Genomic DNA, 72089 nt, shown 5'->3' with positions numbered 1-72089 from the left:
TAACAATGCATAGACTTAAGTTTATCTACCACAGCCAAAGCAGCCCTGGAGATAGTGATTTAATAATTCCTCTTACAGGGAAAAAGGTGTTTATAAATATGGATTTAAGTGGGGGGTTTTTTCCAGTGGGAGATAACTTTGCACCGTCCCTAGGGGTTTCTGTATGAGACATTATCTAGTTAATTTACAAAAGCATCCACACATTCTGCTTCACCTGAAATTACTTTTGAGGATGCACACAACCTTAGCAACCTTAGCAAGCTTGGATCTCTTCCACTAATATCAACAGAAATATCCAAGACAGTACAGAGCCCTTAGATTTTCATATTTAGAGTTATAGAATTTCCTCTGTATGAAACTGATTAGGCTCATTTTAAGAAGATGATTACCAAGCAGCTTTACTGAATTCAGTATGCTTCTGAATCTCAGTTGCTGGAGTTCACGATTGAGGAGAGGGCTATTGCTCTCATATCTTGCCTACGGGTTTCTTATAGGCATCTGGTTAGCCACAGTGAAGAAAGAATGCTGGACTAGATTGGTCATTTGTCTGGTGTAGCAAGGCTTTTCTTATTTTCTGAGCATCATATATGTATATGTGTGCATGTGATTATTGGCTTGTAGGACCCTATGGAATAGATTTTGGGGGCATGCTGGGGCTGCAGGGTTATGGAGAGGAAAAAGAAGTCCCATTGCATGAAGGGAACTTTGCTTGTGCAGTATTGGATACAACACATTGTCTTTTTCCTGTGTGATCCTTTGTATGCTTAAGATGCTTCCCAGATACACAGTTCCAAGAAATCATTTCATTAGTGGGATTGCTTCATGTTTATGGAAAGAATATCCATCCAGTTGATACAAACCTGGGAAAAGGATGTAGTATGTGTAGAACGGGGTCACAATCCATGAAACTCATAGCCATGATGGTTGGGTCTGATGGAGGATGGAATTCAAAACATCTGGAAGACACCAGGTTGGGGAAAGTTGGTTTAGGAGATTATGTAGGGTTATTATTACAGTTGTGTGGATTAAACAAAATAAAATCACACACACCCTTTCAATTCCAAATATTCATTAAAAAATGTAAGTTCTCAAACCTACCAATTATTCGAAAATGCCTCTGATTCTATTTTGGACTGCAACACAAAAGGAGTGAACCCAATTAAACCCCAAATAGATCCTGAGACCTTCAGAGTGTGCAGTGGTGAAAAGTGTGTTTAGATTCACTTTCTTCTCCTTCCCTTAATCAAATTAGTGTTATATTTAATTAAACTCCTTCTGAAATAATAAGCCTTCTAGGTTTACATGAGCTTTGAGATACCGTACTTTTCCATGTATAAGACTATATTTTTTCCCCTTAGAAATCATGCTAAAAAGTTTGGGTCATCTTATACATGGGTAGTGCATAGGGTGGACGTTTGATTGGTTGCTGTCGCGTCTGTCTATTGTACGTCTTATTAGTTGCTGCATCAATGGGTGGTGTTGATTGGCCATCGCTCTGGCAATTGGGCTGGCAATTGGGAGCCTATGCTGGTGAGGGGACAGATGGGGCTCGGATTTTGTGATGCATGTGGTTGATTTTCGGCATTTTCCCCTAATAAAAGCTCAACAACCCTCGGTAATCCCAACAACTCTGTGCAATCCTCCGTAAAAAAAGCTCAACAACTATGTGCCATCTCCCCCCATTTTCTTAAATTTCAGTCCCCCAAAATAGTCCCCCCCCCCCAGTCTTATACATGGGCGTGTCTTATAGACAGAAAAGTACGGTAGTTTAAACCATTCCAGCAACCAGCAGCAAACTATTCGCAATTCAGTTCACTGTTATAATTGAGTGGCTTAAGCAAGCAATGTACAGGAATGGAGTTTAATTCAATTTATTCTAGGTGAAAATATGTTCATTTTCTGAGCTACCTTTTTAAAAAGAATGCCTTACTGGTACTAGAGTATGCTAAATGATATTACATTTTGTTGCATGTTTTACAAGAGAAATGCCCATAGTGATGGATGAGACGTAAAGGAAGGTGTTTATATACTGCAGAGACCAAATGCACTCTGAGAACAGCCACACATTATACTCCTGGCTGCTCTCACACAGTTCATCTCCTTGGGTTGTATCATAAGAACATATGAAGAGCCCTTGTAGAGCAGACCAAAGGCCCATTTAGTCCAAGTGCCTTTGGGAAACCTGCAAGCAGCACCCTCCTGCCCCCTTAATACTGGTTGGAAAGGGAATGGCCTCCCTCAACATTGAGGGGCCCCATTGCACATCTGCGACATCATTTGCACCACACATCACAGCTTCAGCACCCGGCTCCTCAGCCTCCTCCAGACAACGCAACATTATGCATCCTTGTGGCATCACACATGTGCAACATGCCCCAGGCCCCCTCAATCTTGGCTCCTCTGCTTCTGCTGACTATAAGCAACTGGCATTTAAAGGCAGGCTGCCTCTGATACTGGAGATAATATATAACCAACCTTCATGTCCATACGTTTGTCCAATTCCCTTTTAAAGCCATCCCTTTATCTTTCATAACTATGAACTGTGTGAAGAAGCCTCTCCTGAATCTTCCAACACTCAGCTTCATTGAATGGCCCCAGGTTCTAGTCTTAGGAGAGAGGGAGGAAAATCTTATCTCTGTCCACTTTTTCCACACCATGCGTAATTTTTACACCAGCACAGTGGTAGAGCATTTACTATGCATACAGAAAAGACCAGGTTCAGTTCCTGGGAGAGACTCCTGAACAAAATCCTGAAGATCCACAGCAAATCAATGTAGACAAGGTGGATCTAGATAGACAAGTGATCTGGCTTGGTATAAGACAGCATCCTATGTTTCCATGTCTTCTTCTTTTTTTTTTAACTAGAAAGCCGCCAGATGTCGTGACCTTTCCTCATAGGCCCCCTTGATCATTTTGATTTCCCTTTTCAGAATGACTTAAAACTCTACAATATCCTTTCTGAGGTGTGGCGACCAGAACTGCACACAGTATTCCAAGTTCAGTCACAGCAATGGGAGCTTTGCGTCAGTAGAAATCGCTTCCACTTTTGCAAGGCCGGGCACCCAATTCCCACCAATTCCCCATGCCCACTATGTCACCTTATGGCCTTCACCAACAAGCCTCTCTTTAGTGGTGCCCCCCCCCCCCCCGCAATGGAATGAGGTAATGCCCAGAGAGCTGTCTTTCTTTCAGTCCTGAACAAAGCAAGAGACCAAGCATCCTGTCTCCTCAGTTCTTTGCACACAATGGTGAACTCAAGAACTGATTGCGTAGCAGAAGACTAAACTTTACTTTTTTAAAAAATTACTTCATTCAGTTGCTCCATGTATAAATGATTACTGTTAAATAATGCAGCCAGGGATTAATTTAGACTGCAGAGTTTGAACTGAGAAGAGTAATTACAAGGCCACAAGACTCACTTAATGAAGCTTAGCGAAGGTGAGAAATCAGGGAATTGAGTGGAGGCGGGGAGCTTAGGCAGGGTTGGGCTTAATAACTTGTTTTTTTGGGGAAAAAAATTGTCTAAGAGGAAGGGGGAGGGGTTTAGGCAAATGAGGCTGGTTGGGAGTAGAAAGTGGATACACTCCCTTGGCTGCTCTGGGAGGAAGGGAAGGATATAAATTTAATAAATGAAATAGGAAGTTTAGATTGCTAGGAAGGAGGGGAATCCCTTAGATTATAACTACTGAGTAAAAGTGGGTAACGATGATGGACTAGATTAGTTACTCAAATGATTTTTTCTGTTTTTGTCTCCCTATTGCTCCTTTTCTTCAAGTTCAGTGTCCATTCTAGTCTGTGATCCCCTTTGACAGAAACAAAAATAAAATTATGCAAGGAGTCTTATGGCACCTTAGCATATTATTGCAGTATTAGCCAATGTGAAAATGAATTATCATATGCAAATGAGCATGAAGTGAGAAAAGACATTTTTATTCTGGGGCAACTGGCATGCCTATTGAATATTTCAGCCTTTTGATTTTTGGATTTGATTATATTATTGTTACGCAGCTTAACAATAACATGCTAGAACATCACTACTACAACACAAATCATACAGAATAATTAATGAATAATCTGTAAAACAATTACAAACTATAAAACACTATTAACAAAACAACTTTTTAAAAAAGCTAAACAGCACAATTACAACAAAGGTAATATAAAATAGCAACCAAAAAATAATCATCGTTTAATTCATACACACACTCTCCCGATGACTGATAATCTTCCATTCTATTCAGTTCATTAAAAGACGCATACACATAATGTCTGTGGCAGCAACACTATTCTGAAGGCTGTTAGGGCTGGAGGGGTGGCAAGGCAGGTGGAAAAAGTCATTGCTTGGTGGCCAGCACAAAGTCTCTTTCCCCAGTGGGTGCATTTGAAACACATTTGGAGAAAGCGCCATGGGTTCTGGTCACAAAATGGCTGCTGGGAAACATGGCAAAATACAAATTAACTTCCACATCTGAAACAGCAGTAAAAGAGACAGGCAATAAAATGCTGTGGGCATGCCCCTCACCAGTTCCCCAACAATGAGAGGAAAAGCACCTACATTTGCCACACTCACTCATAGACAAAAGCTATTTGCATCTCCCCTCTGTTCAGAATGGAAATCCTGACATCCAGTTAACAGAGCAATATAATTTACTAATTTAGTTCTTTTTTCTTGAAAACTAAAAAAAAAAACTAGTAAAAGTTAAGGTCACTTGAACTTAATCCTGAAATCATTCTAATTTCTAGGGGCATGTGTGTCTTCAATACTATTTAATGTAAATGAGTTACTCCACAACACTCATGTTCATGGATAAATGAATGTTGTGACAGCAGAGCAAAACACTCTGAGGCATTTCTCCTCCTAGCCCAGTATAGCGATGTGGGGGGGGACCCCTTCATTCACCTTGCAATGGTGCCATGCCAGAGTGAGAAGACATGCCTTTCCAAGTATTATTATTATTTGTATTTATTATTTTTATGAAGAAGGAAGGGGGATTTTATCACACCTCTGGTACAAATGTGTGGTAAGTTGACCCTCAGTGATCCTTTCAGCAGAAACAGGTTTTGGAAATGGGTGTTCTCACTTTCTACATTCCCAGGCAATCATCCCAAGTAGAAAGAGGTATCTGGCCCAGCGAAACACCATGTTCTTCTGTGAGCAGAATTTAACCCACTATCACACCAGGAACAGATAGTAAGTTCAGATCTTGCAGTTTTGCACCAAAAGAAAACATTGAGACTTGAGTGCCATGTAAATACAACAACAATGTTTAAACACAAACACACACTTATTTTATTGTCTCATCTTTAAGGCATTAACTTAAAACTGGAGGCTTCAACAACAGGCCTCCCCCCCCCCCCCATCACAGCCTTAATATTTTTGGATGAACCCTCAGCTGGAGATGAGACAAAATAAAATTATGAAAGACAGAAAACAGAGCCAGAAAAAAAATGACCTCAGAATCATAATTTTCTCAACCATCACTGTAACGGAATGCAAGTCTGCGGCAGCAGGGGTGAAATTATAGTACAAATTACCATGCTATGCCAGATAAATTATTCTCTTCAGCACGGTTATTATGTGATAGATAAATAAATAGCACTGTTGGACTGATTGACAAAATATAAATGATCTGGAGCTAAGCAGAGCACCATGGAAAAAGCACTGCATAGCAACTTACATTTAATTTGAAATGAGATTTGCTATAACAAAAGTCACTTAAAACAGTCCATGTTTAAACCAACTAGAATTTAACCTGGTGCAAAGAGGGTTTTGGTCACAAAACACAGTACGTACTCAAGAGAAAAGGGGTGATACGATGAATGAAAGTGGAGTTAAATTGCAATTGATTCTTGCCTAAATGCCGTGTCAAAAATAAACACTGTGTTACAAAGAAGTTTGGTTCGGCTGGAAATCTACATGTGCCCCAGAACCATGTCTGTAATTTGGCTTTGCTTTGAACAATGAGAATATCAGCAGAGGCACCAGAGAAAGCCCATATTGTGGAAGTCAGTGCTGGTGTAAGCTTGAGATACATGCTAACCACAAGCAGAAGGTTTTACCCTGGCCCAGTTAAGCAAAGGTTCCAATTATACTTAATGCAAGCGCTGCTCCAAATTCAGCCAGTGATGTCCCATTGTAACTAAATGGGTCTCAGCTGGAAAGCATACCCCACCTCAATTAAATTACACATCCTTTCATATTTTCTAACCAACCCAAGCCTGTTGTCCAAACTCCTGTCACAAATGAAAGGACAGAGGCTCTTGCAAGTGCCTGTAAGAAAGAAAGCTTTATTCAAGGCTTACAACAATTCGGGTCAGACGACTGGTATAGATCACCAGAGGCACAACTAAGAGTTTGAGAATGACACCAGGGGCCCAAGACTGGACAAAAGCTGTGATAGTGTCTCTTTAAACATGCAAGCTTCTCCTGACAGCTTTTGAAGGCGAGATATGGCATGCTCGCTCCCTACAAGACTGAAGGCCCACATCTGCTGCCAATGGTGGAAGTAGCACCAAGTTCTTGGTGAAATGATGGAGGTCAGCGCTTCTGGCTGCTCCTCCTCGAGCTGTCCAGCCATCCTGAACCAGTTGGGATTGGGGAGCTCGTGACAACTGTCCCCTTTCAGTGAAGACCAGAGTACAGGGCCGTCTTTACCCGGGGATGCAAGGGGTGTGGGGCACCCGTGTGCCGAATTCTGGGGAGCCTAAGCTCTTAACTGTCTAACTCAGGGATGTCCAACCGGTCAACGGCGAATGGGTCATTTCCGTTCTCTTTTGTGGAAGAGCTGCAGAATCAATGTATCTGCCAACACCCCCAAGTGGTGTATTTCATTTTCGCATGATCGCAAAAACGGAAGACGGAGTTATTGCTGCCGCTTTTTATATCTTCATGTTAGCGGTTTTCACTGTTCCCCTCCTTAAAAGCTCAACAACTTTGACCTGCCCCCCCCCCAAAAAATTGGGGTGCTGGGTGGATCTCCCCACCCCCAGCAGCGCATATGCTAAAGATGGCCCTGCCAGAGCACATTGCTAATAGACTGCCGCTGTGTACACCTTCCCATTTACTCGGCAGCCAATGTGCTCCCACTGCTGGCTCCCATACATGACGATAGCCACAATCCATACTATCCTGTTGTTTCTTATGTGTTGATGCATTATCCCCCAAATCAGCTTCCATTTAATTTGAGAAAAATGTGTTAGGTGAATTTTAAGCTGGTAGTGTGCACACAGCCTGTGTTAATGAGGCCCAAAGTAGTCCTTTTTGCATTTCCTGAGAACTTCCAAGGCCACCCCTTTTCAGCAAAGGCAAAAGCACCTTGCGAAAAACAGACTTAATGAATGGAGCAGTGCCTGGGCTCCATTGTGTGCCCCATGCCAAACTCCTGCTGCCTTGTCCCTCCGCTTCTCCTCATGGTAAGTGTCAGTGCTGCAACTCATTTGGGAGGCAGGAGATTAGTGCAGCCCAATCCATGCAGCCCTGCTGGCTGCTACTGTCTGGGGTACCGTTGTATTGTCTGGGGTACCATTGTACTCAATTGGGCTTACTTATTAGTACACATGTATATAATTGCATTGTTACTCACTGATTTATTGAACCCTTGTCTTCCTTAAAAACACACACACCGAGATACAAGTACCAGACGGAATGCTGATTAGCTGACAAAATGCTGCCAAGTCTTTTAATCGAAGATGAACATAAGGAATCCAGAAAGTTCATTTCAACCTGCTATAATCAGTGAGTGACATACAGCACCCAAGATACTTACAAGTATCCAAAATTAGCATCATTTTGACACCCATCATCTCCTTTCCTCTGAACATGTGCTGTATAGGCTACATCACATTCCAACCCATGAAGAACATCAGTATTCATCCAAGAGGTCATTTATTTTCTCTTCAGCAAATTTGACTGGAATCCAAAGTCAGAAATGAAGCTTAGTGTTCGCCATGTCCATCATTATTAGCCAAGCATATTAGATTTATTCTATTTTATTTTCTGGTAAGTGGATCTATAAGATGTTGGCAGCAATGGCTACATTCCTGACTCCTTAACATGGAGGGAAATGCCAACAAGTGACAGCAAATACAAAGAGGGCTGGTGAAGATGCCTCTCTAGAGAAAGGCCCTTGTCAGACTTTAAGAATACAGGAAAGGAAAGCAGAAAGAAAAGCAAGCTTAAAACTGACTTCTGCTCTACAGGGAATAAACTTGCTCTCTTAGGAAACCCTACAGACTTGGACAGGGTGTAAACGAAGGGAATCAGGAAGAAAGAAGCTGGACAGATACTTTTATTTCACATAACGTTATATGCAGGAGATATTGTGACACCTAAATTAAGCATTCAAACTTCCATTCTAGGGGATTCTTTAAGCTCCGACATGCTGAATAAAATATGTAGAAGAAAGTTGCTCCATTTTTGAGAAACTTTATAGAAGTAGTACTTGTTGCCTCTGTTCTCTGTCCCAGGTGCCCTTTTGCTAGCTGTGATACCTCAAAGTATTCAACTAGTAAGAGATGAAAGGCATAGTCTCTTATTTCAGTGCAGTATATGCTTTTATTTCATTCTAGGACATTATTGCCAAAATGCAATGTTAAGACCAAGACTGAACTGTGCAACATCAGTCCCTACCTCAATGTTTTCATTTAACCCCTTGCCATCCCCCCCCCCTGCTGCCCTCTAGATCAGGCATAGGCAAACTTGGCCCTCCAGATGTTTTGGGACTACAATTCCCATCACCCCTGACCACTGGTCCTGTTAGCTAGGGATCATGGGAGTTGTAGTCCCAAAACATATGGAGGCCAGAGTTTGCCTCTGCCTGCTCTAGATGTTTTGGATGACTTGTGCTGTGGTTGATGGGAGTTGTAACCAAAACATCTAAAGGCACCAGGGGAGGGTCAGCTGCTATAGAATGGCCATTTCACCATGTGTACCACCATATTTGTTCCTGGTGTGTGGTAAAATCCTCCTTGCCACTTGGCAGTTTGAAGGTTGCCTCTCCTCTGGTCGGTTCTTGGACACAATAATTCAATGTATCAAGAAATTTTCATAACTGGAATACATATTGGTCTGAATCAAGAGGATATCATATTGCCAGTGTAAACAGTATGGAAAACAAGGGGACTGTGGTATTCTTTTACCATTTATGTATGGGTTCAGGATGCTTTCATTCTTCATTCTTCAAGGTAGTTTGTTTTCACTTTCAGGACTGGCTCTCACCATTTTTGGGATTTATGCCCCTGATCATTACTCTGCTTGTTACTTACAGGAAAGATTATAGCCAACTGTAAAGTGTCTTATGAGCCTCATTCATGAGACCCAAGTATGAGAGCAGACCCCCCAAGTGTCGCTATTTTCAAGGGACAGTTTTGGATTTACAAAAGCAGTCCTGGTTTCTGATTGGATCCCAGAGTGTCCCATTTTTTCTGAGGGCATCCCTATTTTCATCAGAGAAATGTTGAAGGGTGTGGTAGGACGTTCCTATTTTCATTGGAGGGTATGGAGTTATGGAGTGACCCCCGAGACAAGGGGATAGGTTACTATAAACCTTTAGAGGAAAATGGAAGCCAGGACTGTATAGGGAAGTTTTTAAATGTCTTATTATGTTTTTTTATATATGTTGGAAGCTGCCTAGAGTGGCTGGGGCAACCCAGTCAGATGGGTGAGCTATAATTATAATTATTGTTGTTGTTGTTTTTGAATAGGATGTCCCTATTTTCATCGGAGAAATGTTGGAAGGTATGTGGGAATGAGGGAGGTTAGGGGGCACTTTACCCAGGCCTGGAAGACCCAAGGGACCTCAAGAAAACAGTCAGACCATTATTTATCTATGCGACCATGGCAGCAAGGATCTTAATTGCCAAGAACTGGAAAAGTAACTGTGTCCCCACAAAAACAATCTGGTTAACAAAAATGATCGAATACTTACATATCGCCAAAATAACAGGGAGAGTTAGAGAAAATATGGTACAAAAAGTTAATAAAGAATGGATTATCTTCAAAGAATATCTTAAAGATTACGTGAAGAATATTGAATGAATCTAGGAAACAGAGAGAATATAACGAAATAGAGTAGAAAACAATTGGATGAAGAGATTATTCAAAATAAAATGTGTATAGGTTAATTAAATATAAATTAGCACAATGAGAGTGGTTGGAAGTCAAGCCACTGCAGGTGTGTTTATGTGGGGTAGGTATAGAAATTATTTGATACGTAAAGTATGTATTGTACTATATGGTTTTGTGTTATAGGGTATTGTATTGGTATTGTGTTATAGGGTATTGTATTGTATTGTATTGTATTGTATTGTGTTATATGGATCCAGTCAGAAGCAATATTAGAACAGAATGTTCATAGATCTCTAGAACCTGTAGTTTGAGAGACGAATAGAATGAGTGTTCCACTCTGTGTGACAGGCTCTCTCAAAACTACAAATCTGATCTAGAGCTGAAGTCGGACTTCAAACTTTCAGGAAGTGGTTTTTGTCTGCCAGTCTTGATTAGAAGTTCTGCATTACCCGCTTGGACCAAACTCCATTTCTGCCTGTGCTGAAGATGGAAAATATTAATAACAGGGAGGTTTGTCACCAGAGACAAATAGCTAACTGTAAAAAGAGCCAATTGGGCCCAGCATGTTCTGCTAACACACACCTGATAAAAATAATTTCCCCCTCACTGTGAGTGGCCAGTTTTATTAACAACTGATGATAATATGGAATGACAGTGGGGGGGGGAGCTTAAAATAATAAAAAGAAACCCTGCAGGTGAGTAAGATTGATTTTAATAAACGCTGTGGCAGGAATAAATCCCTAGGACCCCTCCTTTCACTCCTCTTTTCTTTTCCCCCACAGCACAACACCAGAGGAGTCTGTGAGTGTCAGTCGGAGCAGCAGGAGGCCAGCGACAGGTTGAGCAGTATGCCTGACACAAGTGAAATCAAATCTCAAAGTAATATAATGCTGAACGTCTAATAGTATAGATTATGGAGAGAGGGCGGGGGAAGAAGATGGAGTTGCATGGGGGTAGTACAAATATTATTATACACAGGAAAAAAAGGCTAATCAGAATGACAGTTCTGCTAAAAATCAACACGCAGCTCCATCAAGTTCGTGGCTGATCACATTATGGGGGGAATATCACTGACAATTGTGCATTACACATTGGCGTTCTCTGCTCTAACACAGTTAATGCATGGAGAGCTATGGTTCAAAGAACCCTGTTGCAGGAGTGTCTTCCAAGCAGTTTCCCTTCAAAGCTTTAATATGCCTGGGATAGAAGCTCTCTGCTGTTTTCCATGAATTCCTTCTTAAAGCCAGAGGTTGGGTGTAGAATGAATGGAAAATCAGCCCAAGCTCATTTTTACTCTGCTGTTGTTAGTAACTACATGGGATTCCCAAGTGTGTGCCCCAATCCAGCAACATGATCTGTGCACAGAAGCGGGATTCCGCACCAGCATATCAAGGTGCTCATCTCTGCCCTGTTTACCTTGCTGGTTGCATCTCTTGGTGTTAGTAGCAGACCTCATGGTGGGGCAGGGCAGTTTACTTGTCCTCCTATCAGTTGAGTCCTGTCTGCTTACTGGGAAGGAAAGAGTGAGACAGCAGGAAGCTTGGTTTGGCGCAATCTGTGGGATGTAATCCTCTGGAGCAGTCAAGTACAACATTTCCTGTTTGCCTAGAGTGAATATGCAGGGGAATGTTGGTCCAGCCAGTTGAACTTCCTGTTACACCTAGTCTGGAGCATCCTTCCTTTTGCATGTGACCAGGTAGGTGGGCGTGACCCTTGCAGACAAAATGTCCAGTCATCGCAGCTACCTCCCTCTCTTGATGCTTCCTCTCTTTTTTGATGCCTTTTGCCTCCTGGACTCCACTTCTGGCTCTCATCCAGCGGTACAGGCATATGCCCATATGGGGTAAATCCACTCCTACTTATTTGTAACTTCAAGCCTGCCTTCAGGGACCACACAGTGCTCTGATCATGAGTAAACCTCTTATTGTTACAAGACCAGGGGTAGGCAAACTTTTTCAGAAGGAGGTCGGTCCACTGTCCCTCAGACCTTGTGGGGGTCCGGACTATATTTGGGGGGGGGATATAAATGAATTCCTATGCCCCACAAATAACCCAGAGGTGCATTTTAAATAAAAGGACACATTCTAATCATGCTGATTCCCGGACAATCCACGGGCCCGATTTAGAAGGCGATTGGGCTGGATCCGGCCCCCAGGCCTTAGTTTGCCTACCCATGAACAAGACCGTTGTGTCTTTATTCTTTTAGGAGGTAATCAAGTGGTCTTACCAGGAATAATAGAACTTAAGAAATTATAATGAATCTGAAACTAGCTTCCTCCTATGTAAAAGGGGGAATGTACTCTGCTGTATGAATAAACTCACTAGTGTGAGTTAGGTAGGATAATAGTTAATCAATATTTCCTCTCCTGCTACCCACAACATTCTCGCACTGTCGTACCAGCCCGAGCACCAGATTGGCTCTGCCAGTGTGTATGCACTCTGCCAACCTCCCTGCTCCCTTCCACTCCTACTCCCTCTCCTATTCAGCAGCAACAACTCAGCTGTTGGGAGATCAGGGGAGTGCTGCTCCCCCACCATGCTGTTCACTACTGTTTGATTTGCAGAGGCGCTAGTGGTTCAGGAGCTCTGGGTGTGGAGCCTCAGGGGAGCCTCCAGGGGCACTGCAGCCATGATTTAGAATGGAGGGGGGCACTGAATTTTGGCTTTGCTGAAATTTGAGACCCCAACACCTGCCACTGGCAGATGGCAAATTCTTGGTTATGGATGCAAGTGCAAGATTTCCTGTCCTATTCACTTCAATGGGGGATGTGGGTTTGTGTCAATAATTCATACAATTGATAGATAAATACCTTTAGTCGTTCTGTCAACATATAGGCTAACAACAAAGGGGTGACAGTGCAAGAACAAGCTAGCTCTGCCTCCTTTGTCATCATTCCTGTCACCCTTTACACAGGTGGAGGATGAAGGTCTGAAGCATGGAGCCTCCATTACTCACTGAAGCGGCACATGCATTTCAGAATGCTTAAAAAAAATAAGGTTTCTAAAATCAAGGGCAAGGTCACCTCCAACTTGTGAAGGACAACAGAAATGACAACAAAGTTAGGACACTTGCCACTGTGCCCCCCATGCCATTATAATGTATTTTTTTTATTTTAAAAAACCCTCCTAATATGCTACTCCAAGATATAGGATGAATACATGTTTGTACCTATATGTATATGTATATGTATCTGTCACAACCATATCTATGGATGCTATTTAATTTTTACTCAGAGCAGACCCAATGAAATTAATGAACCTGACTTAGTAAGGCTCATTAATTTCAATGGGTCTACTTTGAGTAAAACTTCATTGATTCCCCCTCTATATCTATGAAACATGAGATACAGTGGTACCTCGGGTTAAGTACTTAATTCGTTCCAGAGGTCCATTCTTAACCTGAAACTGTTCTTAACCTGAAGCACCACTTTAGCTAATGGGGCCTCCTGCTGCTGCCGTGCCGCTGGAGCACGATTTCTGTTCTCATCCTGAAGCAAAGTTCTTAACCCGAGGTACTATTTCTGGGTTAGCAGAGTCTGTAACCTGAAGCGTCTGTAATCTGAAGCGTATGTAACCCGAGGTACCACTGTATATATACACACACACATATATACATACAAACAAACACATATGCACACATATATTTGTGAACATATATTTGTACATGTATGTACAGCAGTTGTACCTGTAAGTTCTATATCATTATAGAATAACAGAGATACATAAAGAAATTTCAGATGTGCGTGAAAATATCCCTGGCATATCTAGATGAGTTTGGACTTTATGATGACCTTGAGCATAATTTCCATACCCGTAAAAAATTGATGGCCCTTTTCATTATCCATTCCTCTTTTGTCAGCCCGCCTGGCTGCCTCTTCTCCATCACAGCAGCCGCCACTGATTCCTGACTCCTGCATATCATCTTCATGGCCACCCTCCAGGGGGTCTCCGGAGGAAACTGTCTCTTCTGCGAGAAAGTTGATGTGTTTTGTAACTCACTGGAGCTTCGGGGTGGGTGGATCGCAGTCCTTCACTCACATTGAAGAAATCAACGTGACACTTATTCCTGGGTAGAAGGAGAACACTTGATCTGAAAGGAAGAACCCATTCCATGTGCCTGTTAACACCAGATTTCTCAGAAGCCTTTTTCCTTTTTGACATTCCAGTCAAACCACCACTTAGTATTTCAAACCACACTATTATCTTTTTCCATTTTTTTGTTTTGCCTTTCTTTCTTTCTTTCTTTCTTTCTTTCTTTCTTTCTTTCTTTCAACAGCCCATACATCTCATTTTAAAAATGCAATGAAGAAAAATAAAGCTAGTATATGGATAAATGTGCAACTAATGATTAATACTCTATAGAAAGAAGCTTTTACACTACAATTGCCTTCTTTGTATTCTAAAGCAGAACAATATAGAAGGGGAACATTTATTAATACCTAATAGCACAGGAATTTAAAATATGCAGGGTTTCCTTAATAAGGCCCTGTATGAAATGTTACCTAATTTGACAAGATTAATTATACAATTAATTTAAGATGGGTCTCATTTAAATATTCTTTTAAAAAATAAATGCTTAAGTCCACTGGAACCTATCCTGAAGTGAGCCAGCTATTGCAACTAATATTAATTAGACAGAGATGAACTAATGCAAAAAGTTGTTAAATATGCATGGTTTTATTGCTCTAATAAGGTAAAGCGAAAACAATTTTGGAGACTCGTTCAGAACATCAAGTAATAAAGGCCATGTGTAAATCACCAGCAATTGCAGGTTGAGTTTAGTCCTACTAAGATAAATAACTGGTACCTGTTATCTTATTACTTTTCATGTTTTTAGGACAGTCTGTATTTTGGGGTTGATCCTATCTACTTTATTTTAGCAATGTCAGCAAAAAGAATGTCCTTCATAGTTGCCAGTGTAATTTAGTCCAGGTCTGATAACTTTGCAGTATGTTTGTCATTTTTAAACCTGGGTCAAAAGAGGAACTGTGCATTGGAAGTGACTATAATGGGTGAAAGCGAAATCAACCTTGTTGCTGCAACCATTGAATGTGGTTGAATTTTCCCAGCCACATTTGAGACATTCACAAACATGGCTTTTAGCATAAATGAGATACCATGTGTCTTAGCATCTTGGCAGAACTCTCTCTGCAAAAGTCACATGATGATCAGGCCATAGGTTGATTGGCAAGTAGAGAAAAAGAATCCTATTTGCAGTACAGCATGGCACTGAATCCCTTATGAAGATTATTCCAGAGCCTAAACACCACACCACTGTGGAGGGCCCGTCCCCTGTGCAAATCAAGAATCTTGTGATAGTTGCAAAACATGGAGCCTTCCCAAGTATTTATACGCCAGCGTGATCACACAGGAGCAGGCACCTTATCAGATACTTCCAAATGCATTTGGTTCTTCATATGCAGTCAGATATTGTTGGCAACAAATGAGGCAGAAATCTGATTAGAAGACATTTGCTCTGCCGTGGGAATGTTTAATTTCCACGACTGGGTATTAAGCATTTCATGGCAAATATGTTGCAGTTCTTTTTTTAATTCAGTCACTACCATATCCTTTTTTAAATCTATCAAACTCGTTAGCGTAATGTAGATTTTAATAATAGATTTATTTAATGTAATCTGAGCAGTTTTTGTTTTGTTACGCATTTTGATGAATTTTTTTGGAAAACATTTTTGAGTTTAGTTTATAGCTATACTTTTTAGGAAAGCTAATTGATAAATAAAGCCAAATGAGAAAGATTAGTAGGATCGTTGGATCTGGATTTGTGCTGCCTGTCTTAGTATCAAACATAACTTAAATTGTTGTTGGGAACTAAATAGCTTCCATTTTCCGAGTCCCTCGTATCCATACTTTGTAATTCTGACTGCTTATTTTTATGCTTAAAGGGTACTAAGTAATTTAACATATGCCGAAACTCATGCATGTCAAATAACCAGTATGAACCAAGTCTCCCTAAGTGCATTATGCACATTTCTTTTCTCTCTGAATTAGTTTAGTCCCCAGTCTGAGACAGGCAATATTGCTTGACAAAAATCCATTCCTAAGTGGATTTCAAAAAGTGCTGTGGTACTTTATTTTTTTTAATAAACAAAAATATTGCTTACAGAAGGTAAGTCCATTTAGGAATGGCAATAAAGCATTAACCAATCAGTACAGCAAAGCATTCTTCAAGAATCTTAAAAGTAATATGGTAATATTTCTAAAATAACTACTATGCTTCAGAGAATTAAATTCAAGAAGCCAGCACCCTATTGCAAAAAATGAAAACAACTTAACAAAACCAAAAGAAGTGTGACCAATAGTCATGCACTCAGTTCACTAGGAATTCCATTATTTAAAAAATCTGCAGTGGTGATCTTTATTACTGAGGTTATCATGCCAACACCACTGAGCCCTTTTAGCTTCTAAGGGCTTGTTCACATTTATAGCTAAACACATTGACCAACGAACTCAGTGTTGTGGTGACCCCTGAGTTCAGCAGCAATCCAGACACAGAACTGGAAATTGCAAAGGCACTAGCTAAGGAACTGGAGCAGTTTCAGGGCTCCTAGTGTGCTGTTGGAAACCTGGAGTTCACTGGGCCAACAGCTGACAGGAGATGACAGATCAATATCCCATAGAACCAGGGCCTGTAGAGCAAGAACCAGGACCCTCAAAGGCATTTCCCCCTGAACTGGAGGAACTTTGTGCCTTTACTGGTCCAGTGGCACCAGGAGCACACCAGGTAGAGGACCAGGAAACATACAGGGAGTGCCCATTTTCAGGCCACAGAATTGACTCTTAAACAATCTATGGTCTTCACAATGGGTTAGAGCCTGGGAGGTTGAATCTGAGGGTAGAGGCTTATCTGTTTTCAACCTGTTGGAGCAAGTTGCTCACTTGGAGCTTTTCATAGTTCTGCAACTCTTGCCCTATTCAATCTGGAACAGAACACTCTACAACCAGTTTCATCTGATCTATGAACACAGCCTATTGGGTCAAAGTGGCTCTTAACTCCTAGCGACTGACTGTTCATTTAAATGGATAATGAACTGCATGCAACACCTTCTGCAAGAAGAATGGAGAACCTTGTGGTCCTTTAGGTATTGCTGGACTCCAACTCCAATCAGCATGGTCAATGGTCAAAGATGATGGGAGTTGTAATCCGTCAACATCTGGAGGGGCAAAGGTTCTCCTGATCTACAACCAATAGTGTTCTCCATGGCTACTCTAGTTTTTAAACAATTGCGCTACACAACTCAGGTGGCTTTTCAGGGCTGCTGCATGAAGGTGGAACTGTGTTTCATCAGTCCTCACACTTAATTAACGATGCATGAATTATCTCACACTGCTTACCAAATTAATTTGGAGGAATCATAGACTCACTGAATGAACATTGTGGAACAGTTTGGAATTCAATGTGCTAAGAGAATACACTGGCAAAAGCAGAGTGGCAAGGTCTAATTTCACGATTACAGACCAGTCCCCCCCCCCCAAAATAGTTAATATAATTAGTATATAAGGAAACAATAACAAGCTCTTTCTCAACCAGAATTTAAAGATTACTCCAGACCAAGGCTCAAGGTGAAGTAGATTCAGGGACAAAACTCTTGATAAGACTAGGACAAGGAAAGGCATTTGTCAGATGCTGACATGCCAGGAATAATATTCCACAAGGCCTCATAGGTCTCCAGTGGCTGTTGTTTATTGGAGGGTTCTAAGCTTGCAATTTGACTAGATAACATCAAGGTAACATCAACTTAGAACCTGCACTTTGAGCAAGAACCCAACTTCCTGTGACTATGTATACGGATGAGTGTAAAGAGATAATCACAAAAAATCAATATTTGTGTGAACATTTTCCCAATATCCCAATATTTTTTTGAGCAATTTCCCCAAATATAGTACATTTGTGTATGTTATTTTCACTAATATATACGCCTTCTATGCACACTTCCCCCTAATATATGCATTTTTATACACATTATTTCATTAGAGAACTGAATCATGCAATTCAGAGGATGCACTGTGAATTTCAAAGGATAGCTGTGTTTCAGTTCACAGATAGTACTAGAGAGTGTGAATTTGATACGTTTGCAATAAAGTGCAACCCAGACCGTCCCCTGTCCCCATCACCGCCTATCTATGACTGCCTGCTTGCAAGGGAAAGCCATAGTTAGCCCCGCAAAAGGTGAGCTGTTACAAATATATCATAATCTTAATGGCATGCCATAATTTGTCAGGAACTGCCCCACCTGTAAAATAAACTGCAGCTTCAATAGTCTGGGAAACCTATACAGTGGTACCTTGCAAGACGAATGCCTCGGAAGACGAAAAACCCACTAGACGAAAGGGTTTTTCATTTTCTGAGGTGCCTCGCAAGACAGATTTTTCTAAGGGCTGGCTTCGCTAGACGAAACAGCCCTGCCTCTCCTGTCATGGCGACGGTCGCACGCTCGCTTCCCCGCTCCTCCGGCTCCCTCCCACCTTCCGGCTGACCTTCCGACCTTCCAGCTGCCTCGCGCCGCTGCCCACCGCCCTCGCGCGCTCCCCTCAGGAGCCGTTGCCGCCAGCAGCCAGCGTCGCGCTCCTGAGCCCCGCCACCCTCCAGCAGCCGCGTCGCGTGGTGTCCACAAGGCGCGGGTGAGTCCAAGGACTGGCTGCGGCAGCTGCCCTGCTTCTCCCCATCCCTCCCCGCCGTGGTGCTTCGCAAGACGAAAAAACTCGCTCTACGAAAAAACTCGCGGAACGAATTAATTTCGTCTTGCGAGGCACCACTGTATTAAGTTAGCACACACTAACACTATCATACTTAATGGTGGTGTGGAGGTTGTTTACACTAGGCCTGAGCAACACAGGCATCCTACCATCACAAAGTGTATACGTAGGGTTGCTGTTTTTCAGATTCCAACTTCAGATGGTTTCTAACATATTTCCTGTACCTCTTGTGGCCCAAGGAGTCCTACCCAGGCCAAGAATTTGCCCCTACTCTTCTCTCTAAATGATTTAAAGCTACAATTATTGAACATAAAGGGAACATTTCGCACCAGATCCCCCCCCCCCCTTTGGCTTTCATTTCAATTAAAATTCTGGCACTATGATAAAAACAAGTATCATGTTGAAATCCTTCTGGAGGCCTGATTGTTTTGCAGCCAAATGCCTGTTCGGTTTTGCACAATGCGGGCCCACACAAGCACTTTTAATTAAGTTTAACAGGCAGAGCTGCTGCTCTGCACACACTTGCCCTCTTTTGCAAGAACCATCAGCTGCCGCTACAACAAGGGGCCCTTCCCTATATAACGGCATCAACTGGGAAACATCAACATTGCAAGATATTCCATAACAGCAAGCCATGAGAGAAATACCTTCTGTTATTGTGTGAAAGTGGGGCTGTGTTTTGCACAGGGTATGCCTAGTGCCATAGAACTGGAAGAGCATCTTACATTTAGGTATGCATTTGCTGCCTTGGTCTATACCAAATAGCTTGGGTCTTGCTATCCCAAGCTGATCTTGGGACTGTAGTGCTTTAGTAGTAGTGGCACATTTAAATCAGCAGCAGGCCAATCACTGAAGCTTTCAGATCCTGGTTTGCACTTGAAAGACAGTATCAAAATGTGGTATCATTGCACAGTGTGTTTCCTTGCTACAGCATCACATTACAAGACAAGGTAATCATCACAGCCTGGTGCAGGAATGGAGGCGAAAATAGATTCAGTGGGCATTTAAGGCCAAATCTAACAAATTTGTGCTTTCCACAACACAGCTACTCTTCTAAATTTGTGCTTATCTGAATTTTACGATGCAGATCTCCAACCAACGATCACAAAAATGCACATATTAAGAGAAAGTGCATATAAAAATGTAGAAATGAAAATAATGCACAAAGTACATTGTATTGGGGAAAATTGCTTGAAAAAAAAAATGTGCATTAGTCAAAGCTGAATACAAAAATATGTTTGTTAGGAGAAAATTGCCCTAAAATGCTGATGAATTTTCATGAGGATTAAAATAAATTGCAAGTTGCTAGTGGGGAGCTGAATTTAATGTTGGAAATATGAGAAATGGGGAGAGCTGAAATTGACAGACTCTTCCATCCCTTGCCTGATGACATCACATTGTGTGTTTTATTAGATCTAACACTGCAGGAAGAGAGAAAGAGACACAGAGCGGTGACACTTCTACATTTTTCATAGCATCTAGTTCTGCCTTAAAAGTAGGACCAAGTTTTTCATATCTGGAATGGTACAATAAATTGTTCCTATTACAAAGTTCTTCACAGCTGTCCTCTTCTTCCATGTAGAAATCCCTCCCTCCAGTCCTCCTCCTCTGGAATTTCTTGAATGATTGTCTGGATAACATGTAGTTTCACAGAACTCTTTCGCTTAGCTTGGTGTGAAACAAATAGAACCACTTGGGAACTAGATCTTGTTGGTAAACAACATGATAGAAACCTCATCAGCAATATGTGACAGTCTTACAGTGATGATTCAGAAAGCTCTTTTTAAAGTAATCTACCAGTTTATGCTCAGTAAAGAAGATTTCAGATTATACCAACGAACAAGTCTGTTCAGAGGTTTGCCTGAAAATATAAACTCTGTGCCCATCCCCTAATTTCCCAGTGCATATTGCCCTGCATGCTCAGTTCCTGGCCATCTCCATGTTGAGCAGTGAAGGTGAGCAGGGAGCCTCTTCTTGCATTAGCTTGAATGTGAGCAGAACCCTCCGTATGACTGGTGACCCTGATAAAACAAAGCCCCCAGTTGTGTGTGGAATTCAACTTGTGTTCAGGTGAATGCAAGTAGAAGCCCACTGCAGATCTTTCTCACGAACCACAGGGATGGTCTGGGACTGAAGGTGGCAGGACACATACAGGGACACTTAGGCCAGAGTATATGTGCCCCTGCCTCTATTTACACTAGGAACATCCTTGTGTTCTGGTGAAGTTCTGAACATGCCTAAGAATATGGGAAGCATTGCCCGGAAAGAAAGAAAAGGCATGGCAGTCGTATAAGCAAAGCTGAAGATTAATTCTAGATGATTGGTGTAAAGTCAATAGAAACTAAGCTGTGTAACATTACTGGTTGGCAGGTATGTTCTTTCCCACTTAGAAGATCATCTTCCAGTTCCCTTCTTGGATGGCAGTATTGGGGGCAATGTTCATGCTGCGCAAGTGAGCTCTGCACATAATTCAGTCCTTTCTCATGGACAATGGGTTGCATGATCAGGGCCTGCTTGAGTAGGCTTTGTACATATCAGGGAGTTGGACTAGACAATCCTTCAGTCCCTTCCAATTCTGCAATTCCATGATTCTGTGTAGGTTCACAAAAGATTCTGTCTGTAGTGCAGAAGGGTGTATAAAGTGACCTCTGGTTATCACCTATATGACGGGAATGTGTGTGAGCTTTCGCGTGGAACTGCAGCCTTAACCAAATTAAAACATGTGGGTTTACCCACAAAAGACACAGATTTAGCCTAAACTATACGGCTAAAAAGATACAATAATTCAAACACCATTAAGCTCTGAATATGTGAAAAAGATTGGCTTTATCGCCTTTGCCTACATCTTTCTCATCTAACAGCCACATCTGTTATTTAGCAGGTGAGAATTCTATTAAAGTGGATGAAAGGAGGTGGCGGGAACAGCCACAGTCAGATGCTGGAGCCTGAGATCATGTACAGTCTTAAATTGTCAGTCACATTTTATAAAAGTGTTTTGGACATTTCTTAGGCACAAAGTCTCCAGACTCTGCCTTTGAATTTCTTCTCACAGGCGGATGATGAGATTAGCATGCTTTTGTTGAGCTCTGGGAGGATTGTAACACAGAATTTGATAGATAGACACAGAAGTTGTAATGAAGTTTTCATTGACTCAGTAGAATAGGCAAGGTACTGGGGAGGTTCTCTTTGTGTTAGAGACCCGGTTGCAAGGGAACCTTCAAATAACTATCAAATACACATTTGCCTAAAATAATCACTTGGTGGTGATAATTACACAGCCTTTTTCTGCAAGTCCCCTTCCTGTCTGAGTTTCACTTTAGCATGTTTCCTATCTAGTCTTCGTGTGTGTGTGTGTGTGTGTGTGTGTGTGTGTGTAGAATGAGATTTACCAGTATGAACAAAAAAAATTGTTATACAGTATCTCTTATTTTAAGTAAACTGTTTTTGACATTTTACAAAAAAGAAGAAAAACCCAGGAACCATCCTCTCCTATTCCTTCCCACCCTACTGCTCTTTCTATATCAATGTCTACACTCAATTAAGTTCAAATTGCATATTGAAATTAATAAGAATATATTGCTTTCAAAATAGGACAGAGAGAGAGAGAGAGAGAGAGACGGAGAGAATCTGCTCCAGAAGGTCTGCAAGAGTGTGCACAATAGGGTTTTTCCTTCTCCTGCACCCCCACACTCTCAAAATGTTAGGGAACCCCAAGAGCAGATTTTGGGGGTATAAGTGGGGGAAGCAGGAGAAGAAAGGAAGGGGAAAGTCCAGCACTGGATAACACTTCTGAATGTCTGGTTGCATTTATAACTATATTTTGTATTATCCTAGAAGTCCAAAAGCCACCAATCTTGTAAGAATTGTTTTTCTTTTTACTGTCCGAATTTGACTCTGGCTTGTCCCACTGTTTGTACGTTCATTACTCTATATGAAAAGTTCTGTGATCTTTCCAGTATAAAGTGATCAGCATGTGTGCTGTAATCAAGATGCATTAGATCAATTATTTGTCACTGCACAAAACATGTTCCTCACTGGCAAGCTCTAACAGCAATATGTGGAGCTGAAATTCCAACAGGCAACTTGTTAAGTCTTTCTTTCTTTCTATAAAATCATCCAGTCATTGTGAATTACAGGCCCGAAACTGTGTATACTTGATCTTACCAGAACGTCTGAGGTAGATACAGAGTTATGCTGTCCTCTCAGAGGATGCTACTGTCTTAAAATGGCTTGGAAGACGCAAAAGATATTTCACAGATAGATCATTTCAATTATAGTTATATTTAGGTTGTATGAAAATTCTGCCAATTTTGTCAAAGATAACAGCATGGGGGCAAGCTGGATCTGATTATTACTTCCTGTCCCTGTCTGTCCGGGAAACAGCTTCTGAATTGCAAGGTCTTCTGGTACAAATACTGCTAATGAGTGACATCAGCATACAAGACACTTGAGTCTTTTCCATTTGTGAAAACAATATTTGGCTGACGTTTCCAACATCTCTGACTAGGGTTGGTTGCAACTTGTGCTGCTAACCGTGCATAACAACATGGGAGGTAGGTACATATGAGATTGCCTTACTCTTGTCAGCGAAGCTCAGATGCTGACAGGAGGAGAAGAAGCAGGCATAGGGAGAGAACAGTTAGCAGCAGAAGGCAGAGAGGAGGGGAGAGCAGCTGTAATCTGAGCTCGGAACAAAGAGCTCCAATAGCGAGCCAGACGTTGGAATGCAGGAGACATTCTCTCCAAAATCTTGTAGGATCTCAAAAGTGGCCAACGCGCAAAAGATACTGGAAGAGATGGTGGGGGCTTCCGTGCTGGGGAAGGGGGAGGAGCTCAGTCCAGGCAACTCCATCTTCTGGGGAGGACGGTGAGTAGAGGAGCCCCATCCTAGTTTGTTGTTTTAGCAATAAATCTGAAATAATGAACAGCCGGAGTCGTCTCGCGTTTGTGGGAGAGACCAAGCCATAACAACTCTTCATGTTTCCAATTGGTTGAATTAGCTCTACTGCAGGTACCGCTTAACACCTGTTCCGCATTTCTAATAAGTTCATTGTTTCGGGTGGCAGCATGTACACATTGGAACTCCTTGCCTAGTGATATCAAGCAGGCATTTTGAGGAGGAGGTTCACTTCCCCCTCCCCATTGACCCTACTACACCCTAATCCTCTCGACTCTTGCTCTGATGTGCCAAAATCTGCCAACCCCTCTCCTCCTGACCCACAAAGTCATTGTCCATGATTCATCCCAAAACACCAAACATAACAACACAATGCACTTGTTGGTTTACTCATTGGTTTACACATTCACTGGCAAGTCCATCAAGTGCTGCTGTCAAGTTATGAGAAAACAGTGGATACACATGTGAAACTAGGACCTGTGTCTCATTCTGCTCTCGAACCCAGATCTCCTATACCCATTAAGTATTCCCTTCCTCTAACAGCTACCTACAATAAAACCATTAAGCAGCATCTGCAGCAATCCTGAGAAATAAATGATGGTTCTAAGGCTGATGGTCATAATTTTTATTTTTTCCATTAGAACAATAGGCAAGCGCAGATGTGAGGGAGAAATCCACCTGCAGCTTGAATTTGAAGTAGACTTAATTCCTGCCTTCCTGCCCTATGTTTATTCCAGAATGTGCTTATTTTACTTAATTATATTTTTTTCTGATTATTTGTGATTTGGTGAGTGCTGCTCTAGGCAGTCGATAGCAATTATACTCAGTAAGAGGAACATACAATACAAATTAGAGCAATATAGATTTCCTCCCACCCCATCCTTGGTTACTTTAATGTTTAGTTACCCTGTTAGAGTTAAACAGAGTACATAATGTCTAATAAATTGCTTTCATTAAAACCTATTAACTGACAGTTAGAAATAGCATTTTAATCTAAAGGAGTGCAACAAAACATTGCTGCAATTAAATGGTATATTGTGAAGAGGAGTGAAAACTCCAGTTCCGAACCCAAGTGTTAGTGCATGGCGTTAGTTGGTGTAATGGGGTTACGATGTGCAGGGGGAGGGGGCGGTTAAGCAGGAAACTTAGTCCCCTTGTCATTAGTCCCTTGTGTAAACCAGGGCTACACTGGGCTGGGCTTATTCCACTTGTGGTGGAAATTTGATTCTCCCTCTCTCACCTCCATTTGAAATGGCCCGTCACTTAACCAGGAATTTGTAGTGACCAGGAACGGCCCTTGAGAACATTATTACTGGGGAACCTCCCAAGAGAATAAAAAGCTCATGGCTCTGCAAAATGTGCATAATCACCAAAGAGTTGGGAACACAGCGTTTGCAATCAGAGCAAAAGGTTCTGCTCTGCTCAGGCTACTTTGATGAGATAGAGGCATTTCTTGCTAGTCTGGGATGCCTGCACCTCAGAGGAGCCCAAGCCAAGTCGAACTCTGAATGCAAAGCAGTGTGTCAAAATGCTCCTCTCTGGGGAGCAAGAATGTTGGAGACTTTTGTCGGAAATGGAAACTGCAGAAATAGCAGCTACCTGCATGCACATCTGAAGTTAGGAATGGAAATCAAGCAAGCACATATGAGTGACATTTGCTGTCAGTGTGTGTGTGTGTTTAGTCTGCAAAGATTATGTAAATATTTTCTGCATTGTTTTCCCTTGCACTCAAATGCATTGAAATGAATGACTTGTTTTTACCATAGCAGATAGCAAGATGACCATCACACATGTTAAAAAGGTAAAGGTACCCCTGCCCATATGGGCCAGTCTTGCCAGACTCTAGGGTTGTGCGCTCATCTCACTCTATAGGCCGGGAGCCAGCGCTGTCCGCAGACACTTCCGGGTCATGTGGCCAGCGTGACAAGCTGCATCTGGCGAGCCAACGCAGCACACGGAACGCCGTTTACCTTCCCGTTGGTAAGCGGTCCCTATTTATCTACTTGCAACCGGGGCTGCTTTCGAACTGCTAGGTTGGCAGGTGCTGGGACCGAACGACGGGAGCGCACCCCGCCACGGGGATTCGAACCACCGACCATGCGATCGGCAAGTCCTAGGCACTGAGGTTTTACCCACAGCGCCACCCGCGTCCCTGCGGCCTCATGTTAGCTCATGTTAGCTCATGTTAGCTGAGGCCAAATTGTAGTGGAAACAGTGCTGATTGCAACAAAGAAAGTTGGGTGTTAAGTTGTGGGTGAACATATCAGACACAGCGATTCTTCAGACAGCTCTTGTTTATTCACAGGCCAGAACAGAACAGAGCTGAAGGGTTCAGCCAACCTGCTTATATAGAGCTCAACTACAAAGCAACAGTAACAACTTTCTGCAACTATCACATCACTGAACGTCACTTTCAATTCCTTATTTGTATATGTGGACCTGAGTGAAAACTATCTACAGTATCCCCCTGCTGGCCCAGGGTGAGAACTTCAGTACATAACATTGGGGTGGAAGTTGCTGCCTCCTTAACATTCCTTCTGAGGAATAACGCCAGAAGTGGACTGTTGATTGTCTGGGAAACTGGATGCTGGATTAGATAAGATATTTGGTCTGATCCAGTGGGCTCTTATATTCCTGTATATTCTACTCCTACCTCTCTGTGTTATGTGATGTTCCCTTTAGTTCCTTTCCTAGAAGTCTATAGAGCCTAACTATATGTGATGCTAATTGGATCATTGGTGATAACATGGGGAGCTTTTGTTAATTTAATACTAAGGGTCAAAAGGGCTGATTTTCAGAGGGATTGCAGCCTGTGAGCAGGGGGGAAATTTTGCCCTTCCCTCCCAAAGCACTAACCTGATTATTTTATTTTATTTTTAAAATCCCAAAGCAATGGGGTACTTAATTTCATAAAAGCTCTCCATAATTTGAGCAGCAATCCAAATTATTGGAATTCTAGTGCTCTCCATGAAAACACTAGAAAGAAAGTTCCCTTTTCCAATATAAGGAGATTTATCTCCTTAAGAACTATTTTATGATAGCTGACAAGCCCCCACACCATGTTTCACTTTCTTATTGCAGCCCAGTGTCCGAAGGCAAGTATAACATGCAAGACCAATGTTATTAGCCTACAAAAAGTTCTTCAATCCTCAGCTTGTAAAGATTGTATCAAATAGGAGTGGTAATTCACGAGCTTCCAAATCAAAGGTAACTGTCACTATTAACTGAGGGCATACAGATAATGGCCAGCCATTTGATTGCTTCTACAAATATCAAAAAGTTTTACCTCATAAAAATAGCCAGCAAAATCGATATGAGGGTAGCTTCCATAGGCTGCAAAGGCAGTAGCTAGAGATTTTCTGGTACAAGGCATAGCCTAGCTTGTTCAAACTGACAAGAATGGCAGATATGAATTGATTTTTCTGTATCCCTGTATATATATGGCCATCAAACCCATTTTTAGTTAAGGTATTTTGTTGTTGTTGTTTTTTGTTCCATATCAGCCATACCTGGATGGTTTTCATGAAGTTTTTCCCCACAAAGACTCGTGATGACACTTTTCCACAACACTGGCTCTTATAAACCCAGGAGGCAAGTTGCTGAAGGTTTACTTTCCCCACTAACGAAAGGTCTGATCTCCTGAGCCATGTCACATTTCTTGGTCAGGCATCAAATGTAAAGTGGGGATATTTAGGTCCTATAGTAAGCCCTTCCCCCAGCTCTTTCTTGAGAAAGCAAAAGAATTCTTTACACTTCCGCATGGGTAGTGGGGCTTTCCTCTCGCCCCACCCTTGTACCTTTCTGCAATGCGCACTGTGGGGAGATCAGGAGAACCCCAAAAACAATGAGCAGGGGGAGAAGAGTGGGGAATCATTCTGTCTGGCAAGCTGGAATGCTTGCATAGATGGAATGACTGGGAGAACACACTGCATTCCCTCCCCGCCAAAAATCATTAATGGGTGGAGACAATCACCCTTCTTTTCTGATAGTGTCCACTTCCAAAGGAAGGAAATGCCTGTGAGAAGGGGAGTGGGTAACAACTGGCATGGAAAACATGCTAGAGATAATAATAATAATAATAATAATAATAATAATAATAATAATAATAATAATAATTTATTATTTATACCCTGCCCATCTGGCTGGGTTTCCCCAGCCACTCTGGGAGGCTTCCAACCGAATATTAAAAACAATACAGCGTCAGACATTAAAAACTTCCCTAAACAGGGCCACCTTCAGTTGTCTTTTAAAAGTAAAATAGTTATTTATTGCCTTGACATCTGCTGGGAGGGCGTTCCACAGGGCGGGCGCCACTACCGAGAAGGCCCTCTGCCTGGTTCCATGTAACCTCTCTTATCGCAGTGAGGGAGCCACCAGAAGGCCCTCGGCGCTGGACCTCAGTGTCCGGGCTGGATGATGGGGGTGGAGACCTTTCCAGGCTCTCATTTTCTGGATATGAAGATGCTCTGGAGTGTCCTTTCCTGCTGGGGGACATGTAGTTCATTGTTTCCCAGGCTTATTTGGGAGCTAAGGTAAACTACAATTCCATGATCCTTGCATGGAAATTACAGCCAAAGGGTATGAATTTGTGGCTTTTACCTGGTGTTGTTTATGCTCACTGGCAAGGAATACCAATCCAGCAAAATATTAAATTGTAATTATTTAAAGCAAAATAATTCAGAACTGACATTGGGCAAATATTTAACCGGCTGAGTTTTAAATCCTCTTATTGCCAATATTTGTGCTAGTAGAGTTCAAATGTTTGGGAAGTGCACACAAAACGCTGTTAAGGGATCCGAATGAAATTTACTTTTAACTTCAAATACATAGACAAAGGCAATTTCCCCTTCTTTTGCTCAGATGAAGCAAGGGAACAAGCAAAAAAAATATTAGTAATCTGAAGCAAGCTGCTCAGAGGATTTCCTTTTATACCAGTTATTCTGGCAATGTCTGCCACATGTGATTAAGAAACAAGTGCCATTTTTAGAATTCTCTGGAAGCAAGGTAGATGTTCAAAAAATAACATGAAGTGTTCATCTACCACTATTAACATGTACATGTCATTTATTGACTTGATTTGATTTCTTACCTTGCCCTTTACCATACGCTTTACCTCCTGGGCCAGATTTTTGCAATTAAATAAACTCAACAACAGTAGAATGTACAGCAGTAAAAGAAATAAAACAGGTGCAACCATAAAACAAGAAAAGTGTAAAAGCAAAAACAAGTCTAAATATAAAATGATTAAAAACAATTTCGTAGATAAAGATGATGCAAACATTTTAAAAACAATTCCACATACAAAAAATAGTTGCAGTACAGATGTAGACTGGGATAAAGACATGCACATAAAAGGCTTGGTGAAAGAGGAAGGTCTTCAGTAGATGCTGGAAAGATGGTGCCTGTCTTAATATACAACAGGAAGGAATTCCCAAGGGTACTGCCACCCTACTAAAGGCCGGATTCCTATCACATACAGAACCGATCTCCTGATAACATGGTACAGTCGTACCTCGGGTTAAGTACTTAATTCGTTCTGGAGGTCCGTTCTTAACCTGAAACTGTTCTTAATCTGAGGTACCACTTTAGCTAATGGAGCCTCCCGCTGCCACCGCGCTGCCGCCACGTAATTTCTGTTCTCATCCTGAAGCAAAGTTCTTAACCCGAGGTACTATTTCTGGGTTAGCAGAGTCTGTAACCTGAAGCATCTGTAACCTGAAGCATCTGTAACCCGAGGTACCACTGTATCTGCAGAAGGCCCTCTGTTTGATTGGGAGGTGATATTTGCATAACCATCTTAATAATTAATGGCTCATTCTCTACACATGATCAAGGCCGCTTAGGGGGAAACAAGCATAGCTTTTCATGAGCCTGCTGAAGTTTTATTACCTAGAGTAGGAGCTCACCTCCTAAGCTGCTCTTGCATATGTGCCTGGCCTGCCATTGTCATGATGATATTTTTCATTCATTCATACCCTGCCCATCTGGCTGGGTTTCCCCAGCTACTTTGAGCGGCTCCCAACAGAATGTTAATAATAATAACAAAGCGATAAATTGTCAAACATTAAAAACTTCCTTAAACAAGGCTGCCTTCAGATGTCTTCTAAAAGTCCTTGACATCTGATGGGAGGGCATTCCACAGGGCAGGTGCCACTACCAAGAAGACCCTCTGCCTGGTTCCCTGTAGCTTCACTTCTCACGATGAGGGAACCACCAGAAGGCGGTTATTTCCCAGCCCTATCTGGAGAGGCTGGATTTCTAAACTGGTGCCTTTGCATACAAAGGTGGTGGTTTAGAACTTGGCTGTGGCCTTTCTCCATTATGATCTTCTCAGACTCAGCTCTGCCCCTCCCCGTGGCATAGTGTGGGTGGGGCCACAGGGGCTGTTGCCCTGGGCACAAAATTCTCAGGGGTGCAAAATTACAAAAGAAAAAAGAAAGAATGCAGTAAATAAAAAATAGTGTGCCCTCCCCATCACACAGAAAATCTCCCAGTGTTCATGTGGGTGGACTGAGGAGTGGATTTGGGTGACATCTGGTTGCTAGGGCACCCTCTGCATGGGCTTTAGAAAGATACCTGCTCCTGACTAATCCCCCATCTTGCTCTCCACTGTGCTCAACTCTCATGGGGTGCCACGGCTGCCACCTGGGCAGATCGCTGAGCTATTGCTCCTTCATTCCCACACTTCTTTTAACCATAGGTATTTTCCTCAAAAGATTTAATTCAAAGTTGCATTGGCAGACATTCTGTGTGCATGTTCCTTTATTTTCATCTTTAAACCTTGGCTGTCCCATCATTCTAGAAGGAGATCCTGGGATTCAAATGAAGCTTAGCCCAACAAGCTGCCATTCTTTAATTACTGACTTGGGCAGGCTTATGGGTGTAGAATTTGTTGAATGGAGCAGGTCTTAAGTAAACATGCTTACGATCAGGTTGTCAGTGGGCCTAAGCCCAATCAGATAGTGACCAGTCAGATGCTGGCAAAAGGTAAGGATGGAGGGTTGCACTGCTTTTGTCACCAACTGTTCTTGCTGGTGCGTCTTGTGTAGCTCTCTCTTGCTACCTCTTTGCTTCTTGTTCACATTTGAATGCTAATGTGGCTTCTCACCACTGTGCCTGTGACGCTCCATAAAAATAGTCTAGCCCATATAAAAGCTTGGAGCTTTGAGGATGGGTGAATTTGCTTTTCCCTTCCTCCTCCTTCACCCTTTTTAGATTGTATGCCTAGGGCGTTTTTATTTATTTGTAAGCCACTCTGGGATCTTTTTCAGCTGAAGAGTGAGGTAAATGTGCTGTAAAGAAAGAAAGAAAGAAATGGCAATGTCCACACACAAGAGGTAAGCCTCAGCAAAATTGGAGAAACTCCCTGGTTACAGATGTCCAAATCAAAATTTTGTGTGGACCCTGACGGGGTAAAATCCAAATAGCTTGATGAGGACTGAGCATGCTCATTGGGTACCCTGAGCATGAGTGGCTGGCTGGTCCACTCCTGTTCTGTAAAACAACAGGTATAGATGAAAGAATAATGAATCCCTACACTCTAATCACTGTTAATACTAGTTTATAATAAGTGTGATTTACCTAATTAAAAATGCATTGTGGTCTCTGTGTTACTTATTGTGCTGTAATAATTTATTAGGTACATACCATACATGAATCACATCATTTCCAGAATGGATTTTTTCCCTCTGACAGGTAATTCTCCATCATGTATCATCTTCCAAGAAGCTATGTTATTGACTCCAGAATAAACTCCTCATTTGCATATAGTTAAATTCCACAGGAAGAAGGATAACTGAATATTGTAGAGCTAAAATCATGTTTCAAAGCAAAGCAATTTAGCAATTTTCATAGAGCAAGGCGTTACCTGAATAGATATTCTTGCACCCTGCCCAATTTGGCTTTCTTAAAAAAAAGAACAACCTCATGTGGTGACTGATACAATTTTAACTACAATCTCTCATGTTATGTGAACGTGTGACAATATTATGGAACAGCTCGTGATATTTAACACTTCAGTTTAAAAACACATAAAAACAAAGCTTCTTCCCTTTCCTCTGCTTTTTTTCCCCATGATGAAAATTCATCCAATGCTCATTTCAGGTTTTTAAAAAATAAAAGTTGATTTAAATACTGAAGTGAACAATGCCCATGCAATTTGCTTTTCATGCAGCTGGGTGCTAGAAACTGCCTCTAAACTAAAATATAGAAGGCTGCATTTGACATTTTATTCCCTGGTCCTCATGGCTGACATGCAGCATATATCCAGCCCTACCTTGCGATGTGAATTTTGTGGTATACCACAACAGAGGCAAGAAGAGATTAGTGCCTTTTGGCTAGTGCGATTGTATTGTCAAGAATGTATGCCCATTTCTGTTAGGGCTTTGAAAGGATGTTAGGTGGGAAGCAAGAGTAACCTTTCTGCAAAGATGTCTTTCACATTCTTCCATTTGGATCCACAATGGACACTGCTAACAAAAGGAACTCAAGTACAAATTGGATTTTGAAGAATCTTCATTCCTGTGATACATATTTGAGTAGTAGCGACCTGCTTCCCCCTCTTAAGACAAAATAACATAAGAGGAGCTATTCAATCTCAAACAGCATCCTTCCACCCCACCCCACCCCCCACCCCCCGTGGCTGAACAGATGTCCCCAGGCAAGAGCCCACCTGCAAGAAATGTTGCCTTTGAACATATTGCCTGTGATAGAGATGCTGACGGACCCATTCTCCATGAGTTGGCCTCACCCTTAAAAATAATGAATGCATAAATGATCCAAGCACACTCAGAATCAGAAGAATCTTTATTTGCATCGGTCACTATCCATAGCAATAAAATAAAATGCACTAAAGATATAGGTAAAAACTTAACTATACAAAATACATTTTGGAGGTTTTCCTCAATAATCAAATAACAGATCTTATTCTAATTGCCCCTGTTTTAAAAAAAATGCAGTTTTTGCTGTCACCTGATCATCTTGATCTGCCAGAAGAAATGCACAGTAGCAATGGTTGAGTGACCTGGTATGGATAGTTGTAGAGGGGTAATAACCTCACTCCTCAAATCTTTATAAAGAGTGCAAGCCAGAAGCACATGAGCCACTGACTCAATATTGCCATCTCCACATGGACATAACCCTTTTGCTCAGAATAGTTCATCAGCTATTTATTATTCTTCTGAGAAGCACAATATTAACACACACACACACACACACACACACACACAATATTAGGCCCAATTAACAAAAAACAAGAGGGAGGGAAATGGGTGATCAGATCAAGGCAGTGGCGTAGCGTGGGTTGTCAGCACCCGGGGCAAGGCAAGTAATTTGTGCCCCCAACCCGTGGATTTGCGCCCCCTAGCCCTAACCCCCAGATGTTGCACCCGGTGCGGCCGCCCCCCCCTGCACCCCCCACGCTACGCCACTGGATCAAGGGAGAGGTGTCAGGGAGAGGCTCAGTCCTTTCTCCTTGTGCTGCCCCCAAAACTCCAAAGCTACATTTGTCCTTGAAAGTGGTAATCACAGCAAATAGCAGCTCCTGGAGAGCAGGTTTTCATTGAGAGGAGAGTATATGCAGAAAGGTTCAATGTGCCATAGGTCCAGATTGGAGTAGCCATCCCCTGCTCCACCCCATGACTGCTTTTCGTTAAGAATGAGGAATGGCAGCCTGATCCCAACTGCATTTTTTAAATCACCTAATTGGCGTAATGTGCAGTTTGGCTCCAATCTAGTATCCGTCAAGCGTCACTGCATTTTGTGACACCAGATTCTGTAAGTGAATTGTGCAGTTGCATAAGAAGCATTTCAAGAGCAAGATATGCCGTCAGAAATTTGCATTAAAGCATGCCCATAAGAGATGGGTGAGGAGGGCCATGGTCAGTCTGAGAGAATCTCTTCCCTCCCCTCCCCAAAGTTATACTACAATACAAGTGTCATAATTATGAGTCTACAGTGTATGTGTGTGTGTTTAAAAGTAAACCGGCATTAACTAAGCATTGCACATCTGCTCCTCAACGTAGTCTTTGTTAATTGCCTGATAGACATTATTGAATACATGGGCCATTTGGCTATATTTGAAGGTGAAGAGGCCAGAACACTTCAGAGAGGGTTTTCAATTTCATGGCACTGTACCAAGCCTATATGCCTTCAGCTTCCATGTGGGTTTTTAATAATGTGCCACAGCTGATGTCAATATGACATGAAATGATAATTGGTTCCAAATCAGTTCATTTTGATTTATTTCTCATTTTCACAGCATTTTGGCTTGACCTGAAAGAGCAGCTACTGCAGATCATCTTGACTGGCTCGCATTTATTTGAAAAGCTGACCCCTTTTGCCTTCCCAAAATGAGGTGTTTTAAAGACAGGGAACATATAATACTCACTGTAAATGGAATGAAAAGGCTCCGATTTTGTAATATGGCCTCTATTTCTGACTTGATTCACTCCTCCCGGCTTACAGGATTTCATCTGCCTCTTGCATGTGTATATTTAAAAGTGCATTAGAAACAGGGTGTCAAAATTGTAGAGGATTTCACATCCCCAAATAGCATTATTCTGTCTTGGTGAGAGCAAATACTAGAGTAGAAGCTAAGTAACCTTTTAAGCAAGACCTTTATCCTGATTTCTCATCATGGTTATGTATTTCGGGGGGGCGGGGTATTAGCTAACTAGGTTTTATTCAGAATCAACCCTTTGAAAGTAATGGACCTAAGTTAGTCCGTCCATTAACTCCATTCCAAGTTTGGCTAATGTTGAATACAACCCAGTACCTGGGGTTCCTTCACATTAGCCAAACTTGAGGTAGAAGTAACCTTTTAAGCACAACCTTTATTCTGGAAAAGCCTCCCCAAATACACTGAAAGAAACAAACCTTGTCCCCATCCAGAAATATTTCTGCCTCAACTAGACACACAACACTGTCCCATCCCCAACTAAAGCCATGCCCTCAATCAAAACAGTACATTGGATGGTTTTTAACTATGCCCTCACAAGGTTTTGTTTTAGATGGAGGCTACAAAATAAAGAAATAGCCTTCTTGCTAAGGAATTCTTTTCCACTCATGACATAAATTCCTATAATGACATTCCTAAAGGAGACATGACTTCAAGTAATTGTCTTTCCTAATCTTCCTCTAGATTCCCCTCATCTGGTTACCTGTTTGATCCTTTACTTCCAGATCCTTCTGGGTAGCTTTATCCCCTAACTTTTTACAATATCAGATGCTCTGCTGTTCCTCTGAGCATGATTTTACTAAAGACCTTGACTTAATCAGCTCATGGTGTCAGTCTTTAAAATATTCAAGGGGTTCATTCCGAAAGGCAATTTCTTCTGCAAAACTGGCTGCAAATTGTTTCACAGATAGAATGGATTTCTCCATACCTAGCCAAGGGGCCAAAATAGAGTGCTTTATGTAGTTGCTTGTAAGGTTTACCTTCTTTCCCCCCCTCAAAGTGAAAAACAGCCTGAGGAAGCTGTGATTTTGAAGGGAAATGTTGTGGGGAGAAGGGAGGTGCTTAACCTTTTTTAGTCAATAGCAGTTTTATTCCGCTCACAATTACCCTTCTCAAATTGAAACTGTGCTCGTCTCACCAAATTACATGGGTGCTTAAAATATTTGACATGGAAATGGTGCTCAGCGCCCGAGCATGGTAGGAAGGAACAGGAACCCCCAGGGAAGTTTGAAAGTTGGGCTATGGAAGATGGCAATCTTAGATATTTCCCATCAAGCCAAGGCATCTGAGACTCAGTTGTCTGACTAGGTGTCTTTACATCTCATATCATGGTGGAAGCAAGAGATATTCTAAAATCATTCAAGATGTAAAATATCACAATTCATAGAAAAGATAAGCACAAGCCATTGTTCCTAATGGCATTCTCGGCTCACCTCCTCAGGCTAAATTCCTTTTGCTTTTATTCCGTGCAGTGTAGCTCAAGACAGGTCAGGAATATTATATTTAAATGAGTTGAAAAGCATTACAGTTTCTTTTCCTGAAAGTCATTTCTTTTCTTTGGCCAAACAATTCTATGCAGCCTCAGCTGGGACAAAAGCAGAGAAATTCTGTGTCAAGTAGCCATTTTCTTTGAATGGGGCCATCATTGACATATCTGGGACATAGCTATTTCAAGGCTATATTTTGATACTATAATGATGTGACCTATGATTCTCCCCAGTAGTAGCCAGGAGAGGCCCTTGAAATGTGACGTTTCTCAGGGCCTCAGCACAGCTGTCCATAGACCTCCTGAATCATCAGCTAGTTCATTCCCAGATAAGGAGCTGATGACAGCAAAATGACAGAGAAACCCTTCCTCACCTTCTGCTCTGTTCAATGTGGTCCAAGAGGGCTTTGGATGCTGTGGTTGATCCACTGCTCATAATGATAATAATAATAATAATAATAATAATTAATAATAATAATATATTTATACCCCACACATCTGGCTGGGTTTCCCCAGCCACTCTGGGTGCAGTGGACTCGTAATCTGGTGAACCAGGTTCAATTCCCCACTCCTCCACATGCAGCTGCTGGATGACTTTGGGCTAGTCACACTTCTTTGAAGTCTCTCAGCCCCACTCACCTCACAGAGTGTTTGTTGTGGGGAAGGAAGGGAAAGGAGATTGTGAGCCGCTTTGAGACTCCTTCGGGTAGTGATAAAGCGGGATATCAAATCCAAACTCCTCCTCCTCCTCTTCTTCTTTTTCTCCTCCTCCTCCTCCTCCTCCTCCTCCTCCTCCTCCTCCTCCTCACCCAATCCCTGTGTTGATCCTGTCTGGGTGATCAGATTATACCCTTTGTCTGTTTCTGTTTGCTTTTAATCTTTTGTTGCTATCATTTATAGATGTTTTCAGTTCCTTTTCATCTTGTTTCTGCTGTGTGACTCTTGAATATGAGGGGCAAGCATTTACGGTTGTGGTGGGAAAAGAAGATGGTGGCTGAATCCTTTCAGTTATACAAGATCTAGGTTTCAAATGGAAGTGATCAAAGGGGAAGTGAAATTACTGAAGGCCGCATACAGCATATTATTAGAATGGGAGACGAAAGATGAAGAGGTAAAATCAGTTATGATTAAATGGGCACAAGATGTAGGTCACAACGTTATGATGGAAGATTGGGAAAAATTATGGAAAACTGACTTAAAATTTACAGATTGTTCCCTATTGAAGGAGAATTACATGAAGATGATGTATAGATGGTACACAACACCAGTGCAGTTAGGGAAAATGTACAAAACTAGTTCAAATATATGCTGGAAGTGTAAGGAAAAGGAAGGGACATTTTATCATATGTGGTGGGATTGTAATGTAATTAAAAAATTTTGGGAAATGATATGCAATGAATTGAAGAAAATGTTCCATTTAACATTTGTTAAAAAAACCCGAGGCATTTTTGTTGGGGATTGTAGGGAAAGACCTGCCAAAAAAGCTGAAAAACATCTTCATGTATGCAACAATGGCCGCGAGAGTTCTGGTAGCATAAGGATGGAAGACTGAAGAAACCCCAACTAAAGAATCATGGCAAGAAAAATTGACAGACTATGCAGAACTAGCAAAACTGACATATAAGCTACGGGACAAGGATAACTGTGACTTTAAGGATGAATGGGAACCCTTTACAAAGTATCTGAAGATGCAACAAAGCGAACTGGACTCCTTGGCAGGTTTTGAATAAATATTCACAAACTTTTTATTGATAATAATCAGCTAAATAGTTGGAGGATCTATACAACTTTGTAACATGCAGAAAACAGCAGTCTCAGAGAAACCAAAGACTGGAACTGAGGGAAGTCAGGGGACGGGGGCGGGTGGGTTTTGTGTGGGAGGGGGGAGGGAGGAAAAATGGGGGGGGGGACAAGGATGATATGTTTTTGGATAATATGTCTTGTTTTAATTTTGAATTAAAAAAAACTAAAAAACTAAAGAAGAAGAAGAAGAAGAAGATGGTGGCACCCGGAAGGGAAAACTGCAAGAAAGACCATGAAGACTTTAGACATGTATTTGTGCTCTTTTACTTAAAATTTCCCTTCAAATGTGTAAGGCCACAGTCCATCTCTATCCAGCCCACCAAGTTTAAAGCCAGTGAGATCTGTCCTGAATGTATAGTTCCAGAGCAATTGATAACCCATTTTACGTCTATGACTCACCAAGGGTCAATTTATACATCAGTAAATGAACTCGGGGGTTTCTTCAAAACACTGTTAAGCATTGAAAGGTTGGTTTGGGAGCCCAAGGAAGGTACTGAAGATGGGGAAGAGGGCAAGGGATCATACTCAACTGAGCCAAAGTGTGCTGAGGGAAGAGATGGTGCATCAAAATGTAGCTTTGGAGGCCAATAATTTATTACAGCTTGTCTTTAAAATTGACTTTTCGAGGTCTGGGTCAAGACTTGAAATAAAGACAAACGGTTAAATCTTGGTGAGCAGGATAGTCACTTTCCCCCTCATTTTGCACCATTGTCACATCCTCAGGTAGGGGTCAAATATTTTATTGTTGTTATTTCTTAGAGATTGAACTCAGCGAAGACATGGGACAGATAAACATTTTCTAGACTCAGCATTTTGAGAGCATGTTGGTTTCTTCACAAACTTACAACTCTGTAAACAAGGAAGATTGTTTTTCTTTCTATTTTCAGAAACCCTGAACCTGTTTAATTTGTTTACAGGCACCCAAAAAGACCAAAAAAAAAGTGTGTGTGTGTGTAAAACATAAGCATGAACAACTAGTCTTTTTGTGGCTCTTGCATATTGTTTTTGTTTTGAACAAAGGGTTATCATTGTTAATTAAATTTCTATATTGCCCTTTATCTGAGTGATGGGAGTTGGAGTTCTGCAACATCTGAACGGTATCACTTAGGCTGCCCCTGGCTTTCCACATCTGTGCTTTAAAAAGCAATGACTGGATCACTTAGTTAGCAGTTTTGTTTTCATAATATTAAAATGAATGTATGTGGGAGTCTAGTTTTCTTACACAATGAGTGTAAGAAATAAATTGTATTGTGGCTCAGAGGAAACACAACCGTATTTTTAAATGCCATGTTGAATGTTTATATCAGATAGATATAGATGATAGATGATAGATAGATGATGATAGATAGATAGATGATAGAGATAGATAGATGATAGATAGATGATAGATGATAGATAGATAGATAGATAGATAGATGATAGATAGATAGATAGATAGATAGATAGATAGATAGATAGATAGATATAGATATAGATAGATAGATGATAGATGATATAGTCAAACATCTATACTCACACATTGAGCCACATTCTATAGGCACGAATGGTATCCTTTAAGAGAAATTTGCCATTAGGGATCTGGAACTGCAAATCTTTTGTTTCAGGAAAATCAGTCAGACAAATCTATCTGTATGTTTATTTGCCTGTCTATCAAATTCAGTCTTTTATCTAAGTCAGGTCAGGACAGTTTACCTGGGTCAGGTGATTTTTATTTTTGCAACACCTCTGTGAGGTAGATGAGTAAGCCAAGCGTACCAAGTTTCTCATGCTATCTGTTCTTTTGTATTTTTGCTCTAAGCACACTCATCCAAATTATACCATTCCTTGGAGAAACAGGAGCCCTGGGTTATGCGTACAGGTCTCCACTTGCAAGAATGTCCTCATTCCTTGGAATGGGAGCTAAAGTTGTTCAGTTTGAAGCCTACCCAATTCACAATTCCCAAGCCAATAGACAAACCCAAACGCAGCTATCCTCTGAAATTTGTACTTCTCAGGCAGGTTCATGTGAGAGAAGGCTGTCCTCCTGGCACCCTGATCCCAAGCCATTTAAGGCTTTAAAGGCAAGAATCAACCCTTTTAATTGCGCTTGGAGACAGTAGAGTTTCATGACTGACAAGAAGTGTTCCAACAAACAATCTCCATCAATAAGCTAACTGCTGTATTTCGCACCAATTAAAGTTTCTGAGTAGTCTTCAAAGGCAGTCTGACATACAATCCACACACAATCGTATTATCAGGATAACCTTGGCCAGGCTATCTCTATCACTTAAGTTCATATAAGAGTTCTCTAATAATCAGGCAGCACGTGGAATTATGGACAACAGCTGTCAGTTATTTTGTTTGCTTAAAATATTCCTTAACTACCCTTCGTCAAAATATTCCAGTGGGGGTGCACAAATGTGTGAATAAGATTAATTCACCCAACATAGAAATAAAAGCAGCAAATAAGCATAACGAAATACAGGACAAAATATAAGTGTAAAAATACCAAAGCGAAAACAGAATTATAAATATCATTTACATAAAGTGTAAATTGCCATAGGAAAAAAGGAACATCTTCAGCTGGTGCCCAAAATCTCATAATTCTGGTGCCAAGTTGACCTCCAGAGAAAGTTGCATTCCAATTTTGGGGAGCCAGAACAGAAAAGTCCCTCTCCTTTGTAGACACATAGCACACCTCTGCTAAAGAGGATGTCTGGAACAGGGTCCGTCCATTTACTCCATTCTTTGGGAAATAATTATACTCTTAAATTAAAATTGCTCAGTGTGGTGATGTATGCATTGGTTGCATGATCTTTGATTTCACTGCATATTGGCTGTAGTCTATAAAAGTGCCCAGTTTTTTTTTTAGTGCAATAGTAAATCTAACTCCCCAGGAAAAGAAGAGAAAAATGCACGCATAATGGAATAAGGCTTTAGACTTGTTTTGTTCTGAACCATCTCTGCAACAACCGGCGCTGTGTGATGCATAAAGATCATAATTCCAGCCAAACAAACATATTTTGAGGTTGCTTTGTTTCTTTAATTGTTTCTTTTTACGCAGGTCCTTCTGTGTAGTGTATGTATATGTGCATGCTATTGAAGCTGAACTGTCAAGATATCCTTGGAGATTTCTGATTGTTGTTCCTTTATGCCCTTTTCCTCTGGTCTAACTTTAGACACAGAAACAAATGAAAAGGGGCTTGCCCGTGATTGTGCTTCACCTCCTCTTTCCTTTCTTGGCACAATCCTGATTTGTCATTATTTCCAGGTCCTCTTGTTTTCACAGCAAGCAGCGGCGGGCAAGACTCCCTAATGATAACAAAGACCCACTGCCATGGTAGCGATACCTGTTGTAATCACCGAAATGCGGGCTTTTCAATTTTCGCTGTTTGCCTTGGATCAGGTAGCTGTGAGCTAATGCAACAGAAGGTCACCAGATGAAGGGCTGATAAGAGAGAGTGACTATTCTACTTAACATGCATGGAGGGTTATGCTTTTCAGCCGTCCTAGAGCTAATCTTTCAAGTTGTCCTTTTTTGACTTTCTCAGTTTAATCAGTTTAATCTCATCTTCCCTCTTTTTCTGATTACAAGGATTTTCTGTAGAAATCTTGCCTTCACAATAAAGACCGTGCGGCAATTTATTCTCCTATTGATCCTAACATCGCTTTCCTTTCCAGTGCATTGAGAGGGAAGAGGAGAAGGGTGAGAAGCAGATGACCCCCCTTCCAACGCCACTTTTCTGAAACTGTGTGTAAGAGAAACTGCACTGGTGAGCCGGGAGGTGCAGGGGCTCATTGTGGTGGCCCCTGGAGCCATGACCCCAAGGAGAGTTCAAAAATGCAGGTAGCAATGTTAATCTGTTGTATATACCAGCAGTAGTTAACCTGGTAACCGCCAGATGTTTTGGACCACATGTGCTGTCTGGTGCTGATGGAACTTGTAGGCTGATATAGATATACTTACAAAGAACAGCAGTACAAGCACAATAACCACAAAGCTATAATTCACAGCACCCTAAACTACAGTTCCCATGATTCTTGGAGGGGGGGGTGCTTGGCATGTACAGCTTTAAGACTACAAATTTAAAAAGTAGGAAGAAAAGTGCTCCCCTTCCAGCCCCTACAAAGGGTCTTCTGGCTTTTGCTTTTTTAAAAATAACTAGCATTTCACAGAACTATTTCTGTTCTTTCAGATGGAATCTTTGGTTCACTTGGATTTATGTTGTTCATGACACCATGATGGAGTTAATCCAGGAGAACAGTCGATTCAATTTCTTCCTCCTGCTCAACTGATAACTACTGTTGGGGGCTTGGATGTCAAACACAGACTGTAAACGCACTTGGGGACAGGCTACATGTTACAGTCAATCACATACGAGAAGAAGACCCCTGATTCTACTGAAAAACAATGACAGAAAGGGGCAATTGGAAGCTGAAAAAAGAGGGGAAGGGTGCATAATGCTCCCCCCACTGCAACTCCCCTGCCCCACAGCTAGTCCTCTTCATCCACCCACTGCCAGATTCCAGTACAATAGTTTGAGACAGTAGATTGCTGCCTCCTATACAATTTATTTAATGGAGCTGGTATATGTCTTCATTAAAATATGTACACACATCCTCTGCATGCATACATGTGTGGGCGATTTGCGAAAACTGGTGTTTTAGCACTTACAGTATTAGCAAATTTATCAAAGCTTGCAGTTTAAAATTCTATACTAAATTCATTCTCTTTTCCCCCCACCTATATGCAGTTCCTGTAAAATAAAATCTAATTTTCATCTGAGTACTGTGCTTCTGTAAGCCAGACTGATCAGATTTTAGCAGCATGAGAAAGGGCTGCAGGGATTCAGGGTGGGTGGGGAACTGCTCCTCTTGAAGTTCCTGCTTCCACACAACTATGAAAGGCACAGGAGCTTTGCACTTCTATGTATCCAAAGAAGCTTTGTACTTCTTTGTACTTCTCGCATTTCCAAGAAATGTTACTTCAAGTCTCAGGTTCAAAAACAGACAAATTTGGATTTACAGCACAATCCTAAGCATATATCCTTAGAAATACTAGTGTGTTCAGTGAGACTTACTGCCTAGTGTTTGCAACAGACTTATAATGCAATCATACACGTATCTCCCGAGAAGTAACTTTTTATTAGGACCCCCGTACCTACTGGACCACCTCTCCTGGTATGCCCCGCGGAGGACCTTAAGGTCCATAAATAACAACACTTTGGAAGTCCCAAGCCCCAAGGAGGTTAGACTGGCCTCAACCAGGCCAGGGCCTTTTCAGCTCTGACCCCGGCCTGGTGGAACGCTCTGTCACAAGAGACTAGGGCCATGCAGGATTTGACATCTTTCCACAGGGCCTGCAAGACGGAGCTATTCCGCCTGGCCTTTGGGCTGGACTCAGTCTACCCCCCTCCATTTATTTCTCATTTATTTATTTATTTATTTATTTATATAGGATTTTGTATATAAATTTTCCCTCAGCTCTTTTTGCTGGCCTGTAGACCAGCATGGATAGTTGGCACCGGTGAATATTTGACGTTTTCTCCCCTCATGGCTTTGATTTATAGGCTACCACTAAAATGAGGCTGCATTTTAAGCTGCATTTTAAGCTGTATTCTAACTTATATTTTAATCAACTGTTTGTTTGTTGTTTGTTTTTAATGTTTTTACTGTATTTATATTCGATGTTAGCTGCCCTGAGCCCGGTCTTGGCTGGGGAGGGCGGGGTATAAATAAAAAAATTGTTGTTGTTGTTGTTGTTATTGAATCCAAGGGGGTTTACTTCCAGGTAAGTTGATGTAGGACTGTGCCTTTGGTTACTTGTTTATAATAATACTTGTTTATAGTTGGCTTCAGTTACATCGCCAATGTATATTGAAAGTGATTAAAGATTGTAGGTCTTTTTGTTTGTTTGGAGCTTGGTTCAGTTTTAGCGCATGCAGGAGCTGATTCAGTTTTGTGTTATGTAGTTTTCAGAAAGAGGCTCATTTGCAAATCTTAATGCCATTCTGTTGTTAATCAAAGTACGTACTCACTTAATGGGTTTCTTTGTGGCGAAAAGCAAGCTGACTTTATTGTGAAATTTATTGTGATGAATGGGTTTCGTGAATGCTTCCAACACTTGTTGTGATCATGACTCCCCCATATGCCATTTTCCAAAGGGCAAGATGAAACACAGTCTGATACATAGTGCTAATATAATTTTATCTTCCCATTTAAGAGAGGTGGGGCTGAGGAGAAGTGAGAGAATGGCCTGATGTTATGCAGTCTAAGCTGTGATTTGTGCCAGGGACTTCTACACTTTGGTTTCTTAACCACCATGTCACATGCTCCTCTCATGTAATCATGTTACAATTCCCAGGAAATGTCACCATCATAAGGACTTTCTGCAGGTGAAAAAATGTTTTGTGAATTTTCCTTCAGACAGCAAAGGAAGCATTCTTACACATAAGGATCCACCTGCTTGCAAACTTGTTGACAAATACTTGTGCAGGTTTAACCATTCGGAATGATAAGGGTTCATCACCCTCATTATTTCCTTACCCTCTTAGCATAAGAGGAAAAAACCCCGATGCTGTGGGAGGTTTCCAACAACACAATGTCTTGTACCCGAAGACTGATATTTATGAGAAGATAGATTAAGCATATGCTCCTCCAAATATTACTGGACTACAGCTCCCAACGTCCCTGACAACTGACTGATGGGAAAGTTTCCCATAACATCTTGAAGCGGCATCTAGAATGTGACAGCTAGACTGGTGTCTGGAAGTGGCCACACACACCATATAACACCGGTCCTGAAAGACCTACATTGGCTCCCAGTGTGTTTCCGAGAACAATTCAAAGTGTAGGTGCTGACCTTTAAAGCCCTAAATGGCCTCCACCCAGTATACCTGAAGGAGCATCCTCACCCTCATTGTTCACTGTGTTCCAGCTCTGAGGGCCTTCTGGTGGTTCCCTCACTGCGAGAAGTGAGGTTACAGGGAACCAGGCAGAGGGCCTTGTCGGTAGTGGCGCCTGCCCTGTGGAACGCCCTCCCATCAGATGTCAAGGAAATAAACAACTATCTAACTTTTAGAAGACATTTGAAGGCTGTCCTGTTTAGGGAAGTTTTTTAATGTTTGATGTTTTATCATGGTTTTAATATTCTGTTGGGAGCTGCCCAGAGTGACTGGGGAACCCAGCCAGATGGGTGTGGTATAAGTTGTTGTTGTTGTTGTTGTTATTGGTCACCAATGAGGTTTAAGCTTTTCTTAAACAGAAAGCTTGGCCAATGGCTAATCTAGTTCAAAATCCTGTTCTTACAGTGGTCAACCAGATGTCTGTGGAAAGTCTGCAAGCAGAGAGAATTTCCTTTCTTGTATCTGTCCTGAATCTACCAACATTCAGCTTCATCAGAAGTCCACAAGTTCTAGTGTTATGAAGGAGGAGGAAATACTTCTTTCTCTCCACTTTCTCTATGCCATGTGCAATTTCATAAACTCCCATCATATCACTTCTGACTCACCTTTTTCCTAAACTAAAAAGACCCAAACTCTGCAATGTTTCCTCATAAGGGAGCTACTCCATCCCCTTGAAACTTTCTCAGTTCTACAATATCCTTTTTGAGGTCAGGTGACCAGAACTGATCCCTGATCTAACTCTGATGGCTCTTATTGTCCTCTCCTGGTGTTCAAATGAAGTTTACATTATAGTATCATTTTCACTTCCTAAGCTGCTGTCTGGGCGACAGAGCACCTTCCTGAGAATGGTGATTTCTCTACACCAAGATTTGGGAGGTGGCAGATAAGTTCACATCTCTTGCCATTCTGCTATCTGAAGGCCAACCAGACCTCAGGTAATATAGCATATCATTTTAAAAGGAATTAGGTCTGATGATTTGTAAATTATTACCTAAAATTGGTCCTTTTTCCAGAAAACTGGATTACAAATAGCCCAGACTGTAAAATTGCTTGAAAATGAGACTGGCTGGACTTGATTCATTTTTCTCATTAAGGAGAAAATGACTCAGAATATCCTTTGCATGACATGCAGTTGAGAGTCTTGATTTCATGTTCTCATGTTTATCCAGCCTGAAAATCTGTGTATAAAAGGCCCCTTCAATAATATCTGATGTTTACTCAATTACAGCTAAGCAAGGCACAAATTATATGGGCAATGTTACCAGAATACCCCTAGCTGTTCTAATTATATGCTCAGGGATGGATTCGGTACATTAAGTATGCAATAAAGTAGGGTACTAGCCAAAGTAAGAACCCTGCTGCAGCAGACAGTGCAAATGTAATTATTCCTTCTTCACAACTCAGGAAGGCAGTGGCCAGGTTTTCATTAGGGGGAGGTGGGGTTTAAAATACCAGTAGCATCTCAGCTGTTAGTGAGAAGCTAGTGGAACCGACTGTGTGAGAGAGGTGGGGGCAGAGAAATTGCTTTTGTTTGGTACTTTTGAAAATGGAAGGCATGTGGAGAGGGAAATTATCATTGTAAAGCTAGACTTAGCAGTGGCACATGCTTATGGTCATCTGGTTATCTGAACGCTTTGCACAGTGAGTCAGTGAGTCTAAAAATAATCAAGGTGGAGCAGTGAACAAAACAGGAAAACAAAGGGAACATGCAGCTTCAACTTAATCTGAGGCGACTCTTTCACCAGTGAAGGGAAAGGGAAAGGCAGAACATCAACAACAACATCATCAAACTGTAAAAATTTGAGGAAATTCAAGGAGATTGGAGTTAATTCATGAAATATCCCTTTTTTGATACAAAATGGGCTTGTGGTATTACAAGTAGATTTATGTTTTAGTTTGGATGCACAAGGAAATGGCATTTATTTATTTATCTTTCCTTTTGGTGCTTGATCTGCAACCATTCCCTACAATGATCCACACGAATTCTCCAGAGAAGCCAAAATTTTGATGGCACCTGTTACCTAAGTCATCCAAACCGATTTTGAGGTACAAAAACAAACAGCTTCCTGAATAGTAGTTGTGGCTTTAAAAGGCCCTGTGTGATTGCTGAACGATGCAGTGAGCTGTGAGCCAAATATTTCTAATCTGCCTGCTACCATGCTGAAATCCAGAAAAGTACTGTCGGCCTTAAGACTCAACTGATCAGATTGCTGGAACCATTCCATAAGCCTGAACGCCTACGCAGGATCCTTTCAAGTGGCTATTGTGGTTAAGTGACAACTTTCAACTGACTATGGTCAATGGAAAAACAATAGTAAATGATCAGTGAATGTCATCCCCTAGAATTCTGATTTTCATGTTCAACATTTGATTTCCTTTTTTTTATTTTTTTGAGTGACAGTTCTAACTAGGTGCTTGTTAATCTCTTATACCCCTAACAAGACTGTAGAGATGATATTATTAGAACCTGTCAGTCACTCAGCCGTCCACCTTTAAGTCTTTTCTTAAATTAAAAAAATACTCATTAAATAACTTCATGTGGTGCAGAAACTGAGTGCAACCTTGTTCTGATTTGACCTTTTATTGCTATAGCAAATGTTTTTATTAAGTTCAGTGTCTTGAATATCACTGCATTTTTGCCATTGGATAATAATTCTGAGCAAGTGCACACTATATTATTTCTACTTTTCTCCTCTTCTCTATAGTATGGCATATGATGGTGCTCACATGGACGCGATAACCTGAATACAACCCACAGAAATGTCCATGATCACAGTAGTACATTTTTTCTGCACTTGCTATTTTGCCCACTAGAAACTGCAGTGATACATCAGATTGCTTGTGATAAGGAAAACTGTACTGTGTGAAGCAGCCCTTAGAGGACTTTGCCAAATGTTTGCCTGTTTTCAGTTGGGGTGTGTGTGTGCGCGTGTGTGCGTGCGCACGCAAAAACAGAACCTAGGGGATCTGCAGTATTTCCAAGTTTCTATTAATGCTGAGAATATTCACCCTTTTCATGCCTGCTCGTGGCTTTAGTGCCATTTTTTCCTTCTTGGGTACAGCATCTTTTCTTGTCTCCGAAAAATTTTCCACATCACTTGGGAAGACAGGTGAACTAAGTGTACTGGAAGAAGCAAAGATCACCAGTGTGATTCTTCAACATCAACTTCGTTGGACAGCTCCTGTTGTGCTGATGCCTGATTATCGTCTTCCAAAGCAGCTACTCTATTCCGAACTTTAAAAAGTGTAATGCTGGTGGTCAACAAAAGAGGTTTATAGACTGCCTCAAGGCAATTTTTTTAAAATGTAGTATAAACACCGACAATTGGGAAACACTGGCCTGCAAGCGCTCCAGTTGGAGAACAGCCTTTACCAAATGTGTCATGGGCTTTGAAGACACTTGAACTCAGGACGCAAGGGAGAAACGTGCTAAGATGAAGGCAAGTTTGGCAAATCCACACCGTGATCAACTCCTACCCGGAAACTAATGTCCCCACTGTGGAAGGATGTGTGGATCCAGAATTGGCCTCCACAGTCACTTATGGACTCATTGTTAAAACCGTGTTTATGGAAGACAATCTTACTCGGCTATGAGTGATTGCCGAAGAAGAAGTGATTATGTCATGATGACATGTAGCCCCTTAGATGTCACTGAGGGCGATGTATGATCATATCAATGACCCTCGCCATTCAGGAATATGAGAGCCAACCCCCCATTAAGTACAATGCTTCCTTAATCGGTGAAAGGGAGGTGCTGTTGTAAATTGTGAAAATTCTCCACTTGGCATTTATAATGACGCACCAAATTGCAACTTCAAACCACCATAAGACCTCCTTTCTTGATACGTGTCTCATAATCCCACCTGAGGTAGTTACTGCAGGATATTACAGGGTTTTTTTTTTAAAGAAAAAGTTATAATAACTTATTATTATTATTATTATGGAGGTTTGGGACAGAGACAATCAGCCAACTAGATGCACAACACAACTTATAAAATGATGGGTTCCTCCCTCCTCCACTAACTTCTGGCCTGCTGTCAAGCATGAATGATTCCTTCAAGCACACAACAGCAGAAAGCAGGAAAGGCGCATAAATCTTTGAAATGCTCACTAATACTTTTAGCTCCTTTATCCACACTGAGAAGGAGAGTTTTATGCAAGACACTTGGTTGCTCTGGAAACATTTCACAACCCTTCTGGCGAATTCACACAGCAAAGTGTGGACATAATATGCCTCAGTGGCTTTTACCATCCTCCGAAGCAGCAGCGAGGGCTAGGGGAATATTACCTCAAGTCATTCTCACTTGTTCTCGTGCAAACTGTCTCTGAGGATAAGCAGCCCAAAGACAGGCATTATATATTTTTTCTTTATTAGAGCAATTGAATGTCGTCGCAAGGCTTTTGTTTTGTTTTGTTTTTCCTAAGGAAAGCCTGTGCTTTTATCTCCACAGCGCAGAGATAGGAAAGGCTTTAAATAATGCATTCTTATACCAATTTAATGTGCAGGAGGAAAGTGTCAGGAATGGCCGGCCAGGGAGGAGAATGAAAAGTGGAACTCAAATGTCACACCTGAAATTGGTTGTGAAATGGTCCAGGGCTGCAAAAGCAGGAAATGCAGCTGGGGAAGTAAACATTCCCCAGTCATGTTTACCCAACCAGTAGCTGGAGGCAGGCAGTCGCTTTACCCCTGAGACTTGAAGGCAGTTTGAGAGAAGGATTGTAGGGAAGTTCAGACTATGTGCTGATTTTGCTGATACCTCAGATAAGCAGGTTTTTCAGGTTTCTGTATTATCTGAAAAACCTGTTTGACCAGAGGCAACAGACAGATAAATGAAACGTGTATATACAGCAGGGGGAGCCAGTGTGGTGCCTTCTAGAAGTTGTTTGGTTCCAACTTGCAGGCGTGGTTAATGATCAGGAAAGGTAAGGGTTGTAGGCAGTGATGGAGAAATTCAGTTCACATTTGAAGGTGAGCCTACTGAAACAATAGGCAACCCAAAACAGAGCCAGCCTTTGAAATTTGCACTTCTCCAAATCTTGCAGATCTCCAGCCCAGTAATGGCGACAAAAATGCATATAATTGGGCACATTGCATATACAAGTGAAAATAGCATACAACAATTCATCATATTAGGGAAAATTGCTTTACAAAAATATATACAAAATGCTGCTGAATTTTAATATTTTTTTAAAAAAATAAAAAATTGCAAACTGATGTGGAAATGTAGAATACTAAACTTAAGACTGGAAATTGAGGGAAATCAAAATGGACACTTTTGTCCATCCCTGATTAGAGGTCACAGCAGTCACAAAATTAAAAGACGCCTGCTCCTTGGGAGAAAGGCGATGGCAAACCTAGACAGCATCTTAAAAAGCAGAGACATCACCTTGCCAACAAAGATCCATATAGTTAAAGCCATGGTTTTCCCAGTAGTGATGTATGGAAGTGAGAGCTGGACCATAAAGAAGGCTGATCGCCGAAGAATTGATGCTTTTGAATTATGGTGCTGGAGGAGACTCTTGAGAGTCCCATGGACTGCAAGAAGATCAAACCTATTCATTCTGAAGGAGATCAGCCCTAAGTGCTCACTGGAGGGACAGATCATGAAGCTGAGGCTCCAATACTTTGGCCACCTCATGAGAAGAGACGACTCCCTGGAAAAGACCCTGGTGTTGGGAAAGATGGAGGGCACAAGGAGAAGGGGACGACAGAGGACGAGATGGTTGGACAGTGTTCTCGAAGCCATAAACATGAGTCTGACCAAATTGCGGGAGGCAGTGGAAGACAGGAGTGCCTGGCGTGCTCTGGTCCATGGGGTCACGAAGAGTCGGACACGACTAAACGACTAAACAACAACAACAACAATTAGAGGTCACCACATTGTCTACTCTGGTATACACCATGGAAAGTGATAACCTCTCTCAAGTCACTTCCAGCTCTCTCTTTGATCTCTACCAAATAGAGATAAGAAACCTGTTAAATAAGCTTGGTCTAGAGAGCAGAGAAGCCAGTCAGCCCAAAGAACCAGACCACTGCACCTATTTGGATTTTCCCAAGAAACTAACCATCCTAGATATTTGGTATTTCTTCTCCAAGAATGCTTAGGTTCTTCACTTTAAACAACTCCAAAGTCAAATCAATGTAAATGAAATGTTCAACACTGTTGCAGAACATCCTCTTGTTTGCTACTTCGTATTTACTCTTCTTGTATTTTGTGTTTTTAAAATGTCTCAGTAAGCTGCTTTAAATCTATTTTGTAAAGAAAAGCAGGATGGATACTTTAAGTACTGTAACTACAAATTGGCTGATCCTAAAATGTGAAGATATCTACTGCCCTCCTCCCGCACAAACTGCCTGCGCTTGTCATCTGTCACAAATGAGGCTTCCAGAGGCTGACTCACTTGCCCACTCACTGCTTGTAAACAGCCCACCCATACCTTTACTATGGCATGCTGGGGGGGGGGACATGTGACTACTGTGGGTAGTACATTGTGTTCACAGTACATCAGATTTGAGCCTGCCACTTGAACCACCCAGGATGTCCAATTTGGCCCTAGGAGGCCTGTCCCAGGATGACTGCCTAATTCCAATATTTTAAGCACTCGGAGAGGCACAGCTTTCTAAGGCTTCAGGGTTTAAGCAGCCAAAAGTTTCTTTAGAAATAACTCTTAAAGAGTTTTCCATTTCCCTCACTTCGGTTGCCCCAACACCTTTATGTTAATGCATGCAATTCCCCGTTCACATTCCCTTTCCTGACTCCAGTTCAGTTGAGAAAGCAATACCCCGATGGAGTATGAATTTGCTGCTGCACTCAAAGTAGGCCTTGAACTCTGTTTCTTAGTTCAAAGAGCAGAATCCTACCATCACCAAGCGGTGGCACTTTTAAATGGCCAGATATAATTGGGTTCAGTGGAGTTCAAAGCTGTTCTCCAGCTTTCCACATATCAAAGCCCATTGATTCTACAGCGGCAGAAGTGCATTGAAATGCAGGCAGGGTGTGATAAGAAACTTATGAGCAGAGAAACTTCGGATCAGACGTGTTTTGGTTCCTGTATATAGTACGCATCTTGGTTTGGGTGGGGTTCCCTGGAGGGAAACTGATCCTCTCTTTTAATTGCTGCAAAAACATAAATAAAATAAAATAAAATAAAATAAAAATACACCATCACATCCCACCTCCCCCATGTTCTTTCATAGCAGATACTTTTGGAACACATTTACATTTTTTTCTCTCTCCTTAAATGTCAAGGCTTTCTCCAGAGATTGCTCATTCATTCTATTTATTTTCTTGGACATGGTTTTATAAACCTTCCCCGAAGAGCTTGCGGCTATTAACTTTGCCGAACAGTCGCTCAAGTGAGAGTTAAAGGCAAATGGTCTAACAGAAAGTAATGGGCTGAAGCACGTTCAGGGTATTCATCTGCTCCCAGTCTCATTTCAATAATTCTTTCCCAAGCATTGAATTGGAGGTGGGGGGAGAGATAAAGAAATACCGGTTGATGTTCTGACTGTGAGACATGGATTCTGTCATTAATACATGTGCTGAGCCTTTAGAGTGGATCCACCTCTGCCTATAACAGTGCCTTGGAGAGAGCGTCTCATGACGGAAGACTGCCATTTACATAGCATAGTATAACCTTGCTGTGACCCTCCTTTGGAGCACTCATCTCCCATGATGTAAGACAGGGGTGGGTAACCTCAGGCTCAGGGGCTCCAGGGATTCCTGAAGCCACACGCCCTCACTGCCCCTGCTCCACTCCTTTTTCAAGTGCTTTCAACCAGCTTGAATTTGTCCCCTACAGTGCACCTCGCATATGTGATGAAGAGATGGCACAGCTGGGTGGCTGTAGACACCTCAAAGGCATAAGGCAGGGGTAGGGCCTAGAGACCAAATTCCGCTTTCAAGGTCTCTCTGTCTAGCCCTCCAGATTGCCTTGAGGCTACACCTCCCCCTCCCCAAGCCCCCTCCTAGCCATCTCTATCCTGTACCTCCCCTGAAAGATTTTGTCCAAGTAGAATGTGTCCTTCTTTGCCTGAATGGAGGTGTGTGAGAGTGTAGAAATTTCTTGTTGGCAGTGTTGAGATGTAACTCAGCTTGCCGTGTAGTGTGACATACCTGCATGGAAAGGGTTGATAGAAAGGAAACTCTAGCCTTTCCTTCTTGTGTTGACCAACAAAGTTGCTGACCTCATTTCGTACTTCCTTCTTCCTCATTCTTACCTAAGGAGAGGCAATGTCTTTGTGTGTGTCTTCTCCTGGGATTAAAGAGCATCTCCTCCTTAGATTAAAGAGCATCTTTGCCTCTCCTCCTTAGTTAATTAGAACAAGGATCTTTTCTGTCAAACACCTACTTCCTGCAAAAATGATGGCTTTCTTGTTTTCCTAAACTCAGAGTCTCTATGTGATTATATCCAGGGAAAAGTGTGTTCTCCAAAAAGGGATTCGTCTTCTGTGAGAATGCTAACTCTAAACACCAACATACCTGACTTTTGCATAGCTGGAATGCAGGCAGCTGTAAGAGCTTTAGCCATTGCTCTGCCCACTTCTGTCTCTGGCTATGCCCACATTTGCCTCTAGCCATGACCAACATCAGCATGCAGGCCCCGAAAGGTTGTTTATGAGAGACTGTGGCCCTGGGGCCGAAAATGTACCTGACCCCTGCTGCAAGGACTGGGAACAACCAGTGCCAGATTTACGTATAAGCTAAACAAGCTATAGCTTAGGGCCCCACTCTCTTGGGGGGCCCCCCAAAAAATACAGGGGGGAAAACGATGTACATTTCCAAAATATAAGATAAAAAACAAATAAAATAAAGCCTACATACAGCAACAGTGTTTTGTGTTGTGTAGGCTCCTATGATGTAAGCAATGGGCCCCGCTTGCTAGCCTGCTCCCGAAAATATCATTGGATTTCTCATTTCTGTATCAATTACTTTGATAAAATACATAATTTGTTATGTGCAAATGGCTTTAGATACCTATTAGGTCCATAAATTACTATATAGCATGTATTCAACACAAAAAACAGTGACAATTTGTTGTTGACAAAGGACAGCTGGACATATAAAGGGCCCCATTACCTTCAGTAGCTTAGGGCCTCATCAAACCTAAATCCGGCCCTGGGAAGAACTTTGGTGGTTTAGCATGGCAGAACAAATCAAAGGTGTGTGGTTAGAAATAAGATTGCTAGGGGCTTGGCCTGGAAGCAATGCAGACAAATTCATTTTAGAAATTGATTTGGAAGCATAGGATCCCTGAAGCTAAATTATATAGAAGGGGTGTAGCAGAGTGGACGAGAATCTACTTTGCATTCAGAAGGTCCCAAATCCAATCCACAGCACCTCCAGGTAGAGACTAAGAGAGACCCTGTCAGAAACCCTTTATATCTGCTGCCAGCCAGTGTACGCACTGCAAGCCGTGTGGTCTCATGTGGTCTCATGTCAGGCAGATTCTTATCCTGCTATGTATAAGAAGTTTCATTCTTCTTTGTAAGTCACTTTGGGAGGGTTTTGCCCTGAAATGTGGGCTATTAGTTAGTTAGTTAGTTAGTTAGTTAGTTAGTTAGATGATAGATAGATGATAGATAGATAGATAGATAGATAGATAGATAGATAGATGATAGATAGATAGATAGATAGATAGATGATAGATAGATGATAGATAGATAGATGATAGATAGATATAGATAGATAGATAGATAGATAGATAGATAGATGATGATAGATAGATAGATAGATTGATAGATGATAGATGATAGATGATAGATGATAGATGATAGATGATAGATGATAGATAGATGATAGATAGATAGATAGATAGATAGATAGATGATAGATAGATAGATAGATAGATAGATAGATGATAGATAGATAGATAGATAGATAGATAGATAGATAGATAGATAGATAGATAGATAGATATAGATGATAGATAGATAGATAGAATGATAGAATGATAGATAGATAGATGATAGATGATATAGATAGATAGATAGATGATGATAGATAGATAGATGATAGATAGATGATAGATAGATAGATGATAGATAGATAGATAGATGATAGATAGATAGATAGATATAGATAGATAGATGATAGATAGATAGATGATAGATAGATGATAGATAGATAGATATAGATGATAGATAGATAGATAGATAGATGATAGATAGATAGATAGATATAGATAGATAGATGATAGATAGATAGATGATAGATAGATGATAGATAGATAGATGATAGATGATAGATAGATAGATAGATGATAGATGATAGATAGATAGATGATAGATAGATGATAGATAATGCCAATGTTCCTTATAGTATACGCCACCCTCCTTATAATAAAACTGAATGCCTACTTCAGAATCTTCTTCTTCTTTGGAGATCACTCGTAGCATTCTCTTCCATAAACATTATCTTAACACTGAGGCCGTAAGTGACTGTGGAGGCCAATTCTGGATCCACATGTCTTTCCACAGTGGGGACATCTGTTTCCAGGTGGGAGTTGATAAAGGTGAGGGTTGGCCAAATGTGCCTTCCCTTCCTCTTAGCATGTTTCTCCCTTTCATCCTGAGTTCGAGTGTCTTCAAAGCCCATGACACCTTTGGTAAAGGCTGTTTTCCAATTGGAGCGCTCACAGGCCAGTGTTTCCCAATTGCCAGTGTTTATACTACATTTTTTAAAGATTTGCCTTGAGAGAGACTTTACCCTTCTTTTGTTGACCACCAGCATTACACTTTCCATTTTTAAGTTTGGAATAGAGTAGTTGCTTTGGAAGATAATAAAACGGAATGCCTACTTCAAAATCACTGTAGTATAACGAACAGAATGTGCAGGAGAAAGACTGAAATGCCCGTTCATTTGATAAACACACTTGACTCCTCTTAAGAAGCCATTTAAGTGAATACACATTGTATGTGGGTGGGTCCTTTTTTATATATAAACTTGCTGAAATAGCTTAGATTTCTATTTTGAACAGTAGTTTCTAAAAAGCATATTGTTCCTACCCCTTTGAAAAGAACTTTTTTAAAAGCTAAGAAAATTAACTGCCACTCTTGTAATGAATAACATCAAGCTGTACATTTAGGATTTAAATTAATAACAATATTGTATTGGATGTATCATTCAGAGAGACCAACGGGTCCTTTGTAGTCCATTGTGAAAACAATGATATTCCACTGAAAGGAAATTAATGTAGCTAAGTAATTTTTAAAGCCTAGCCATTTACTCCCTATTAAATTCTTTTTTTCTGTGCCCCAATGAAGCCTATTAGATTACTAGCTGTACCTATTTTGATCATTTCAGCCCATGCATGTTTCTCTCTTTCCAGCCTCTAACCATTTTGACAGTCCATTTGAATGGATGGACTAGTCTAGTTTGGTCCATATCACTTTTGCATATATTCATTTATATAGCCATTCCTCCTCTTTCTGGTTTAATCTGAGATATTTTTTTTTAAGTATTCAAACAATTCATATTTAAACACAATTAAATACTATTTTGAACAAACTTTTAAACAAAACATACCTTTCTAAATCAATTCTTTCTCAGAATAAGCCATTCTAAATACCTTATTGTAAAACTTGTATTTTTAAAGAGAGCCAGTGTGGTGTAGTGGTTAAGAGCGGTAGTCTCGTAATCTGGGGAACCCGGTTCGCGTCTCCGCTCCTCCACATGCAGCTGCTGGGTGACCTTGGGCCAGTCACACTTCTCTGAAGTCTCTCAGCCCCACTCACCTCGCAGAGTGTTTGTTGTGGGGAAGGAAGGGAAAGGAGAATGTTAGCCGCTTTGAGACTCCTTCGGGTAGTGAGAAAGCGGGGTATCAAATCCAAACTCTTCTTCTACAGTGCATTATGAAAATACAGAGAAATGCAAAATCCAAAGGATGACTACACTCAGACCCACACATTAGTTTGGGAGGCACAGATCTGGTCAGTTCACAAACAGGGAATTCCCCCAGCATCCTTACTCATTATGCAGCCTGACTTCCAGTCTCAGCTCCCCACTTTGCAACTGAAAAAAATCCCTATATAATCAGACATATTCTTTAGCCTGTTGCAAATTGCTCCTCTCACCAATGCGTGAGTGATTACAGTAACATAGGTATGTCAACTCCCATCAAGACTTTCTATGCCCACTGATTGATAGCGACAAACATGTGATATGCCTGGGTATATTCTTGTATCATAGAAAAGAAGTCCTGATGCATGCAGGATTCAGAGGGATAAAGAACTAAACCATTGGCTTCAGCCATTTTTCTTCAGAACCTTCAGAGGGAAAGCTGGTATTTATTACAGTCAGGACTGAGCTGACACTAATTCACCTCCCCCCTCCCTTTAAATCATTTTCTTTTAGGTGATTTGACACACTCTTCGCAAAAATGTTCAGATATTTATTTAATTTGCCCTCCATGACATAGCAACGTCTGATTGGCTGTGATTTCTAGCAGCTGATGAATCATGGTATGACAGATGTAGTGTCATGGTGACATCATCTTGATCGCTATAGAGTAACTTGAGAGGGAGGAATTGCCCATGTGACTGATTGAAACAGGAGGAAGAAAAACAAGCTAGGTGGTTCTGAAATAATAATAATAATAATAATAATAATAATAATAATAATTTTTATTTATACCCCACCCTCCCCAGCCAAGGCCAGGCCTAGGGCAGCTAACAAGCAATAATAAAAACAAGTTGAATGAATACAACTTAAAAACAAGATTAAAATACAACAATTAAAATATTGAAACATTAAAACATTAAAATGCAGCCTCATCACAGGAGGAGAAAGGAAAAAGGAAAAAGAAAGAGGGGGAGGGAATCAAATTGGCTCCAAGCCAAAGGCCAGGTGGAACAACTCTGTCTTACAGGCCCTGCAGAAAGAAATCAGATCCTGCAGTGCCCTCATGAGACAGAGCATTCCACCAGGCCGGAGCCAGTGTTGAAAAGGCCCTGGCTCTGGTTGAAGCCAATCTAACTTCCTTAAGGCCCGGGACCACTAGGGTGTTGCTATTTATGGACCTTGAGGCTCTCCGTGGAGCATACCGGGAGCGGCGGTCCCGTAGATACGAGGGTCCTAGGCCATGAAATAGTGCTAGCAGATGGAATATCAGCAGATCGAATATCAATGAAGAAGCAGTACACTATATCAACTATCAGGATGGTTGATATTTGCACAAGTTAAGCATTTTCCAGGTGTGAGAATTCCCCCCTGTTGTTGTTGTTGTCATTAGTAATACCCCACCCAACTGGCTGGGTTTCCCAGCCACTCTGGGCGGCTCGCAACAGAATATTAAAAACACAATAAAACATCAAATATTGAAAACTTCCCTAATCGCTAGTTAATCAATAAATATTTGTAGCCCCTAAATTAGTGGTTTCCAAACTCCCCCCCCCCCCCGACCATGGACTACTTGGAAAATTCTGAGGGGTGGGTCTTGGCAGACCACTTAATGATTTTTCTGGGTATTCTAGCAATTGCACTGCGCTATGCTAGACACTGTCTGGTTTTATAAAAGTTTAATTTATGATTTTTCAATATACAAACATTTGTTGCACACAATGGTTTCCAAAGTACTTATACATTACATTTTTGACAACAAAAAGAGTCCATTAACTCTTCTCTCCCCTCCCCCTAGAAAGTGTCGGGTAAACAAAGTTAAGCTGTTTATTTGTTTGTATTTTGTTTTTATATTTTCTGTGTTACATTGGGTTTGTTTGTTCTTTTAATCGTAAGTTATCTCAGAAGGTCAATCCATAACAGTCGTGGCAGGTGGAGCCCTTGGATGGTCCCAGTTACTTACATATTGAGTAAATTTCTCAGAGTCTGCTTGTATTTTTTATGCAATTTTAGTCTCAGAGTGGATTTTTCCATTAAAGCCATATACCAAATCATTTGCATGCATCGTTCCATAGTAAGGTTATTTGCCGTAGTCGTACTGTTTGGCATTTTATTTAGATCCCGCCCTCCCCAGCTGAAGCTTGGCTCAGGGCGGCTAACAACAATCAAAATAATCCAACATTCTAAAAACATTCATTATAAAATTAATTAAAATCAAATTGATGGCAACCATTAAGCAAAATTCTGTGCAGATTGCCAGAGGAGGGGGTCAGGCTGTGGACCATAGTGTGGGAATCTATGCCCAAGATAATAACTAGATCAAGTCACTGGTACATCAAAGATTACCTATCCCTATGTCCATGGACCTTCCCCTTCTTATCAGAAGGAAGGATCTGTGGATCTATGCTTTTGCACAGATCAGAGGATTCTCGTTGGCTGATTGCTGAGGAGCGCACTTGCATATAAGAACGTAAGGTGAGCCATGTTGGCTCAGACTAAAGGCTCATGTAGTCCAGCATCTTGTTCTCACAGTCGTCAACCAGGTTCCTATGGTAAGCCCACAAGCAACAGCACTCTCCCCACTTATCAGACCAGGCATCTGGTATTGCCATACTGCCTCTGAAATTGGAGGGATAATAATAATAATAATTATTATTATTATTATTATTATTATTATTATTATTATTTATTATGTATACCCATCTGTCTGGGTTTCTCCAGTCACTCTGGGCGACTCCCAACAGAATATTAAAAACATCAAACATTAAAAACTTCCCTGAACAGCCTTCAGATGTCTTCTAAAAGTCAGATAGCTGTTCATTTCCTTGACATCTGAGGGCATTCCACAGGGCGGGCGCCACTACCGAGAAGGCCCTCTGCCTGGTTCCCTGTAGCTTCACTTTTCGCAGTGCGGGAACTGCCATGGAAGGCCCTTTTGCCTATCCATATGTTTGCACCCACACCAGTATATCACAACAACCCTTTGTGGAGGATTGATCTGTGGAATTATTTGTGCACAACCAATTAACAGAAATATGTGAATGACCAAAATGTGATCACATTCTAAATCAAAGCTGTAGCACTGGAAACCTACGAGTCAAATAATGCTAGTGGGACAAACAGTGTAATTGCTTATGCGTGCAGGTTATTTCATGAAACCAAATTGTTTTCTAAGGCTGAAGTCACATGGGGTTTAATTACAACTGGTGTAAATTTTGCAGCAGGCTGCTGGTTTGGTGTCCTGCCAAGTGAACAGCAAGTGTTTCCAAAAGGTAATTTTCATTAGGAATAATGATGGTTCAGGAAGTCTGGATTTATGCCGTTTTCCTGTCTCTTGGTATCCTGAAGCTGCAAGATGCCACCCAACTTATCTATGGTTTACCAAATGGATCCACTCCAGTCACTAACATCTGCGGCACACAAACATCTTGCACGTATTGTATCAACAACAATCCAGACGCACTCTGAAATATTTTGCAAGTTCACCACCAAGCCGTCACTGCTCTCGAAAACAAGCCATCTTTTATTTTCTTAAGTGTCTATTTCAGAACTTCAAAGGTGTTTCTGTTGACTATGGTTGGTCTGTGTGCTGTTTCTAGCCATTAATGCAATATTCTCCTATTCCCTCTATTGATGCTTGTTATACGAATAATGCTCTCTAAACTGATTATGTGATGTAGCACTCTTGCCACCAAGGTGAAGGTTACATCAGCGTTCCCATTGTTAATGATGCTCTTCAAGAGGAGAGAATTTGATGTGGATATGAACATTTTCTTCAAGGACTTGTCTCCAACCCCACCTGTCCCTACTTTCATTGTTTGCTTGCTTGCTTGCTTGTTTGTTTGTTTGTAGCCCACTTCTCAAAGAATTTTTAAAAATCCCTTTCCACTCCATAGTGCTTATTTGGGTCAGTTCACACACACAAACACAACTGTGCAGCCTGGAGTCAGCTGCTTTTGTTTCTCTTCAGGCTACACAATGGCTGCGGCAAACAAGATATCTGAACAGGTTGTCAAGATCACAAAATTTGCTATTTGGCATTTAACTTGTGTTTGCGTTATTTGTAATGCCATGTGAAATCAAGGTTTATGTGTGCACTGAATAATTCAAAAGTGGTTATGCAGAGAAAAGATGTTTATGAATTGTCCAGAAACTTAACACACGTACAAAAAAACCTAGATAAAATGTTTAGTGGTGTATGGATGGCTTGTTATAGGTAAAGGTAAAGGGACCCCTGACCATTAGGTCCAGTCGTGGCCGACTTTGGGGTTGCGGCGCTCATCTCGTTTTATTGGCCGAGGGAGCCGGTGTACAGCTTCTGGGTCATGTGGCCAGCATGACTAAGCCGCTTCTGGCGAACCAGAACAGTGCATGGAAACGCCGTTTACCTTCCCGCCGGAGCGGTACCTATTTATCTACTTGCACTTTTACGTGCTTTTGAACTGCTAGGTTGGCAGGAGCAGGGACCGAGCAATGGGAGCTCACCCTGGGATTCAAACCGCCAACCTTCTGATCAGCAAGTCCTAGGCTCTGTGGTTTAACCCACAGCGCCACCCGCGTCCCCTGGCTCTGTTATAGGATTAGACAAATTCATGGAGGCTATCCATGCCTACTAGCCACAACGGCAATGTTCTCCCTCCACTGTCAAAGGCTTCATTTTTCTGAATCCCGGTTGCTGGGAACTGCAGGTGGACGGAATGTTGTTGTAGTCATGTCCTGCTTGCAGGCTTTCCAAAAGTATTTTTCATTTCTATTTATGGATTTGTAGGCTTTATATACCACCCTTCTGCCAAGGCACCTAAGCCAGTTTACAACTTAAACACCAAAACAAATCCATTCTATAAAACAAAGGCCGACAAAGTCCTCCCATACCAACTGGGAGATGATGGTATGTGTACTCCACAAACAGCCCCAGGGAAGGGAGAGCAGGCGAATGGACTAGATGGGCCATTGGCCCAATCCAGCAGGCTCTTCTTACATTCTAAAAAATATACCAGTAAGTAAATATGTGGTTCTGCAGTAGCTTAGCCAAAATGGAGGGGGGCAGAAAAATATATCCTCCTTTCTGATAATGGGAGGGCTGTTTCAATCATGTAGTGAGACAGCTCACAAACACAGAGAATAATTGAGCCCACCCAGCCTATATATCTGGATCTGAGGCAGCAGTGGCAGTTCTCAGATGTAAGCCCCTTCACCAGTGTCGGACTTTGGTCTCTCAAATTTCAGCGGCATCCTGTGCAACGCTAACATTTGGCACACACACTGCCTCTCGCTTTCACAGCCCTGATCAGCTGCACCCGTTTAGCACTATCCCAACCCCGCTCTCCCACTGCTCCAGATTGGCCTTCATAACATTGATCAGGATGCTAAGCAGATCTGCCAACCTGAGGATATCACAGAGAACATACAATTCAACTTCAGTGTGAGGTCAGTGCTTCCCCTTGATGACATCATCACACAGCAAATCCAATTGGCTGTGTAAAAAATCATTGGATGCATTCCAAATTTCACAATTTGGCACTGTCTTTACTAGTACTGTGCATTTCCATGCGCTGCTCTGGTTCGCCAGAAGTGGCTTAGTCATGCTGGTCACATGACCTGGAAGCTGTATGCCGGCTCCCTTAGCCAATAAAGCGAGATGAGTGCCGCAACCCCAGAGTCAGTCATGCCTGGACCTAATGGTCAGGGGTCCCTTTACCTTTACCTTTACCTTACTAGTACCAACTTAAAATGCTGCAAAATAGAATGCAGCCTTTCAAGGTCTCCAGAACTCTTCCTCAAACTGGTTGTTAAGCAAGCGACAGTGGTTGTAACAGTCAACCTGACAAAGAGTTCTGGACGACTTGAATGATTTTTCACTATTTTGTGGCATTTAAATTGGTCCTAATAAAGTTATTGCCTAACTGAGGATTTGGGATTATTTGCACATGGTTTCAGGGGGTTTGCACATGGTTTTGATTTGCACATGCTGTTGGACTACAAACATCAGTCCCAAGCAGCACAGTTGTGCCATCTGGGGCTGATGGAATTGTCGTCCAAAACATCTGGAGGGTACCAAGTTGGCAAAGGCCCCTATAGGTGATGTGTACGGCAAGGGACCCGTGGAGCCAGGGTGGTGAACGTTAATGCAGCCAGAGTCTCATTGTCGGGTGGACCCCATGCACCAGTCTTTGCCATGCAGAAGACACCCTGCCAATAAAGTGGGTAGCACGGCAAGCCCCTTATTTGCATGCAGCGCAGGAAAGCAAGAAGCGTTCATCTCGTGTTTAAAGGCAGAGAATGCTACTGTGCTGGGAGCTTTGGCCTTTTCAGTGGGGAGACCCAGGAGACATGCTGTCAAAACACGAGCTTGTTGCTCAAGCTACGAAGCCTGGAAAAGTGCAGGCAGTAAAATAAGCAAATAAATAAAGTAAAATACATTTTTTTTAAAAAAAAGAAACCTTAGCTTACTCTTAACCAAAGGCAGCCACTTTTTTCTTTTCCCTCTTTCTTGAAATCTAGTTGTTTCCACATGACTGTGTGTAGAGAAACAAGGAACTATGGAGTTCAGGCAAGGCCTTGAAGATGCCGTCATTAATTCAATTCTGCAAACAGACACAAAAGCTGATTTACGCTGTGGTTGTTTTTATATTACAGGGTAGTATTTTTTTATCCTTTTTTTCTTTAGGTTTCTACCTGGAACTCTCTAAAGTAATTTCCACTGACGGCTGCGATACTCACAGCGCACAGCAGAAATGATCAACTGCCTACTCTCCTTGTATTTTCCTTTGCCTCTTTTTAATCATGTCAAATTCCTTTCCCTTCGTAATTCCCCATCATTCCCTCAGGAGATGAGTTAAGATTTAATTGTCAAATTTGCATAGTAACTCAGCAAATAAACTCTACAGTTTCTAACAGACCTTTAAGGCTCTATTTTGGATATAAATCACTTATTTCTGTATCACAGCTATGTTGGCATCTCAGGAGGAGAGGGGTGTGTTTGGGTTGGGAAGAAGGGGAGGAATCAAGTGATCTCCTCTGCCCCCCCAGTCTCTGGCACCTGAGGGTCTTCCCATGCTCAGTAACCTATTACTGGACAATGTTAGTAGAAATGTGTGGCGTTCCATTTATCTGTATAGTAGTATCATCTATATAAAATTAAACAATGGTGCCATTACAGAACATAAATAAATGAATAGTATCGTTGCTGAGGTAGATGAACGGCATATTATACAAGAATGATTTGCAATTGCCACTTGTGTTGTTTTCTTGTAATAGCAATAACCCAGCTCTGCTAATCCAGGAAGAAGTAGGGCATCTGTGTGAGGAGTTTGAAGCCATTCCTTTCCCTGTAGTTCTTTAAAGCTGCTAAACAGAGTTTTGCGATCTAACCATATAAGGTCAGAGACTAGTCAGTAACGTGGGCTGAAGGATGCCGGACCCCATTTTGGTCTTGGCGTCTAGTAACGTGCATCAATTTTCAGACAAAATGGCAACTTGATAAAACACAGAGCTGTGGGGCTGGAGAAGCTCGGGGGGGGGGAGGAGTTAACTTTATTCCCAAAGGACACTTCACTTGTTTAGCTTGCTGTCACAGTCTAAGCCAGCTGAAGTTCCTTCAGAAAAAATGCAGAGGGCAATGCAGCTCCACACACAAAATCCTACTGATAACAGTGACGAAATGTCACCATTTTGCCACTACTGCACATCAAGACCACAGAACAGAAGATAAGAGATATTGAAGGGCACATAATGCATATGGATGTGCTTTATGGAAAGTTGCTTTGTGCTAACATGATTAGAAAGAGTGATATCAAGCAAACAAATGGGTAAAATTGGAATAGTTAATATATGGTTTTTTAGATGGTACAGAGATTGTTGCTTCCTCTGGGGGGTGGTTTTTGGTCCAGCTTTGGCCACACTCATGCCACACATTTAAAGCACTAGAGTGCCATTTTAAACAGTCATGGCTTCCCTCAAAGAATTCTGGAAGCTTTTTCCCTCAGAGAACTATGATTCCCACAGTTCCCTGGAAAGAGGCACTGGTTGTTAAACCACTTTGGGATCTGTAGCTCTGGCACAGGAATGGTGGGTGTAGGTGTGGGTGTGTCCTAATAACTACCAGAACCCTTAACAAATGACAGTTCCCATAATTCTTTGGAGGGAAGTAATGGTATCATCGTGCTTTAAATGTATGGTGTGAATGTGGCAGTCACTGGAGGTTCAGGTGGCCTTGGTGGACCAACTGAAAATTGATGAGGGTTTTGGCAGGTTCGTTAATCATTTTTCTGTCTGTTCTGGTGGTTGCAATGTGCTGTGCTAGGTGCTGTAAGATTTTTAATTCTGTTTTGTTTTGTTGCATTTTATTGCATTCCATAGGATACAAATTGTAATAAAATAAAATACAATGTAAGAAATAAATGAAATAATAAAAATACAATCAAACACCAATTTTAATATTTAATGCTCCCAGACCACCAGTAGTCTATAGACTACAGGGACGCGGGTGGTACTATGGTCTAGACCACCGAGCCTTTTGGGCTTGTCAATCAGAAGGTCAGTGGTTCAAATCCCTGCAACGGAGTGAGCTCCCATTGCTCTGTCCCAGCTCCTGACAACGTAGCAGTTCGAAAGCATGCCAGTGCAAGTAGATAAATAGGTACCGCTGTGGCGGGAAGTTAAATGCCATTTCTGTGCGCTCTGGCTTCCGTCACGGTGTTCTGTTGTGCCAGACGCAGTTTAGTCATGCTGGTCATATGGCCTGGAAAGCTATCTGTGAACAAACACTGGTTCCCTTGGCCTGAAAGTGAGATGAGCACCAAACCCCAGAGTTGCCTTTGGATTTAACTGTCCAGGGTTCCTTTACCTTTTCACCTTTATAGACCACAGTTTGGGAACCCCTGAAATTGAGTGTTATTTAATACACTGGTTCATTCTTAGTACCAGCATTTGTATCTGTTTGAGAATAAACCTGTGGGGTGGCAGGGAAGGGAAATCCCAGCCTGGAAGGGCACATTGAGCCAAATGAGTAGGGACTGCTGCTGACCTATTTGTTTAGAAATAAGTTTGCCCGGGTTGCATAAAAAGCAGAGGGGATGGTGTCCTGATTTTGAAAGGAAAGGGGGTGTACATATGGCAGGTACAAAGCAAGACCTTTACCCAATTGTACTTGAAGTCTATATCTCCTGGAGCCCCTGGATCAGAAGTGAGCTCAACCAAATTAAAAGCACGGAAGGGGGAAGCTGTAGGGAGCTAAGTGAAATACAGCCTTTCTCTTGCTTTATATGTGATTGGGACTGGACAATTATTTAAGAAACAGGACTTCCACCATCATGTCTAGCTCCATATTCCTATTTCAGGCTGACAAGCAATTGATTTGTGCCATCGCCCCTCCCTTCAAAGTGTTTCATGTGTACACCATTGCATGCTTGAGATAAGAGCCCCAGTGAAAGTTGGAACTTTTTCAAGGGGTCAAAAAGACTCATTGAAAAAAATACTGAGCTAGCCCAGGAAACTCGGGAGAAGCCGGTCGCATACAGCACACAGAAAAATCCTGCAGATTCTGATGTCTGGCTGCTGGATCATCCAATAGAGGGAGTCATGATCACATGCACGAAGCCTCCACTACTTCTCATAGATAAGCATACAAATAAGCATCCGGCAAGTACTACATTAAGCAATTTCCCCGTGATTTCAATTGCCCTTAAAGCAACAATAAAGCCTGAGTTGTAATCTTTTCTTAAAATAAATAAATAAACAGCTATCGTAAAATAGAACATAAAGAAGTAAGACATTAAAATAAGAAGTAGACCAAAACACGGGATTGATGAAAGGGTGACTGCTTTCAATTATCTTGTAGATATTGTCATTGTCTTTGGTCACTTGGCTGATAGCCCTGGTGTGCTATATGTGTTGGTATGTAGCTCTGCGTAGACAGCCAGTGTAGTGTAGTGGTTAGAGCATTGGACTGGGACATGGGAGGCCAGCAGTGGAGGAAGCCGCTCAGGCACCTGGAGCAGCGCGAGCCTGCATGCGCCCAAGCCACTGCGTCTCTCCCAGGAGAGAGGTGTGGCTCAGACAGGCTGCAGGCCCCACGGTGAGTGCCGCCCGACATTTTGTCACCCCCCTCTGTGACACCTGGGGTGGCCCGCACCCCCTTCATCCGCCCCTGTGGGAGACCACTCCTAAATCAAAGAAGAACTAACATTTTCTGTCTGGTGTTTTTGTTTTTTTCCCTGGGGCCACACTTGGAATCTGGGTTTTACTTGACTAAATCATGCTTAGAATAAACCCACTGAAATTAATGAACTTGTTAGTTGTGACTAACTTAAGTCCTTTGAATTTAGTAGTTCCACTGTGAGTATGATTCAGCTGGATATAACCCTTTGTAAGGTTCAGTGTTTGGTTCTTGGTGGTAGGTGCTGTGTACAAGTTGACAAAGAATGCCTGCTAAGATGCTACATGAGAGATGTGGTCTCTCCCCCCCCCCCCCCCATTTCTGGTCCATTATTGTTCCATGAGTTGGCTCTTCCTCCTCAACGCCCCTCCCCATCCTGCTCTGCCTTTCTTGCAATTCAACGCAAACCTTTTCTAAATTTAATTCCCGCGCCGGCACCTGCACACTTTGCCACAGTGCCCAGTTCTTTCTGTTCATTTGTGTGGTGTTGTTTTCTGCCCAGATTATCGATGTACAGAAGCACACAGTGCGAAAGAGAGTCTTTGAGGAAGTACGCATCACTGAGCAGAGGAGCCTGGGGCTATCTGTAAAATGATCATTAAAAAGAAAAGAAAAAGCCGTGGAAAAACAAAAGCGGTGATCTGCAAGAAGTCTGAATGCCGAAATGGAAGGATAGCATTTTGTCAACACATGGTAGGTGCTGCCACTCCAATAATTCAGAACTTCTAAAATCTGCTGAGAAATTCTATGGCGGTAAAAGCAACCCTGTATGGCTGTAATTTTTTTAAAAAAACACGCACATCAAGACGTAGGTATGAAAGGTGCTATCATTAGTGCCCACCAAATATCTATGTATGTGAGAGGACAAATGCACAGAGATTATCAGGTGCTGAGGCAGAAGCACACCATGCGGAACTCATATCCAAAGAACGGAATGGTGGTGGTCACCAAAGCAATTTGGAACTGGATTTCCCTCGATTTATTGGATTATCTCCATATCAGGGAAACCCAGATTTACTGTGGAAAAAGTACCAAGCCTGGTGTTGTTTGGAGTGGTAACGTCATAGGGGCTATGCAGATTAAATGGGGATGCCAATATCTGCCAAAACATAGTAAACTCTCTTGTGGAAAAAGCCTGTAGTGTCTCCAGAGGAAATCAGCCCCTGTGAGAAGTAGGCCTTCGCCTAGCACAGCAGGATAGTGATTACCGATTAAGAACTCTGGATCTCAGAGCAATATAAACCATCATTAACAGCCTTCTCAGAAGCCTTGCTGCCTCAGCAAGCAATTGCTGGAGACGAGACATACTCACTGCTATGCCAGACTGCCGTCATCAAACACGGTGTTATTGCGACACTGCAGGCAGTTATGCCAATGCCAACGTTTAGATCAGGGTTCTCAGAGAGCTGTCTAAGTGGGATCTTTTAAACCCCACAAATCACAAGGTCCCGAGCCATGAAATGAGGCCAGATAGGGAAGGAGAGCAAAATGTATTGGAAATCAGCTCTCTAATAGAAAAGGCTGGGGAGAGGTGACCTTCGCAAGGTGAGCATTTCAGCTGGATGATACCAATGAAAATTACAAACTAGTGCTATTACAGGAGGCAAATTAAAGGGGGGGGGGAATTGCCAGAGGGAAAGAAAGCGGCACAGTGCACATGCAGAACAACAATAAAATGCCCAGCTAGAAGCGGTAGATTGTGGTCTTCAATAACACATATGTAATGCCAGCAGCCTCTGCCCAGATGGCTTGCCATCTTCATTAAACAAAGATAGGAGAAAGACTTGGGAAGGAACCAGTGAAAAATTAGTGTTGCCCTGGCCAGACCAGAAGAAAGGAAATCCAAGCGGCAATGAGGTCAGGGCAGTCCAGGAAAGCTGAAGGTCTCAAGGATGGAAATGAAGAGCTCACTTTTTAAACGGTAATGTGTCTGAAGACTCCATCCTGCTCTGGTTCTGAGTGAAATAAATCCATCACCACCCAATTAAACACAGTTCGTAAGGCTCCAGGACAGCTTTCCCCAACCTGGTGCTTTCCAGTTGTTTTTGACTACAACTCCCATCACCCATGACCAGTGCTTTTTTCTATTTTAAAAAAATGTTTAGGGATACTCTCATTTTGACTCAAGAAAATCACCAAGAAAGGAAAGGAAACGGTCATCAGAGGTGGTAACAATGAAACTGACCAATCACCATGCTATTTTTCAACTCCTACTTCACATATTAAATGCTCACTTCTGTCTGAGACTCAGGAAACACTGTGACAGGAAATGAAGCCACCATTAGGGGTAGCAACAGAACTGACAATTCACCATACTAGAGAAGAAACTAAAATTTTTAGTTTCTTCTCCCATTAGATGCACAACATGTTTGGGGTGTGCGTCCCCCTGCATCCCCCCAGAAATAAGCACCACCCCTGACCACTGGGCAATGCTGGGGCCATTGGGAATTGAAATCCAAAATGTATGAAGTCTCCTGCATGTGAAAGGCTGATCTGGGATCAGATCCTAAATATAATTAACAAATACCTAGTTCAGCGTTAGAATGCAAATCCAGCATCCACTAGCAGAAATTTGCACAGGAGGCAATGGAACAGCAAAATGGTGGTTGAGGGCTGGTCTTTGGTCCAAGGAAATTGCTGCTCTGTGATGATAGGGGAAACAGGGCAGAGGGAAGTTAATAGTTTGAGAGCATACACTGACCAGCCCTTCCTTGTAGATCCATCGTTACTAAAGCCTGCCTACCCATCGTTGCTGAAGCCTGGTTACCCATTTCAGGCATTCAGCCGAGAAACCTGAAGCCACCTTCTCAGACTTGAAATGTCTGTGCATATGTTTGGCCAAAGGACAGCCCTTTCATTTGAGACCCTGCTAATATTTTCACCATCTGGCTTGGCTGCGCTCTTGTTTGAAGCATCACTGATTGACTAGGACAGTCCTGATTAAGATGCTGCTGCCCCTGTCCGTCTTGGGTTTCTTGCAAGCCTAAATGATTAAAGAGATTCTTCTTTCTTTCCAACTCAAAAACATTTCCAGAGATGCCTCCTCTTTTCCAGCGTAATGCTATCAGGCAGGCAGGAGACCAGACTACCTGCACTCCAAACTCTGCCTCTGCTTCGAAAGCACAAAAAAAGAGGCTCGAGCAAATTGCCTCAGAACTGGGCAGGCGGAGATGAAGTAGATAAGAATCACCAGTCGGACACATCAGATACCATAGGAAGATAAAACAAACAGCCCTTGCAAGATGAAAAGATAAAATCCCCACATAAGTGCAATGGCGAGGGGGGCGGGGGAAGAGCGCATTTGCAGCATGAATATTCTCTGCTTGTGATAATTGTGCCATGAGGTTCTTTGATCTTCCTCTTGCGAAAGGTTAAACTAGCCATGCCAGCACTTCTTTTTTAGGGGGAAGAAGAGTAGGGCAGAGAGAGAGAGAGAGAGGAGTGAGACGGACAAAGCAAAATGATGGCAGGCATCTTGGCAGGAACTCTTTTCCTGGGGTGACCAGTCAGCCCCAAGCTTGCTTTCATATGCAGATTGTTTAGAGGTTTAAAGTGTCAATCAGAGACTGAAGTGAGCTGATGATAGGAAGCAGGAAGCTGCCTTATACAGAAGTCAAACCACTGGTCCAACCGAGCACAGTTTAATCTACATCAACTGGTAGCAGTTTTCCAGGGGTTCTTTCTAGTCCTACTGGTGGCACCAGAGACTGAGCTCCATGTGATCTACCACTGAGCCACATGGCCATTTCCATTGATATCCCTACCCATCGAAATTGACCTCATCCCCTTGATAGGCTTGTGTTTGATATTTTTGTTTTAAAAATGTAGAAGAACAATCCCTTGGTTCACTCTATTTTCCGCGATAGGTGAAGAGCAGGACAGGGATGAAATGGAGGAGGCTGACTTGTCTGTGTTCTACCATAGGGCAGAAGCAAAATGTTCTCCACAAAATTTGCAGCTCCATTCACAGGTGATGGTGAGATTGAGGCAGGTACTCAGAATTTTTTTTGCTGGGAGAAAAAAAGCTTAAAAGTTGAGCAGCAGCTGGTGTGGTAGACCTTTCCTTTTAGCTTTCTCAAGTAACTGTTAATAGAAGTTGTCGTTTTTTACTCAGAATGCCACTACATCTGGGCATTTGCTGGATGAGGGAATGGCAACTACCAACTGATGGCCACCGAGAAAAATGCTGCCCCCACTAAGATAGTAATAAATAAACAGAAATGATGTTGCTTTCCAGTGTGGTGGTTCTGTTTCCAATAATGTTTTGCTCTGTGCTTATGCTTAGCTGAAAGAAGCTTGCATGCACCAACTCATTGTAAGATCGAAGCCTTTAGGAAGTGTATTGTCAAAATTGTGTTTCGTAAGAGATGGGCCAAAGTTTTGATTACAGATGTCCATTGCTTCAAAACACTCTCTGCACTCATGCAAATAAATATATAGGATTTGGATGCCTAGCGGCCTGAAATCTGGATGTCTACAGGTGGTGTAAACATCTGATTAACATAAATATTCTTTCTTGGCTGCTTACAGGCTCCAAACAGATTATAATTACTGCCTATCCATGGAAGTGCATGTAACCTGTTTACCCTTGTCCACTGCAAGAGGAAAGGCAGTCACTAGTCATCACTAAACCATCCCATTTCCTTTATCTTCTGTTTCAGTCTCTCCCAATATGGCACCCTCCAGATGTTTTGGGCTGCACCTGCCCTCCGCAGTTCTACCTGGGGCTGATGGAATTTGTAGTCCAACACAACTGGTGGCCACCAGGTTGACAAAGGCCCTCCTGTGTTTTGGGAGAACTGCTGGGTGTGTGTGGAATGCATCACCCCCCCTTTCCCTGCAACATTAGACAATTCTCTTTTCCCTGTGTGCCCCTCACATACTGCAAATGTGCTTGGCTTCAATCCAAACCTATTTCAGCACTGAAGAGGTGTGTGTGGGGGGGAAATCTTTATTCTTTTTAAAGCAGCGCAGAGATCGTTTCCAGTCTCCACATAGCTCTTTCTAAAGACAGGGACATGTACTTGGACTTGTTTGTTGGCGAGAAGCGGCAAGATTAAAGAACGGCGTGTCTTCCGCTGCATACTTTAAACTAAAACAGCCATGCTTTTCAGTAACCTCCTTTAAGGTGTAGTGCATCCAGCTCTCTAAATGCCCCCAAGGCTGTGTTTATCTGTAAGTATCTTGGGGAAGATTGCTATGTCTATTAATCTGTTTTCCTGTTTCCTTACCTCAGGGCTTATAAGCTACATAAACCATCCAGCTAGAAGGCCATTCAGAGAACTCCCCAATGACAGGTGTCTTCCTCTGGTGTCTGTTCGTGAGCAATTCACTACTCATGTGAGAAAATCATTAAAGCTATTTAGCAAGAACAAATGAATGGATAGATATTGCGGGATAGTCTCTCCCCAAAAAAGGACTGTATTTACAACCATCACCTCTGTAAGAGTTAATCAACAATCATATAAAGGAACAAGGATGGAGCAAATTTTGTTTACGGGGCAAACCTATGATCCAGCTACATCGTTGTGCATGTTCTTCTACCTATAGGCAAGCTGGCTAAGAAGACCCAAGAGGGATGCACAGGCAGCAATAGGTAGCAGTTGCAACAGTTCACCTTCTGGATGTAGATGCTCAGCAGGTATTTATTAATGTATCATTGAGCAAGTATGCTGCTACCTAAAGGCTGCCCCAATGCCTTGCCCCAGTTTCCCCCTCCTTGTTGGGGAAACAAGTGTAGCTACAGAAAAGGATAATAAGAGTGTAGGTACAGAAAACATAATGGT

General features: G+C 41.9%; 1 long non-coding RNA gene across 1 annotated transcript; it reads left to right on the top strand.

Moving 5' to 3' along the window:
- Positions 1-42867: 42867 nt before the first annotated feature.
- Positions 42868-56662, top strand: LOC310674719. The gene is made up of 3 exons (XR_014509734.1): positions 42868-43193; positions 45120-45242; positions 56499-56662. It is a non-coding gene; the product is annotated as an uncharacterized lncRNA (long non-coding RNA).
- Positions 56663-72089: the final 15427 nt, after the last annotated feature.

The sequence above is a fragment of the Podarcis tiliguerta genome (assembly GCF_965153285.1).
Source record: "Podarcis tiliguerta genome assembly, chromosome: 3".
NCBI lineage: Eukaryota > Metazoa > Chordata > Lepidosauria > Squamata > Lacertidae > Podarcis > Podarcis tiliguerta.
This window is presented reverse-complemented; position numbering and strand designations above follow the sequence as displayed.